This window comes from Cyphomyrmex costatus, unplaced genomic scaffold (genome assembly GCF_001594065.2).
Source record: "Cyphomyrmex costatus isolate MS0001 unplaced genomic scaffold, Ccosl1.0 scaffold33, whole genome shotgun sequence".
Classification (NCBI taxonomy): domain Eukaryota; kingdom Metazoa; phylum Arthropoda; class Insecta; order Hymenoptera; family Formicidae; genus Cyphomyrmex; species Cyphomyrmex costatus.
The window spans coordinates 300,370-372,458 of NW_017277450.1; the positions used below are offsets into that span (position 1 = coordinate 300,370).

The window sequence follows — 72,089 nt, forward strand, 5'->3', positions numbered from 1 at the left end:
TATCATTAAAAGCTTTATTTAAAATTTTTGTTATTTCGTCTAATAATTGAGTCATATTCATTAATAGGTACATTTACTTTATTTTTTCAAATTTTTTAATTCTTATATTTGACAGATCATACTGAATAATTTAAAAATGTATTTAAAAAAGTATTTAGATTGATTTTAGCATTTAATACGTCGGTTTTAACACGCTGTGTATAAATATCCTTTTATGCCTCTTTCTATTTCCCGTGGAATTTATGGCTTTGCAGAAATCAATGTAGGCCGAGCGCTCTTTGTTTCGAATGACCGAGCTGCTAAGAAGACAGAGCGCTGTAAAATTCAATTGAACTCGATACACGCGATTATTGAGCGAGCAGTTGCGCTTTCTCGGACCGTAAATCATCCAGAAAATATCCAGTTGCGTGTGCGATTGTTGTTGCATATCGAGAAATTCGTCGACGTGTTTACGCAATCGCGCAATTGCGCGAGTAACTCTCGCTGTACGAAAGTGTATCACGTCTATTCTTTCAAAGAAAGAGAAAGAGAGGCGATAGTAAATTTCTAAAGTTGAAGATATTTATGAGTGGAAGCCAGGAAGTCGCCTCTTAGAACGCGCGTTTAAAATAATAAGCGACTTAAGACTATCTCGCGGCATTTAAACGGTTCCCTGTCTCGAAATCAAAAATCCTTAGTGAAAACAGATAGTTCTCGTCAGACAGAGAGTAACGACTTACGAGACACGCTTAGAGGTGCGTCGCACTTAAGATACTCTAATCGCGCGAACACGAGAGAAATTTTGCATTCGGCCGTCTCTCGCAATTCGCGAGCCTTAACTTTCACTGGCACTTTCATTACTCTCAGTAACGAAACGACTGTTGTCATGAAATCGCGCCATACGTGGAATTATGGCAAGCATTACCGTCGCGGAGCGCGTAAAATAAAATGGAAAATCGCATCCGTAGCCATCCGCTCGTAATTGTGGTTTCAAGTCTCTTAAAACGACTATGCTGTTTTTAGCGTGACCGGTTTTTTTGTTCATCAGCTTAGACCCCACAGCCTTTCACTCTTTAACATTTTGCACAGATCTTTGCAGGCGTCATTAGCACAATATTCCTTAAGTGTATATTTTATCGATCGCGTATTTCATTATCTTTGACATCCGACATGTCTGACATGTGACATTTATAAGCGATACTTTTATAATATCTGCAACTAGATTCTCTTAGATTTATATATAATTATGTTTTCAAGTTTAATTTTCATGACGTTTTAATATTAATATGTGATATGTAGGAATTAATATACTATATAATAACATCAGGGGTTGATTATTTCTCAAAGTCGATATTAAATTAATTATAGATTTCTGTAACTAGATTGCTGACTTCGATTATTTTGCATGTGATAGAAATAAAGATGATTCCGAGCTGTTCTTGTTTTGGTTCAATCTGTGATAATTCTAATTAGTTCTCCAGGAAACTGGGTGGGTGTATTCGATCTACTCACAATCAGTTATAAATCTTTTTGTCTAAAATGTCAAACAATTTAATCTTCTTTGTTACATTTGGAATATTTTTATTATAAATGTACTATTGTATAAGTAGTAGTATATATATAAAATTCGACCGAATCGGAGGGGGACATAAAAATTAAATTCAACAAGACTTCTTTTTTTCCAATGTAGAATTAAAAGGCACTAATTAATTTCAAAGAGCCATAACTCGTGTAAAAAAGAAAAATAAAATACAATAAATATATATTTTGATAAAAGTATTCCAGATTTAACATAAAGAAAATTGTTTGACATTTTAGACAAAGAGATTTATAATTAAATAAATCTAATATTATATATTATATTCTTTATTTCGTTAACAAAAGTAACGTACAGCATTACAAATATAAGCAAGAGCCTGCTGTTATAAAGTCTTCCTGTTTAGCCAAGATGTATACAAGAATATAATAATTTAGTTCGATAAAAACTGCAAATATAGTACATACGTTATATGCATGTACATTAATAGTAGATGTACATATAATTCACATTGAATTATTTAAGCATCAAAGATCCGTTTCGATCGTTATAGGCTTTTAATTTTTATTTCTTATAATAATTTAGCTCTCCTAATAATTCATACTAAAATTATAAAACGCACTTCTTAGGAATTTGTGAAAAAACACTTTTTTTTTGCTTAACTATTGTATATATAAAAAAATCTAGTCAAATTTCTCCTAAGAGGAGGCCGTGTCTGGTATTCCCCTTGTAAGCATAATATATACGTATCATCTTTTTGAGATATGAATGTCGATATTACGCCTCGGCATAACGACCTTGTGCAGTGAGCAAGGGTTGATTGTCTAGAGCGGCCGAGATAATCGTGAGGCGAGTTCTTCAAAGGATCTATGTGTATGTGTGTGCGTGCACACTAAGCCATTTTATAAATACCACCACATTCCGGATGGTGGATCGCGAATCTTTGCTTTTCTCCGTTCGCTCTATCCGATGGAATCCTGCCCTCCGATTCGCCGCATAATTATACGTGAGTTAATAATGACTTATGAAGTGCAAGCCTTCGCTTGCTCGTCGGTTTGTTTTAGCGGCATGTAGATATGTACAGAAAGATGTTAAATTAAGAGCTGCTAAACTTGTAAAAGTATACGCCACTTTTTTGTCCTGATGATAAAAAAAATGCTCTTCTCCATTGTTATCATTTTGTAATTAACTTTTTTTTAATAACTAAATTAAATTTCCTCATAGTTGTGATAAAATTTAAAATTTTATTATAATAGAATTAATTTGAAATTAGACAATATTTTTTTGTTTATTTTTATACCTGAAACTTTGTTTGTTGAAAATTTATCTTTTTTTCAATCTCTCATAATGAGACATTGAATCCTTATGCAATTGTGTTATATCTTTTAGAAAGCAGATTGGGAAGTTAGACAAAAATAGAAATTTATCTTATTGTGAGAAAACATTGTAAAAATGCAAATTTATTTGTATATTTTATGTGTATATTTGTATATTTTACCTGTTTAAGAAATTCGATGTCTACTCACGATAAACGTTAATACTTCGATATTTTCGTTAAATCGAATTAGGAAGTTAAAACAACCTCGCCTGTTTCAACGGCAGAATTTCAGAATCATTCTACAAATATGCACGTCGAGGCCGACCGCGACGCTGTTGCATTAAATTACACGGTACTAATCTCGCGTAGCGCGCTTGCTCGGCATAATTCAAGCTGCCGGTGTTTTTTCCTCGCTTTTCTCGATGGGTATTCCCTTCTCGCGACGAGAGAGATGACGAAAATCACGAGTCACCGATTATCAAGTCCTTTTTCCAACACGGATCCGGTTGCCTTCAGGATAAGAGGTAAAAGACGGAGCGATCGTCGACATGACTGACGATCACTTCGTCAATCGACTGCTCGATGATCGATGCTCTTACTGGTGATGTTGGTACAAAGTGGTTCCGCAAGTAGCTGTAGCTACACGGATACTTGCTTATTATTCATCCGGATAAGTCCCGTAAGTGCGATACACTGTAAGCAAATCAGCGGTGACTGTTGCGCATACATTGCGCGAATAACGACCGTAATACGAATATTCGTAATAATCAATAAACCGCAACCGTTTGAAGGAAATTACACGCTCGTGACAATTTTCCATTGCGCATCACTTAAAACTGCTATAATTTAGAAGTACTCGGGCGCTTAGAGCCACTTTGGTGTTACCGACATGTAGATATATTCCGAGGTTGTCCACAGGACGGTACAATGATACATCGAATAGCATGGTGCAGTCGCCATGGCATGTTAACGATTATGTGCTACATTTCTCATGATGCCGCACAGTAGCGCGGTTGACTAGTAAACGGAAATCTTCCCTTGGGACCCAATATTATATCTTTCGAACAATTATTGAATTAAGCATGCAATTAGGTCGCAGCATCCAGTGACACGTATTATTATATCAATAAGTATATCAATATATGTGTAATATATCGCGGACATTGAGTCTAATAACGTTGTTTAAGTAGCATAATTTATTAATGATGATTATGTTACATCTTGGCTTTTACTAGTCGATATTACTTAGTCTTTCTTGACCAAGAATCTATAAGGGTATGTTAAGTTAGCACCCCAACTATAGTACTCAGGAGTTCTGATTAGAGTTCCCACTTCCTTTTGACGAGACGAAGAGTTCCCTGTAGTTAATAACAAGAGTTCCGCTCAATAATCATTTTTTTTACATTTTTGAAAAATGGGGTGCTAACTTTTTTATCGAATTTCGAGGTGGAATAGTTCTGAGCGGCTTAATAGCTTCAATTTGCGATTGCCTAGAGTTCCTGATATGTAAACAAAAATTTCGAATAATAAAAAAAAATTAAAAATTTTTGAAAAATCAATTTTTAGATACAATAGTTCTGATGATAATTCCTGCTTCTTTTTGACGATACGAAGAGTTCTCTATGATTTTTAATGACATATGCGCTTAATAATCATTTTTTAATAATTTTTTAAAAATGGGGTGCTAACTTTTTAACGAAATTCAAGGTCGCATAGTTATGATCAGCTTAACAGAACTATTTTGTGAATACCTAGAGTTCTTGATACATAAAAAACATTTTTGAAATATAATAAAGTTTAAAAAAATAGTGGAAACCTTTGAAAATTTTTTTGAGAGTACCGAGTAGTTCTGAGTTGCGTTTCTTACAGTACTCGACGAATTCTATCGAAAATTATAAGGTGGAAAAGCGATTGAATCAACGGTTTGCAAGATACAGCGACATTTGTCGGAAAATTTTTTTTTATTATTCGAAAATTTTTTTTACATATCAGGAACTCTAGGCAATCGCAAATTGAAGCTATTAAGCCGCTCAGAACTATGTATTCCACCTCGAAATTCGATAGAAAGTTAGCACCCGATTTTTTAAAAATGTAAAAAAAATGTTTATTGAGCGGAACTCTTGTTATTAACTATAGGGCACTCTTCGTCTCGTCAAAAGGAAGTGGGAAATCTAATCAGAACTCATGAGTACTATAGTTGGGGTGCTAACTTAACATACCTAGAATCTAAATATTATATATTATATACAATATATAATAAAATTAAATAATACTAGTATTTCTATCTTTTGCGGCTTGTTACTCGCAATAAATCGCGATTTATTTTGCAACTGCTAGATATTTTCTTCATTAATTATAAAATAGGATTATTTCTCTATAGATCTAAAAGAGAGTAAACAAAAATCTTCTCTTGGGACCCCCATGCAGTGTAACGTTTTCCGAGCAATTATTAAATTAAGCGTGCAATTAAGGTGCGGCTTCCAACGACACGTAATTATATCAATAATATAATACATCGTGAACGTTAATTCTAATAGTGCTGTTAAAGTAGCATAATTTATTAATGCATGGCGATTATGGTAAACCTTAGCTTTTACTAGTCGATATTATGTAATCTTCTCGAATAAGAATTAATATAAATATTTATTAATTAAAATATATATAAGAAATCGAAGTAATATTGACATTTCTCTCTTTTTTGAGGCTTGTTATTCGCAATTTATTTATTTTTCGGCTGCTGAAAGTTTTCTTCGCTGAGAAATTAATGTAATTATATAGCGTGAACAAAATTGTTAACAGTTAAAAAATAAATATTCTGCTAAACGCGTTTATTTTGTTTTGATTATTGTTCGCGCGTTTTTTATTCCGCAAAGGAATACAAGTAGAACGACTTTTTCTTTGTTCGTCAGTTCACCGCCCGCTCTAAATTTATCGCATGGAATTAAGAAAATTACTTTTCTCATCTTTATCTTCTTTTCTCTCTTTTTTCTCATGACCGTTCTTTTTGTAATTTTATCAGAATTATGTAGATATAATGTTATTATTCTTGATAAATAATACAATTATAGATAATTATTTATATTTTACATTATAAAATGTGTGGATCGTACATTTATTTTAAATTCACACACAACCTTCAAAATTACAATCATTTAATACCCGCAAATAAGTTATTTGATTAAAAACGTTGCGTTAAATTAGATAAATTGAATACGAATTTATTTGTATTCGAATAATCTAATGAAGAAAACACATAAGAAATGCTAATTTTATACAATCTTAATTTAGACACCCAACTCGAAGTCAATAAGGTCATTGAGAAGTGTCGATTATTGGCTGCATTCGATTAATTCGGTCGTTTCGATATCGCGAAGGTGCGATTTAGGGCATTTAGATCTCGTGGTGCCGATTACAAAAAGGGACTTCTTGTATTGCTTTTGAATACGCCTTTCTCATTATCGTTCTGCCTAATGCATAAGTTCACCGCGCTAATGTACTGTTATTACCGCGATCGTATACAGGCTGTCGGCCGTAATGGCTGCGCTCGGTGCATAATCTCACTTCTCCCTTTGTCATCGTTCGGCTCGAACGATACACCCAAGTAGTCTCGTCGAATCGATGAATGCTAATCCAACGTCAACGAGCGACCGGTACTCGAACTTTACAGACGATTTTCAATTTAGATGGAAAAATAGTGTATTTACGAAAACAATAATAAAAAAAGGAGAAATAAATAATAAGACGCGATAATAAAACGGTAAAATGTATAATGTCTCCTTTATACAATAATTTTCTCAAGTAATTTTAAGCGAAGAGAGAAAAGCGTGGTAAACGTGACTTTGCACCTAGACGTGTGATTGTACACAGAATACGTCGCGTTGATTTACATTTCAAATTTTGCAAGTACCATACTAAACGATTTTCACTTGAAAGGAAATCACGAGAGAGAGACAATACATCTATCATTTTGCTTACATAGTAGTAGTAGTAGTACATATAGTATATCGTATAGGAAAATCGCGATTTTTTTTCTGTCGATAGAAAATTAATACGTTTAGTAACTTCGGGTGACAAAACCTCGATGAAGAATTCTTTAAAACTTCAACTTTCTTCTCCGTTCGCATATATTAAAGTATGTATTGCTTAAAAGTAAAAGTAAAACGCACGTTATAAAGAGATGCAATAAAAGTATAGGTAGGAATATATCATTACGAACTCGTATCGTTGTACAACGACACATCTAAACACTCCAGCGAAAAACGATTGTGTCAAAACATTGCACTAGCTGCGTCAAGAAGTACAAGAAGCGTTTCGACTGCATCAATAATACGACCATCAATCTCGGAATTGTTGGGTAATTTCACGGCAGTAAAGTTTTTATCACAAAATTATTCGTGCTTTTACTCTAAGTGCATATCATTCGGCAGTTTAATTACAGCAACGCGCCAGAGTAGAATAAAAACAAGAAAAATTTGTATATTGAAATCAGCGTAAAGAGAGCGGAATCGCTTTAGAAAGGAACCGCTTCCTCGAGCGGACGATTGAAAGATTCAGCGGACAGTCAATGTTTCAGTCTTGGGATCAACATTAATAATTCCTCGAAAATCGAGTTAGTCAATCGGGAAGAAGAAATTGCGGCGCTGAATCATGATCGTTGCAAAATCTGCGCTTGAACGAGTACACTTTGCTTCTCTTGAGCGAGCGACTTCCTCCCGATCGATCGATCGATCTTCCGGGTTCACGCGAGAAACCTCCGCGACCGATAACGCCAGAAGTAGGCTCGGCTCTCTAACTCTAGCCAGTTGAATACCTCGCTCGAATCCATAGGTAGATATATCGTGTGTGCATACCGTATGCGCAGCTAAACCTACTTTACTCGGTCAAGAGATTAGTTGAGTTGTGAGATTAGTTAAGTTGCGAGATTAGTTGAGTTGCGAGCGCAACAAAAACATAAGGCGCTGCAAATATTACAATTTGCTGAATTAAACATGATTTTAACTTTGCTCGACAATAAAAAATGATCGAATAGTACGCAGAAAATTGTAAAAGATTTCGAGATTTTCAGTATCCATCACAGAGCGAGCTATATTTAAAAAAATTATATTTCAAAAACAAATTAGTAATAAAAATCTAATAAAAACGTAATAAAAACATAATAATGGGACATTTCGGCTAAACTGAATTGAATATTACATTGTTATACTTTTATTACTGAACGTCATATTATTATATTTTGATGACAGAAAGATTAATGTATGAAAACGGCAAATACGAGTCACGCGCAGTTATTGGGGCACAATAATATTTTAATAAACAAATTAGTTCAGTAATAAAAATATGATAATATGTGACTTTTTGCTAGAGTGAATCGAAATATTATATATTATTATATTTTTATTATTGAACTAATTTGTTTATTCAAATATTATTGTGCCCTAATAATCGCGTGTATTTGCCATTCTTAGTTATTATTAGTTTTTATTAATATGCAGAAATTTGTAGCCAAGATACACCGTACAAAATTTTGTGTCTGTTAGATATAAAAAAGTGTTCACGTATCAAATCACAGAGTATATAATTATAATACATGTATGTATACAGAGTAATCCCGCTATCGATCTTCCAAGTCTCCGCTAAAAAGTCGGTAAACGTAAGTAGCATCATTTGGCGATTGGATAAACGGCGGTCGTATATACGGAGAAGTTTTACGTGGTCAAACGAGTCGCGGCAGGAAACTCTTTAGCTGCGGGCCGGCTGTTTCTACGAAACGATCGTAGACGGGGAGACTTTGAGATGCGTCCCGTGCATACCGGGGATCGGAGCAGCGTGCTGCTCCGGTGTTTACGGATCCCTTCCGTACCATCGATCTTCCGCGTTCTGCAACGCGGCGAATGCAACGAGTATTGTTCTAAGAGCAACAAGGATGCGACGGTCGGCATGCCCGCGCAAATAGTGAAACACGCCCAGCGTGATCTTACCGCGGGTTATCGTCCCGGCATTAATCCTTCCAGGCCTTGCTCGATGACGATCGCACCAGCAGCGTGCTAGTTAAGCAAAGCGTTGCGGGAAGAGAACGAACTTCGTGCGTCGTAAAAATTTTCAAGGAATTATTTTTTCAGTGTAAATTTTCCAGTAAGAAAAAATAGATCGTCAGATCGAATTTTTATGGGTATACAGTAGAATTTTATTTATCTATACTCTCCATTTTTAAATAGGTATACGAACAAGTTTGTGCTCATTGTCTTTCCAAATATGATACACTAGAAACGAGATATATTTTCAATCCAAGGAGAACAAGAAAGTCTAAATAATGTCAATTTGTTGTCATATTGACTGATTATTGAATTTATATCGTTTTTTTTTATCATTATTTAATCAATATGACATTGTTTTGGCTTTTCCCTTAGATAGGAAAGTTTGAACGTTCAGTGTGGTCTTTTCACAAGACAAACATGGCGGCTTTATAGAGGATATAGCATAGATTACGTAAAATTTATGGAAGTCTATACAGGGCTTGGCTTTGGACCAAAAATAGACGCTTACCTTTTTTTGTCTGGAATTCTTTTATATTGTTGTATCTATCGGTTTTACTAATATTATACATAAGTTTAAAAAATTCTTGAAACAAAGAATAATTTATAGCAAATGCCACAAATAAATTTTTGAGATAAAATTTTAAATCATAGAATATGAAGTGCCTAATATTTTTGACCAAGATTGTATAATTTTGTAATAAAGAGTTAAATATTGCTGTTATATTTATTTCAAATTTCCAGATTCTTACTTGAGAATCTCTAAAATATATGAACTCATAGCTTGAGCTCTTGTTATCTGTAGAACCATTCGGATAATAAAACCGTAACTTCAGTTTTCTGAATGCCAGTTACTTATATTGGATGCTTTCCATTTAATGACACAAATCGATACAAACGTTCTATGTTTCTTTGCATTCCATGAATAACAAATGTAGAACTTATATCGATTTGTGTCACCAAATGGAAGCATCCATTGTTGAATATATAAGTATTGATAGTGGAGAGAGATAGTTTCTATTATCCGAAAATTCGGTTATTGTTCGGTTATTGTATTATAACTATCTTGTTTCCATGTTTATATAGATAAACAAAATTCCCTCTCTCTCTCTCTCTCTCTCTCTCTCTACTCTCTAAACTTTTTTCTTTTTAACAATATCCCGTCAATGTTACATACAGTTTCCCAGACCGTGTTTGGGAATATCGATCATGCGAGTTCTCTATATACGGTTACCGGAAGCTATTACGGGAAAGAAGGCAACGGGGCCGCGTGCCGGCGATAATTATCGGATTCGGGGGCGAAGTTCGCGGACGAACTTCCGTCCGTTGGTTCTTCCGGGTGAACGGTGAACGCCCGAGTCGTCGGTAGATAATCGATATCGTCGTTCGACGACCGAGTGAAACGAGTTTCGGTTATGGTGAATGAGAGGGGGTAACAGCAAGAGAACTCCCTGTTTTCTCGCGCCGGCGATCATGTAATTCTAAAGGAAACCTTGTGCACGCGAGTTTCCATTGGTGGATCCATGGAGAGCCATGGGGGCCATAACCTCTTCTGAAATCAATTTTCTTTAAATATTTATAACAAAACGTTTTTTAATTTAAGAAAATCTTAGATATAAAAATATTTCATCACGCAAGACACATAAGATGGACCAAAAGTAGCTAAAATTGTTAACTGGATTATAGTGAAGAAAAAACTTGGCATGCCGAGCATTAAAACGCAATATTTTAGAACCAGTAAAATTGCAGATATATATATAATATATGAAAACAATAATTCAACAAAGAAGAGATGTAAATAATCGCTTATTAACTTGTAAATTTATTTGTTATCAATAATGTTTCTCTAATATATCTAAATATTTTATTTACATCACATCTATTACTTTTGAGTATTTTTTATGTCCTATGAGCTATAACATTATATACATACGTATATATTACATTTATATATATATGTCTATTATATTTATGTCTATTACTTTATATTTCAATTTAATTATAATGCAAATACTATGTTAGAATAATGTTTTCACTGAAATACAATTAATGCGACTCAGGCACGCCAAGTTTTTTTCTTCACTATAATCCAGTTGACAATTATAGCTACTTTTGGTCTTATGTGTATTGCGTAATGAAATACTTAGATAATTACATTTATTTCATGTTCGTTTTTGATTAAGAAGAATTCAATACCTTTTTTATGCGACGCGATCGCTTGATCATAGATTCCATTATACTTTTTTTGTGTTAATATAATTTTAAATAAAACGGTTTATGAATTACACATATATATTTAAATAATACTTTTTTAATGTAATAATTTAAATAATAATTTAATATGCTATCTTTTCATATTTGACCTTTAGAAAAATTTTGCTTGCGGCGAGTCAATGGCCCCCTTAGCAAATTTCTGAATCCACCGATGCGAGTTTCACTTTGCATTCTCTATTACCGAACTTCTCGTGTTGTCACGAATACAGGGGTAGTTAAGTTATTGGTCGCAATGAGTCGCGCGCAGAGAAGCATGCGGAACTTCCAGCTGCATCGTGAATGCACTTTTAACGCGAATGGCGCAGCGCCGTGATCGAATGCGAGCACGCCGACTCCGTGTGACCTTATTCTTCTCGTATGGCAAAGTGTCACACTGTTTGTCTCTCTAGACTAATGCTAGAGAGTACGACCGGTTGCCGAGGAGAAAATCCTCTTTTTCCGTATGCTTTTCCGCGCATTCGCTGCTCCAGTTTGCTAGCATGTATCTCGAATTGCGGTAGCCTTTTCTGCGTCGCAGAGCAAGCCTTGTATAATTGAGAAAGTGCCGGTTGTGAAAAAAGGACACCTAAGCCGAAAGCCCGTGTCGAGACTCAGGAAAATAAAGTTCCGAGTTTATTCTATAGTTAACATTAATGGAAGCTGTAAATAGTTACATTCTACGAGATAGAATAAAATCTGTAAACATAGGGCTATCTGGAAGCAGCGTTCTTGTTTATAAATAGCTTTCTCCAGTTGAAGCTTCCCAAATAGAACAAGTCGCGATAACATTAAAATGAATTGTTTCTAATTAGAAGTGATTTTTTGACTGTATTTAGAAACTTTATCCGAGTGCCCATGTGTGTCATTTTATTCTTGTTTACATCTAATGAACGATATAATGATTCACCAGAGTACTTAGGTAAATTTTTCAAACAACATATCAATGTACATTTATTTTAATCTTAGTTTAATTTTATCCTTTTCTTTATACCTTTTATCTTTTTCTAGTTTTAAGAATTAAAAAAGGATGAAGAATAAATTAAACCGAGACTAAAATCAATGTACGATAGAAATGGACATCAATAGTCATTTTAAAGACATTTTGACGTTATATTAATTTTATGATGATTCGTATACATAGAAAAATATTATTCTATTACTATAAGAAAAGTGATTAAGTGATTACTCAATTAATTTTTTTCATTTGAATGGTAATCTTTAACAAAGATTATTTTTCCTTAATAATAATCTTTAAATATATGTATATACTTATTACAAATTTTAGAACTAATTATTTTGTACCTAATACAAGAATTTATTTTCTTTCGAAAAATATAAAATTGATCGATGAAGCGACTTTATATAATAAGCAAGTTAAATTTGTTTTAATTTAATATTTGATGCTTGTGATGAACTTATGATAAATTGTAGATATATGAATTTTTAAAATACTTGAAACATGTAATTATCACTTGCATACAGTAAGCATTTTTCTATGTATATTCTGCTTGGGCTTATTTACTATTGGCCTTAACGCTATATTTTAAACAGTCGATAGTGTGGTGTTAACTTGATTTATGTACCAGTAGTTTTCGCATAAAATATTTTGACATAAGAAGCGTTTCTTATATATTTAACATAAATAATTCTGAAGGAATAATTCTCAAGACGTTCGGATATTTCATGGAGGTCCATGAATGCCCACTGGATACGTTTGTCTGCTATACGAGCGGTGATTCTGCGAAGCGGTGCTGTAATTTACATGCTCGCAAATCGCTTTTGCAATTTCGCTGGGACGTGTCCGAGCGTTTTTTCCATTTTTTCCTGTTTTTTTTTATCCCGATCGTACATCTTATATAGAAGATTATTCGCGAACCGAGATCGCAATCACAGTCGTTCATTTCGCGTGGCAACGTCGTCGTATCCGTAAGGCTCCTTTCCTCGTCCATCGACACCGTGTCATCCGATAGCCGCAGGATATACGTGCCTAGCCGAGAGTGAGAGAAAGAGAGATAGAAAGATATATCGATTGCCACTCGGCGTCTCGCTTTTGTACGAGTTCGCGACCAGCCGCCGCGCCTAGAGATCCTAACACGGGGATGCACTTCGATGCGCGTGAGGCGGAGGGCCGGAAAGATAGGAGGGTAACGCGACCGGAATTAATGCGGAGTGAGTAAGCTGGCTTGGTAGTCGCGCGAAGGAAAAAGGGATTTATGCACCGCCAACGTTGATAAAATATATATCCCACGGCTTCGGAAAGATATACACCTCGTCGCTCTTCTCGCCCGACGCTCGCTTCGCACCTCGCGAAACTCGCATCGTGCAAACTTGCATTTTTCCTGTGCGAAATACATTCTTGGTATCGCAACCGTCTGAGGTCGAAGTAAAGTACCTCGAAAGGACCTTGGAAGATCGATAATTTTGACAATTAATTATCGGAATAAACAATTGATCGTGGATGTTCCACGAATATTTGTCGCAGTATTTTTGCGAAGTTAGCCTTTTTCTAGTCTAATTTCGCAAAAAGGCGACGACATCAATACGTCCAGCTTCTATTATAAAAAAGATATCGCGTTCGAAGAATGTCGCTCGAAGAAGTGCAATTAGTAGAAGCGTAATTAACGTTTTAGCACAGGATCGCCACAGAAGCGTATCCGTCCGCGTGGTGTCCGGCGAGATGAGAAAGAGATCGCCGAAGTGGGGAACGGATAAGGAGAAAGGGAGAGAAAGGGGGGAGAGAGAGGGGGGGGGGAGAGAGGGAGAGAAAGAGAGAGAGAGAGAGACTGGCGCGCACTTAGGGCCTTTCGTCACGGAGACGAGGCGAGAGCCGGCCGCGCGCGGTCAATGGCTGCGGCATCCGCAGGTTCAAGGAAACCGGGCTGGTCCGATTCGACATCATGTCGTGTACCCGGGGAAACCGAACAGGTGACGCGCCTGCCTCTGCGAAAATGCAGGTTAATGGAATGCCGTCTAAGTAGCCTCTGCCGCGCTGCCTTGCAAGTGCATACGATTATCGCGACTGGATTCTCGAGAGTCTTCCACGCTTCGGCGATCGGATAGAGAACTGTGTCGTGCCTCGATCGAAAACATTACCTCCGACACGTACAGAACTCCTTATAGAGATTCGCACGCGTAATTTATTCCACTATAACGAAAACGTGCAGATATAACTTATATATGTAAATACTTTATTAAACGGAGAACACGACGTAAAACTGGATGTTTATTCGATGTAGAATATGACGTAAAATTTGAATTTTACGTAAAAGAAAAAAAAGACCCTTACAGACCTTCAAGGAACGCCATTCTAACGACATCCGAAAGACTTTATGTCCTCTGAATGTCTTAAAAATGTTCCTTGGATGTCTCTCGAATAAAGTGTACTGTATGGGAGGATACTTTGCTCTTTCTTTATTTTGCAATATTAATCGTAGGCAGAGCGACTATTTGTCGAAATAGCGTGATGGGGCAAGAACGAAATTGAAAGAATACCTGTTGTCTGAATACACCGATTGTTTCTCGTACAATTCTGAAGTAACGAGTCTGATTGTTATGAACTCTTTCATAAGCACGCAAATATCTTCACAATCCACTCGATCGTTACGAACGAAGCAGTGTTTTTGTCAGTCAATTTTTACAAGCGATGATGCTTCGATCAAACTGCGCGTTAAATGTGAAATTTTTCGGTGAATGCATATTGCATGCACAAGATCTATTCCGAAATGTGGGAATTTAGTCAAATAAATATGTCGATTGTACAGCTAATATATTTATACACACTTTGAATAATATTAATTTATTTTTTGGAACTTATTGCACGTAATTTTTCAATGCTTTTCTTATCTAAAGGACACATCAAGTAAATAAAAAACGAAATGACTTTATTTTGACGTTATGAAAGTTAAAATGATGATTTTATAAAATTTGACCATTTAATGACTTTGAAAATCAGAATACAATAATTTTTATTTCCTGTTGACTTTTATGTGTTTCTTGGGTATTTGTATTTTGGCAATTACATGGAGGTCCCTTCACGCGTTTCTATCAGCGCCACGACATAGCAACGAGCTCATCGATCGGCCACACGGAGGCAGCTTTTTGAAAGCCGCACGAGGGAACCACGAGAAACCCCAATCGGACAATGACACGAACAGGGAGGAGCGTGGACGCTTCTCGTATATATAATACATATCTGCATTGGATGCACGAGAGACTAGCGTATCGATTTAATATTCTTTTTCTCATACCGATGCATGAAGGCGGCGGTTGACATGTTACTATCCATGGGGTGGTTCCATAAATCCCGGCCGGGCCCCGCCAACGCGACCCTCTCGACGACACTCCCGCTCGCGGTGTTCCGAACTTCGTTCTGTCACCCTGTCCACACCGTGACCTCGAAATGTCCTCAGGAAATCCACGATAGACGAGAGAATCCGACGCGACGCGACCGCGGCTGGCAACAACGATCACTAGGTAGACCCTTTTTCTACGAACACCTGTCTACGTCGACCTGGACAGGTTGAGATCGTCTGCCTGACTGAAGTCTGAATGCGCACTAGTCGGTTTCCATGGTGGATGGTGGGCCGATGGTGGTGGACAGCGGTGTTGGGCGAGAGAAAGAGAAAGAGAGATAGAGCTGGAGGTGGAGTACCGGTGGAGGTGGCGGTGGCGGTGGCGGTTGTATCCGTACTCGGAGAATTGGTGGGGGGTTTTGACAGAACCGTCTGTGCCGGCTGCGCACTGCGTTCTCCATCAGGCGATGGCACGGACATTAAGGCACAGTGCGCATGATGGTGTTGGCCGAGAAACCCGTCTGATTGACCCATGGGACGTAGAGTGTAGTCCTAGAAATTGCCGCGATGCGGAGAAACCAGCACTAAATTTACATCGGGATGTGCAATTTTTATATACTTCTTTATTAATAATAAAGAAGCCGCTTCTTTTAAATCAATTCTGCAACATACTTTTGATATTTAAAAAAAAGCTTGTTTAGAATATTTTTATCGACAAATTGTAACCTTCATTTAGATAGACGCATTTTATTCTGTAACTTTCTTTTTCTCTTCTCTCTCTCATTTATATAAAAATTTTATCTTTTCCACATTACATGATAAAAATATTTCAAAATCTTCTTTGTTTCTTTGTGTACAAAAATAATTTATTCTAGTATAGAATTTTAAGTTACTCTCTTTCAAGCTACAACAATAATATCTTTGTATACAAGAGAAAGTAATGCATCTCCAGTATTTCGTGTATTATGTATAAAGACGCGGTACCTAACATGTTTTGTTGCGTTTTAACGTAGGTTTTTTTAAAGGAGAGTCTCCCTTATTGTCCTGGCGACAGTCTCGCTCGCGACGATTTTGCTCTTATACGGGTTGGGAAATGTTGGCACAAGTGATACAGAGCTTCACTAAAAATTGCCATTTTTTGCTTCTCATTTTATGAGCGTCCGCAGTTCCATTTTCATCTGGTACTGTCGTTGAACGCTCTTGTCGTCGGGCATTCATTTTATTCTTTGTCTTTCAATCTTTTTTTCTTGTTCTTGCTTCCGTTCTTCATGCTCGCGCAGGATGCACGAGAAACCAAGCTGATATAATGGCGCGCGATTTTCGCCAAACAATAGCAAAATGGTAAATATCTGCCATTACGTTCAAGTAATATGTATCGATTTTTCTTACATTGCAGGAGAATGTGCGATTAAAAAATTCTGCAAACTTTTTTTGCAAACCTTTAAAAATGTGTTATACAATATAAACCGTTCTACTTTTGCGGATTATTCAAGAAATGGGATCATCTTATGTGTACACAATAATCAAGTTCCGTTGAAATTGAATCGAAATTGAATCACGTGACGTCCATTGGAACACCTTACGCGCGTAATATCGATCGTCCTCTGACGACGATGTTTGCCGGGAGAGACGTAGTTATAATGACACTAACTCGTATAATTGTTCGGCTATACTCGAGCTAATTGCATTGGCCTGTTCGTGTCGCTTCTCTCTCCGAAATACAATTCAATTTAAGGCAAGTGTCTGACTGAAGTGGTCCGGAGTTCTCGGTTTCACCTGGACGAGTTTGGTTTCCCCAGTTCCGGTGCATTCGGATTCAAAGCTCGGGACAAAATCAATACGTAGATATCGCGCGCATCAGCTATTTTCTCTTCCCATCGAGTTCCCCTTCGCTTCCTGTAATAAGTCCTTCGACTGTGCGGCAAAGTGTGCCAAAGAAGAAAAAAAGGAAAAGAAATGGAATCGCAGATATTGGCGTGCCTCGAAAACCGAGGGAATCAGATCCCCCGTTTTTCGATGAAGTAAAAACTACTGCTCTTTGACGTTGAGAAAACTGTCTAATTTCGTCTTGAAGAAAACCTACTGCAAATTTTCACAGAATTTTTCCGTCACGTTTTATTGATACGAGTTGTAATTAAATTTATTAAAACATTTTATTTTCATATAAATAAAAATTTACAATAACTTATATTATACTGATATTTATATTATACAGTGGTTGCCAAAAATTTTTAACCAATAAGTAATTTAACAAAATATTTGACAGTTTTTAAATCAAGACAAAAATATAAAACTTTAAAATAAAATTTAAAAAATTGTTAAAAGCACCATGAAAAACGATATGTAGAAATCAAAGGAAAGATATTATAGGATGAGGAATAATTCTGATATAATGCTATAAAATTTTAATGTTAAAGACTAAGAGGAGTTTTGTCTAGGTTTATAAGACATCACGAATTTTGCGCAAGGCGATGAAAGTATCGCTTATTAAATATTGACGGCGCATAATCACTTGATGCGAATCGTCAGGTGAAAGAATACAGACAGAAGAACAAGAGGGAAAAATAGTCCCTAAGGACGGCGTGCTTATCGTGATTGGCGCGGCAGAACGGATGGCATTATTCGCGCAGCACGTAGCGATTCATTCGTCATTGTCCGACATCCCTTTGTAACGTTACACGAGGATGACTTTCGCGGCATATGGGCTCATTCACTGTGAATCGCTGCAGGCATGCACGGCGCACGTGCGCAATGCCCGTACACCGCATTTTGAAGCAAGTCGACAACTATTTGAAACTTTTGAGCTTTAGAAAGTAGCTATGTGCAAACGCGACATTTTTATGCATCAATTAAAAAGAACAGCAAAATACAAATGTCTCTTGATCGATATCGTGAAAGTAAACGGGCGCGCGTTTGAAACGACGTAATTATTTCGCATGAAAAGTCGGGGTATACTCGTTTATCATTTATCGAGAACAGGGAGGTAGCTTCGTTTACCTTTCTTCGATCCATCGCACGGAGGGTCAGAGTAAACAAGACGCGAGTGAAAGAGGGTGGCGGGAAAACGCGGATGTGCTGAATTAACATTAGGGATGTATGATGGAAAATCGCGTGCAAGCATGATTCGATAAAACGTTGCGGAATGGCAGCCAGTCACGTCTCGTGGCAAAGACATGCGTAGGGCTGACGCATACTGGGGTGAATAAATGTGAGGAAGTAGCTTTGAGGAGAAAGTCACGCTGATGATACACTGGAAATTACATGTGAATAAGTTTACGAGAAAAAATTAGATTTTACTTCCAATCTATTACTAACAAGGAAACTATATATCGGAATTATTCTTCATCGATTTTAGTAAACTTTAGAGTTATGTTGTAGAACATACAACAATATAGAATTTATATTTTTTGTCTCAAAGTTTAAGATTCGAAATAATCTCTGGGGTTGAGGCTAATTAAAAAAATTAAAAAATCCATTACTTTTGAGTGCGTGATTGTTATTATTACACTCTTAAACTTTAAGATAAATAGATAAAAAATATTTATCAGCTTAAAAAGTATTAGGCTAATATTTGTGTATGCTTTACACATTTAAAATTCATGAAAATGAGTAAAGGATAGTTCTGACAGTTTCTTTATATGTTTATACCTCTTATTGTGTCGACACATGCTTATATAATACATTTAAAAAAAATTAATTCTTCGCTGATCTAACAATTTGTTACAAAGTATAAAGTAAAAATGAAATCTCTTTATAAACCTTAATTATACGATAATAATTAATCATCATTATACATTTGCGATTCGTTTTCTAATTTCGCTCATGAAGAGTGAAATTATAAGATAACATTTTGACAGCGATTGTACCGTCTCGGTATGGTAATCGCGACAATCAATAGTCGTTAAAAGAATGGGAAGGGGTCAAACGATTAACAGACGATGGAGCGACAGTAGTTTACTTTAGCGAGACGCTTGGATTACAGACGACTTGTCGTGCTTTAATGCGAAGTCTAATCGCAAACAACGGAGTGTGTAAGATCCAAGCAAACACTCAGCAGAACGTATTAATATGCTTAAAATATTACGTAAAAAGACACGTAACATTTACAATGAAAACATCACTGAATTATATAATAGTTAAAATTTTAATGTTAATTAATTTACAAAATATAAAAAAGTTTCTGCTAAAATTTTGTAAATTAATTAGAATTGAAATTTTTTATGTTAAATCCAATTCTGGAACTCTCAATCTTTTTATTTGTTCAATTTTTGTTGTTCATTAACAATAATTTTTTTTATTTCTGACGTATATTATACTATAAAAGTATTTGACAAATTGATTACAAATATATTATAACTGTCACACGTAAATTATTTAATATCTTTATATTGTATATTTAATTTTAAAGTTTTCTCTTTAATAAACTAAAATAGCTGATTAAATTAATTTATTTTAAACTATTAATTTAATATTAATTTTAAAAAATAAAACTTTCTTAATAGGAAATATATTAATGAAAAAATTTTTTTATTATATTACTTTTTTCTATCTTTCTGCTAAAAATAAAAAAGTTGTAATTTTACTAAATTGAGAAAATAGAATCAGATTGTTGCATTTTTTACAAAATTTTAATGGTTAACAAAAACAATGCTCGCAAATTGGAACTTGAAATATGGCGCGACATTTTAGGTCACCATGCTATCACCTATCATTTGTTTGCATTCATTTGCCAACAATCGAGCATGGAGATAGCATATGATATACGTTCTGTGTACTGAAATGCAATATTATTCGAACGTTTAAAAAGATTATCGGTTGATAATTGAGATAAATATTTCATACTGAGTTATAATTAAAAATTATTTCTTGAGGAACTGTTTGAATATATCTTATGCAATTTGTTAAAGCTGTATAGGTATTTTATTTTTCAAAATGTTTCCTAATTGAATTTAATTTTTTGAAATCATAAATTACAAACTTATTTTTAACAAATTTAATGTTTTGTAATTTTAAAGAAAATATAGAATATGAATAAAGCGATTTATTTAAAGAGGAAGATAATTAAAAGGTTTTAAAGTATTATTTAAATTATAAAATGTCTTATTTATGATTTAATTGTTGATTTAATTGATAATTGAGCAGTAATTTTGAAAAAATTTCTTTAATTATTTGAGTTATTTCTATATCTGTATTGTTATTTCTAGACTGTTAATAGTGCTAATAATAATTTTATATAAAATTACATATGATCCTTAACATTTTAAACATGATGAGAATAAGTATGAAGACTTTATTAATATTAATTATTATAGATATGGTTAACAAAAATATATAACTACATTGTTTATTTCAAAATTGACATACATAATTCCATATAATTGCATGTATATAATTGATTTGGTAGTCATCATGTACATTGATCAAAACAAAGTAAGAAAAGTTTTCAAATATCAATTTAGATCGACAGAAGTCGTTTGGAAGAAGGGGGAAAGTCCACGGCGTTTGGTGGTTGACCACTTTTGACGATCCAAGCTGCTCCGTTTTTACCTTTCTGAATGAGATCTAATATTGCAAGTGCTACATGATCAGTCGTTTGTTTCGGAAGTTTCTCCAAATGAGAAATATCACTACCTAGTGCAACACGAATGGAATCATAGATTTTATCTTGATAGTTTTCTGCCATCGCTGTTATTGTAATGCCCGGGCATAAGATAACAACTCGCACTCCAGTCTTGTTATACATGTTTGCCAGAGATTGACTGAATCCCAGAATAGCGTATTTCGAAGCGCAATACATTGCCATGAAAGGAACTGGGTCCAATGCAGCCACGGATGCAATATTCACGATTAAACCACCTTTGCCGCCTTTATGCTTTCCCATGTAGTCGAACGCCAACATAGACCCACGAATTACTCCCTTGACATTAAGATCGATTGTTTTCTCCCAATAATTATCGTTAAATACACCAGCGTTGTTGATAAGGATATCAAGCCCTTTAAATGTGTCGACGATCTTTTTGAATGTCTTTTCAAAATCATCAGCTTTCGTCACGTCGCAGGCAACGAAGATGGCACATCCTTTCCCAAATTCGTTCTCCAAAGTAGCTACCGCATTCTGGCCATTTGACGTTGGCAAGTCGACCACAGCAACACTTTTGACACCGTTACGAAGCAATATTTCGGCATACTTGTAGCCTAATCCTGTGGCTGCTCCAGTGATCATTACAGTTTTATTCTTTACGTCATACATTATGCTGATCTATAATTAAAATCTTTGATGGAAATTATACTTTAGCGTTTACTGGTATAAAATTCTTTAGCTAATCACAATGAACACTGTCTCTGTACAGGGAGTACACTCTGGTTAAATATTACTTCTTATCGTTTGTTTTTTTATCGTCTATTACCGTGGATGACTATCTCTTTTTAACGTCCATTATCGCTGATGATTAACCACTAAACCTGTTGATGGAAAATAACGTTATTTTATTTATATAGAAATACTTGCTTTGTCATCATAAATTGAGAAAATAAATTATATAATTTTACAATCTTTTTTAAAATTAAATTACATATATACTTTATACACAGAGTGTCTTACTAAAGATATTACAAATGATCTTTTTAAAACTAGGCAAATTATAACATTTTTGTTATCATCGGTTTGGTATTGAAGATAATATCTTACGATAATGTTTGTTTTTTTGTTTACTATTTTATGGAGTCGAAGATTAGCAGGTTACCTTTACTTTTTCAAAAAATTCATCAAATAATAATGATAATAACAATAATAAGCTTTATTAACGTGTCTAAGTATAAGAGCTTTCTGATAAGTGATATTTTAAAAGAATTTAAGATCACATCTTGAAAGATGAGATATAATGCTGTTTAATTAGCCTCGATTTTGAAAAGCAGATTTACAAGAGAGAGAGAGAGAAGTTTACATATAAAATATCTCGTAAACTATTAATTTTTTTGTTTGCACTTTTTTATATTACGCCTATACAGAATAATCAGCTAAATTAATTGATGTAGAAAAAAACACATAATTGTTTATTTAAAAAAAATTTACATTTTATAATATGCAACTAAATTATTTTTATAAACAATAAGAGCAATAAGAATTTTATTAGACGTAATACGTGTGAAAATACAATCAATAGTAAATACGAAATAAAGGTCTATAACGATCGAACTTGGATTTTTAATGCTTAAATAAATTTTCTTTTTTAAATCAGCTATATATTTTTCCGGACGAATGTCGTGTAAAGTGCGCGTGCTACACAAATTGATCACATTCCAATAATTAAACGAAATAATAATTTAGCATAGGTGCAAGAATAGCATCTTTAAAAAGGAGAAGAGAAGAAATAGGAGAAGCCATGGGATGAGAACAGTTATAATTCTGAAGATTGTAGTTGAATTTAACCAATTAGAAGAAAGAAAGCCATTATCAAGTTTAGTAAATTTTATTTTGGTTGTTAAAATATAATCTCAACCTCAAAATCTTTAGTCTAATATTAGGTATTAGATTTATTACATTGAATAATATTTGCTGTACATTTCATTTATAATACGTTGAACATTTCGTAATGGTTGACAAAAGTATAAGCTTGGCGCTCGGCATATGCCGCGCCATTTAACATCGTCATATTATTTTCCGTTTGCATTTACGAACGATCAAAACATATTGGCTGATGCGAATTATTAATATTTTTGTAATTAATGGTCTACAATTGACAAGTATTTATTGAAATGGATTGTCCGTGCATTGAGCTACGATTAAAAATTATTTCTTGAAAAACTTTTTGAATTTATCTTGTTATACAATTTATTAAAGCCATATATAATATATCTTATTTTTAAAATTTATGATTTTCAAATTTCAATTAACCTCATCTATAACGAATTCATTTCGTAATTATAAAAAAATTGTAGAATATATATCACTTGTTAAAACAGTTTTTATTTAAAGAGAAATTTAATTAAAAGATTAAAGGTATGGCTATATATATATAAAATTATATGATGACTTATTTATAACTTAATTGATGATTTAATTGGTTATGGAAAAACAGTAATTTTGCAACAATTTCTCATTTATCATTCATTTTATTTACTTAAGTTATATCTCTATTGTTGTTTCTAAGACGTAAAAAATTGTTAATAATTTAATATAAAAAATTATATGTATATGATCTTTAACATTTAAGGACTGAAGATAAGTATGAAAACTTTAATAATATTAATTATTATAGGTATGATTAATAAAATTATAATATCACATATAGTTTATTTTAAAATGGAAATAATTTTTATTCAATTGCATATACATAATTCATTTGGTAGTCATGTAAATGACCAAAACAAAGTAAGAAAAGTTTTCAAATATCAACTTAGACCGGTAGAAGTCGCTCGGATGATGGGGGAAAGTCCACGACGTTTGGTGGTTGCCCACGCTTGATGACCCAAGTCGTTCCGTTTTTACCCTTCTGAATAAGATCTAACATCGCAAGTGCTACATGATCAGTTGTTTGTTTCGGAATTTTGTCCCAATCAGGAATATCACCATCTAGCGCAACACGAATGGAATCATAGATTTTATCTCGGAAGTTTTCTATCAACGCTGTTGTTGTAACGCCCGGGCATATAATTACAACTCGCACTCCGGTCTTATTATACATATTTGCCAGAGACTGGCTAAATCCCAGAACAGCGTATTTCGAAGCACAATACATTGCCATAACGGGAACTGGGTCCAATGCAGCCACGGATGCAATATTCACGATTAAACCACCTTTGCCGCCTTTATGCTTTCCCATGTAGTCGAACGCTAACATAGAGCCGCGAATTACTCCCTTGACATTGAGATCGATCATTTTCTCCCAATAATTATCGTTAAGCATACCAGCGTTGTTGATAAGGATATCAAGCCCTTTAAATGTGTCGACGATTTTCTTGAATGTTTTTTCAAAATCATCAGCTTTCGTCACGTCGCAGGCAACAAAGATGGCACATCCTTTCCCAAATTCGTTCTCCAAAGTAGCTACCGCATTTTGACCATTTGACGTTGGCAAGTCAACCACAGCAACACTTTTGACACCGTTACGAAGCAATATTTCGGCATACTTGTAGCCTAATCCTGTGGCTGCTCCAGTGATCATTACGGTTTTATTTTTTACGTCATACATTATGCTAATTTCTTGAAGCTTTTGATGAAACGTGTACTTTAATTAACGTCTTTTTTATGTAAAATTCTTTAGTCAGTCGCAATGAACACTGCCTCTGTACAGAGTACTCTTAGTTTAATATTTTATCTTATCGCTCATTATCTTATGAACTATTGTTGATGACGACTGCTGCTTTTTATCGTAAATCACTTATTATCGCTTGTAATTAATCACTAAATCTTTTAGTGCATAGGCAGCCTTTTATTTACAGAAACTCTTGTCTTATGATCTGAAAGATAAATATGTGAGAAGATAAATTATAATTACAGTTCTTTTTAATTCAAAATATATTTACATAGAGTGTTTTACCAAAGGCACGCGCGCGCGTATGTGTGTGTTATAAATTAGTATTTTTTAAACTAAACAGAGTACAATATTTTTATTATGTATTTCTGTTAACCTTCATTTTATATTGAATATAACATCATACGATGATATTTGTTTTTTTTATTACTATTTTGTGGAGTCGCTTCAAAGATTAGCAGGTCACTCAGAACCGATTTCAGCATTTTTGATGCTCTACGCAAGATTTTAAAAAGCATCTTCCTTTATCTCTTATACCTTTTTATTCATGTAATACATAACAATATAACAAAATTTCTAACATGATTAATTCACATAAAATATTTATTGATTTACAACATCTGCCGATGTTTGTATTAATTATATTTATTGACTAATATTTATAGATACTGTTTTATACATATTGAGCCTTATAATTACTTTTATTTTATTGACTAATTTTTTAAAATACAGAACAATTTATTCTGTATTTTTATTCTATATAAATAAACATGAATTTTGTGAAATTTAACATACATAATATAACTCTTACATATTTTATACGCACATATATAAATATTAATTAAACGATACAATTTTTAAACACAATTCGAATTATTTAAATACTATAAAAGGTGCTCCCGCCTCGCGCCTTAATGAGTCACTTATGTATATGGTGGATATCCACCAACTGCGCAAAACGTTTGCGAACATTTGTAAGCATTTTCGAACTGAATAAATTCGAAAGACATTGTGAACAGAAGCTTAATGGACAAAACGCTTTACATGTATGTGTCACACATACGACTAAAAAATCTTGTAACGGTCCCTATTCGATCTCTAGATCTCGGTATTGGCTGCACCAATGTCATTCGGACTGCAATCAAAAGATACCGATGACATTATATATTAAAAGTGTTTTTAGATTTTTGATTGGGCTTTTAATTTCTGAGTAATATTAATATAAAGTTTGTAGATGTCAAGACTCCATATAAAACTAGCGGTAGCGTCACGAATTTGGCAGCGACATGAACATACCATATACACTATAATGTTCACGCGTTAAGCGATTATGTCAAACGGTTATGTATTTATTTTATGCACTTGGCGTCGCGACGCTATCGCGTTGCTTGATTAAAGGAGAAAACACTACATACAAAATATTCACAAATATTCGCAAACATTTGCAAGTGTTTATAAGAAAATGCTTGTTTGTTGGATACCCATCTTTACTATGTTTACCGCCTAAAATGGTTCCTGAGGTCACTTTTGTTTTTCTAAATTAGAATTGTGTAGTTTTTTTTACACTATGTAATTTTTCTAGTTATTCTGTATATAAAATTATTACTGTCAAATTGAAAAATTAATATAATACTAGATATTTTACACTTTATTCTGACATATTTTGACATCAAATATAAAAATATCTTGTAAACTATTAATTCTTTTAATAATTGTACTTTGATACTTTTGTTGAATAATGAGATAAATCAATTCAACCTTATTCTCAAAATCTATAGAGTCTTATTTTGGTGTTTTTTAGTTACAATAAATACATAATATTTGAAGTATATTTTGTTTATGTTGAATAGTTTATAATAGCCGACAAAAACAAACTTCGACGTTCGGCGCATGTGATGCACTATTGGTTATCGTTCGTTTGCATTTATTCACTGATAAGCATGCAAGTAGCAGTGTCCCGTGTACTGAAATACGACTATACTTTATGAACAATTAAAGATTGTCGGTCATTAACTTTTCCGATCAATTCTAAAAACGACATGTATTTATTGAAGTTACTATCTCGAATTGAGGTAGAATTAGTTTTCAAAAATTATTTTTTGAAAAACTTTTAGAATATATCTTGTGCAATTTATTAAAGCTATATATATACATATCTTATTTTTCAAAATGTTTCCCAAATTTCAAACTTATCTTTAACAAATTTAATATTTTGTAATTTTAAGGAAAAAATTTTATAGAATATATTACATTAGATAAAGCGATTTATTATTTAAAGAAAAAGTTAATTAAAAGGTTTTAAAATATCATTAAAATTATTTAATATTTTATTTATAATTTAATAAAAATTTTAAGACTGAAAATAATGAATATGAAGATTTTATTAATATATTGATTATCATAGATATGATTAATAAAATTGTAATATTGTTTATTTGAAAATTGATATAATTTTATATAATTGCATAATTGATTTGTGGTAGCCGTTGTTTAAATTGATGAAAACAAAATAAGACAAGTTCTCAACTGAGGCAGTAAAAGAAGTCGTTCGGAAGAAGAGAAAAAGTTCACGGTGTTTGGAGGATTACTTTCGACGATCAATATCACATGTGCCACATGGTTGGTTATCTGCTTTAAAACTTTTTTTTTCAAAATCCGAGATTTTATTTACACTTATTGCGTTAATGGAATCATAGATTTTATACTTGAAGTTTTTTGTCATCGCTGTTAACATCCGAGCACATGATGACAACTCGCACTTCAGTCTTAGTACACATATTTTCTAAAGGCTGAACAGCGTATTTCGAAGCGCAATACATTGTTATAACAGGAACTGGATTCAATCCAAACAACTGCAGTGAATGCAATATGATCAAATCATTCTTTTGCTGCCATTCTTTGTGCTTCTCCATATGGTCGAACGCCAACAGAGCCGCGAATTACTGCCTTGACATTAAGATCGATCATTTTCTCCCAATAATTAATTATTGTTAAACATACGTTGTTGATAAGGGATGTTACAATCTTTTTTTGTGTATAACTTTTTTTTGGAGGGTGGACAAATGAAAATAACGGGTGGACAAACGTGGACAAACAGTGGACAAACGAATGTAATAATGATATTACCAAGATTCGCATTTACAGATTCCAACTTTACAGAGCTGCTTTGTGAAGTTGGCACCCCTAAATGCGAATATTGGTAAAATCATTATTGCATTCGTTTGTCCACTGTTTGTCCACGTTTGTCCACCCATTATTTTCGTTTGTCCACCCTATGTTTATTATATTTTTCGTAATAGTGTAAAATAATCACTTGGGGGTGTTACAATTTTTTTTTGTGCAGAACTTTTTTTTGGAGGGTGGACCAATGAAAATAACGGTAAACGGATGGACAAACGCGGACAAACAGTGGACAAACGAATGTAATAATAATATTACCAATACTCGCATTTACAGGTTCCAACTTTACAGAGCCATGCTTTGTGAAGTTGACACCTTAAATGCGAATATTTGTAAAATCATTATTGCATTCGTTTGTCCACTGTTTGTCCACGTTTGTCCACCCGTTATTTTCATTTGGCCACCCTCCAAAAAAAAGTTATGCACAAAAAAAGATTGTAACACCCCCAAGTGATTATTTTACACTATTACGAAAAATATAATAAAAATAGGGTGGACAAATGAAAATAATGGGTGGACAATCACGTGCGCGTTGTGGACAAACGATACCCGTACATTATTATGAAAAATTATCACTTGGGGATGTTACAATTTTTTATTGTGTATAACCTTTTTTTGCGAGGTGGACCAAAGAAAATAACGGGTGGACAAACGTGGACAAACAGTGGACAAACGAATGCAATAATGATATTACCAATATTCGCATTTAGGGGTGCCAACTTCACAGAGCGCTACGCGCGCGATTCTTTTTTTTTTGAACGACCATATAATTTTCTCTTACAAAATTTACACCAAAGCATAGTCGATTAAGCTTTAAATTATAATTACATTTCTTTGCGTCTTATTAAATTCGTTATATTCGGAAAATCTTATTGATTTCCGCAATATTTCCGTCTGCCATATTGAATTTAAAAATTTGGAACACGGAATCAAAATCAGCGTTCGCGGTAACCCCCATTTACCTAATTTCGCTGAAATTTTTAAATTTTTATGTATTTCGCAATACTTTTATCCGCCATTTTGGATTTTCCTAATTTTGATCACGGATTCGAAATCAGCGTCCACGTAAGCCCCCTTAATCCAAATTTCGCCGAAATCGGAAAACCTTTAAGATTTTCGCATCTTTTCCGTCCGCCGTATTGGATAAGTCTTTTTTAATTATCATAATTTTTACCATGTTTTTAAAAGAGCGTCCCCGAAAATTCATTGCTACCAAAATTCACCATTTTCGGATTACTTTAACTGCCTCAACGAATAGAGGCTTCAAAAAAGCGTGACACGCCAATTTTAAGATATGATGATAATACAATATATTTTTTATAAAAAAATACGACATAAGGATGAGATATAAAAATAAATGACTATTATGAATATAAACTTAATTGTTACATTTTATTTAATTGATATTTATTAAAAGTAATTATAATTACTCTTTTAATGATGATCTTGTTGGCCACTTTTCTTTTGTATAATGATTTTCCCAGTCTCTACTATTCCACTGACATAGCATTCTCTGTGACAGCAGGTACTTGTAGGTGTTTTCACCTTATTATATAATTGAAATATCAAAGGTTGATTTTTATAGTAGCATATTAGTATTCCAGAGCGTTTAGTACTGTATTTTTTGACGGCTGAAAAGTATTTCTCAACTCGGGGAAACATATGATCTAGGTTTAATCACAAGTTTTTGCCAGTGGTCTTAGAATATATCAATAAAAGCAAATTTCGAGGTTTTTGATCCATTTTTTTGCTCTACATTGAAAATTTGCCTTGGATAGTCCTATTTTTATGTCAGATTCGTATTCAGTGACTCAAAATACACAAGCTGCGTTTCCACCCCAGTACTTTTTTGTAGGCCTGTATTATTGAAAGGATCATATAGACAATATTATACATATATACAATATTATATACATATTATATTTATTACGGCACAGTACATGTATGACAAAATTCATGTATGATGCACTAACATACTAATGATATACATATGTATATTCAAATATATGCACATATCTAAATAAAAATACCTTAAATATGTATATTTTAAATTATACATTAGATGTATAATTTTATATATATTTTAAATTGTACATTAGAACTGTAAAGAATAATGTCAAATTTGACTATTGTTTTAGTATAAAATAAAGACATATTGAGTAGGAGCAGTGGCGAATTTAAATTGACTTTTTTTTGTATTAAATTAGTTTAAATTTGACACTATAGATTTAACAGCATGTGTAACAAATCAGCGAGATCTGTACAATCGGATGAAGATTTTTGTTTTTGATCACACTCACAATCAGAGTAATCAGCAACATTTATGGCGATAAGTAATTTTATTGATTGGTTGCACGAATCCTCTGAAGATTTCGAAGATTCACTCTTTTCTCGTTCTCTTTTACGATGTCTGAGACAGCCTCAGACTATATTGATATCCTGTTGTCATTCGATCATTTTAAAGAGTGCGCAGGAGAATATCATTCCAAAGAACTGCAATATTTCAAGAATTAAAGTATAATGTTACTGATTATATTAAATAATGAGAGAAGATAGGGAAGAAAATATTTGCTTGAATACAATGTGCTTAAGAATGCTAATTATACGATTTTAAAAAAGAGAAAAGAAAATATTACACAATTTTTTAAATTAATTTGATTGTAAAAGAAATACATGTTTAGGCTTAATCGATTTTATAGCGTTGAGGGTTTAATTTTAATTAGTGAAAGTATCACAAAAAATGTTTAAACTGCTTTCTTACCATAAGACATGCGACTGCAATGCCAGCAGCACCTAAAACGGTCGCGTGATGTTGCATGTAGACTTGTGTTGCGTTGATGCAACCCTCCATGTAAGCATTGGAAGGATTTACTGTGTCCGAGCCATGGTTGCACTCGAATCGCTACGAGCAGATCAAACGACCATGAGAAACACGGTTCTTCTCTCGCGAGAAAGCCGATCGGAGGAGTGAAAGTGTGAGAGGTGTAGATCGGGACAGTGAGGACTCGGTCGATTAAGTAATAGCGACCAATTTGACGGTACTCGAGCGAGCGAAATCGATGAGTTGCGTGAAGAATCACTTAGACGCGAATAATTAATCATCTTTAATGTGTTTTTTGAAAAGTCGTCACTGGATACTAAGAAAAATTTCATTTTTTGGAAAAGCTAGAATCTCAACTTTAATTGACTTCGATTAAAGTGAATATTATTAATCCTCAAACGGTACACTGGTGCGAATTGGGATTTTGTGATTTTATTCACTTATTTAACCATGATAATATTCTTCAAAATACTTTCAAAATATACTTTCTTGAGGTAAAATTTCTCAATAAAGCGATTGGTGCAACTCAAATTTAGTTAAATTATTCTTAAGTTATAAAAAAATTGTTATTAAAAAAAGGTAAATGCCAATGTTTTGAAAATTTTGCTAGTGCGAAATCGCACTAGTGTAGTGTGCCATTTAAGGGTTAAACAGTGAAAACATGTTTTACGCTTTATAAACATGATACGTGTTATATTGTGAGATATGTATATACAAATTACTATTATTAAATGCGAATATAATTGACTGACGAACTCTATTTTATGGAGTGACGCAATTGCATTAAAATATAATGTAATATAATTACATTATAGACTATAATATCTATTCAATGTGTATAAGGAAAAATAGGCTATTTTCAAGCTAAGCTAGTTGTTAGTTGCAATATTATAATTTTATACTACGAAGTTGAATAATAATAATTTTTTATATTGAAATATAATTGATTTTTACCCGGCCAGGTGAAATTTCTCGACAGCAGCTATCTGGCACGTTGAGGCCGTAGTTTCCCCAGTCCCTCCAGCTGTTAACGCCGCAACAGTGGAGCTAAAGTCGGGAATTGAATTAGCTTCAGAAAGTCCAAACAATCATTCGATACGAGGAAAATAAAACACGCGCGCTCGGGATTGTGCTTCGAGTTTCATCGTCTGATAAAATTAACTTTTATTTACGTAATACGTGCGCGGTGATATTTACCGTCGTTTGCGTGGTATCCCAGGCGTCACGAATGGATTTACGATGATCGTAAAGCCGAAGTGAACTCTTCATCTCTCTGTCGACCGTACTCAGCAATTTTTCGCGGAAAATGTATCCGAGGACGCCGCCGATGAGCATAGTTACAAATAGCACGAATACGATTATGAAGTACTGAAAAAGAAAAAATAGATTTTATTAATCGTCCAAGTCAACAGCCTTTATCTTAACGAGTTTCAACGACTTGATGAGCTTCAAAAGTATAATAAGATCTCAGCGTTTAATCAATTCAAGATAGAGATTAGATTCGTTCAATCGCACCAAATGATGTGAAAGCTGGAAATCGAGACGCTTATCAGTTGAAAATAGATTTGGTACTTACTGTCAGGAGCATACATTTGACTTCTCGCGATGCACCGACGCATCCGAAGAAGGCGATAAATGCCACGATGATTCCGCCGACCAATAAAACGTAAACTGCACCGGTTAATAAATCGTTTCCCACGAGTTCGCCTATCCATGGTACTTTGTCAACCAAAGCCCAAATGCCCAAACCCGTTACGATAAGTCCACCAATCTGCAGCATAAATCAATAGTAAATTTAATTGCCCTTATCAATGCATAGGGGACAAAATATTATATAAACATACGAAATACATTATCTATTTTACTATTTATTTTATTAATAAAAAGTTGGCCCGTCTCTCTCTCTTTCTCTCTCATTTGTTTTAACATTCTATCTTAGAATGATCACTCAATGCTTGAGTTACCAATGAAATGTTGTATTATTCTTTTAGTGGAATATCTTTTAATTATTATACAAATAATATTGGAAGAGAAAATTTACTTCTCACTATTTTTCAAAATTTTTTTCTATTATCTGAATTCGACATTTTTCCTGGCCAATGCAATCGTCTGATTTAAATATTATTTGTAGTTTTGAAGAGTAGAGTGAGAAACAAATTTTCTCTTTCAATATTTTTTACGTCATTAGATGTTCTACTAGAAGAATATGATATAATATTACACTGCGTGCAATTGCTACATTATTCAAGCACATACGACTCTATTTCAACAAGGATAGAATCTGTATTAAAGACAAATGATAGGCTAATGTTTTTATTAATAAAACAAGTATAAATAGTAGGTATATCTTCTAAATGTTCACATTATTTTGTTTATCTCTTGTTTGTCTCTCATCTTCAACAAAGTCGTTTGAGATTAGAACTTACGAAGATGATGAAGTTCGTGAAGAACAGGGAATATTTCATAAAACGTCCGCAGCCATCCATTTCCGTGCCGTATCCCATTCCCTCTTATCTGCGAAACTCTGTTAACAGATAAATAAAAATTGTTGATAAAAATAATATTAAAATGTAAGAATATTAAAAAAAACAGAAGCGCTGTAGCTTGCAAATATTTTCAGTTTTTCGTTAACAGTTAATAACATAATTGTAGAATATATTTCGTATAACGAAATAAGAATTTGAATCACGTTTCACTAAAATAAATGGCTCTTTTTTTCCATTAATTGTAAAGCAGAATTTTATAGTTTTACGTCTTATTTTAATTTATCTTTCTATCTTTGCCTTCATCTGTTATATTATTTTGTCCCTTTTTCTTACGTTCTAAATGTAATGACCTTGACAGGCCTGACGATCACGAGTTTCAACGAATGTAATTAGACAATTTTTTTTACAACGGTCACGTACGTCGCTCTTAATTATGTAATATGTCTCTGTGTGACATCAGACTTATGTTTGGCCCAGTTTGAAATACCTTAGCTATCCACCATAGTCTTGACCATATCTATAAGCGCAATAATCTCATCATGGTTATTGAAGACTCGCAAGATAAAATTCATGTAACGCGATAAAAGCGGATTTCTTAATTGCACAATTCGTGTATGAAGCAAACTTATTTTATTTAATTAATTAAACAGACACAAATAAGCAAAGAAGTATCCATATTCAGTCAAAGCAGGCTATAATAATCTAATAATATTTTTATGTAAATTTGTACAATTTCCAAAATTTTAGCAAATTATAAATTTTTAAATTTTACACAAAAATACATATTGATTCAACATATAGATTAGGCATTAAATCCTGCTTTGACCGAATATGATCTTCTACAACACTTATTTGTATTGAATATTTCTCGGTAAATTTTCATTCTTTATTATTTAATGAACAAATTAATTTATTGATAAATTTTAGAAAAGTATATTACTCATATTACAATTTAGTACACAAATTATTCATTTTACTGTTTATTTAATTACATTTCTCACAAATTAGGCTAAAATTTCATTTCATTAAATAATATTAAGTAGTCTTTTTCTAATTTCTCGCGCAATAATTTATACGCAGTAGAGTCCGCGGGCGTCGTAATAACTACTAATGAGAATAATGAGTCGAGAGGCAGAATAGGTGTTCGTGATCAATGTAAATTTTTACGGCTCGGAAAGCAGAGTCGGCGACTTCCTGTTTTGAAAATACTGCGCACTACATGGCTCAATTGCATGCTATTGTTTGTCGAATGCGTAACAGCATTCCGCGGCGATCTTTTATCCCCGTAAATCGTCGAATCGAGAGGAAACGTACATGTTTTCACATAACGAAATCCTGTTTCTGGAGAACACGTTCACCTGTTCGGACGTGCACGTTGCACTTTACGCGGGGTCTACGATCAATGACGCAATGCGGCCGCAAAGAATGGCTTTGCGCGCGCGTTGATTGCTATCACTTCGTGTAATATCGCATACCGCGCCCACATAAGGTTGCGTGTTTTGTAACGCGTTATACGGACCTCGGTCACGCATCGGTATACCGCCTCGAAAACACGAGTTACCGAGAGACCGAGAGAGAAAGTGGCTTCTCTGCCTGAGCATTAAGTAATCCACGGTCAAAGCAAAGCGTTAAAAAATGATGCGACGATCATGATCGCACTTGCAATCTTCATATCTCGCAATCGACGCGGTCGAGCTTCCTCCATCTTATCTTGTGAAAGACTTAGGTCACTTTTCTTAATGTTAATCGCGCGCGTTTGATTACTCTTCACTTCCACGAAGAAATGAAGAGGATAGATTAGATATATGATTCAGCAAAGCTAGCCAGCTGCGTAAGTTCAACATTTACAGTATAACTAAAACGTGATGGTTCAACGAAGAAATTAGATTTTTAAGCAATTATTAGTGTACTAATTTAACTAATTCTTTGCTACAATGGCAATTGTTAATGTTTTCTTCATTACAGCATCAAAATACACGCCATCACGTTAACAGGTTTTCTTAAAAATTTTGATCTACACATTGGATTTATTTTAATTTTCATAGAAAGTTATCTTTGTTGTATTAACAAATTTGCTATACTATTATAATAAATATATAATTACTTATAATCGCTAATTTTCTTCAGCTATACAATTTTACTACTTTAACAAAGAAAACCGACTATCCGCGTACATCACGGCTACAAATTTGCTGAATCAATGGAGTTTTTCATTGTTTTAACAAATCTTTTTTTTTTTCGTGAATCTCCCTATTCATTCGGCTTTCCTTTGTGTAAATTGAATTTTTGACCATCAATCTCACGGCGCGGTATTGCGTCACTTCTAAAACAATCATCATAGAAAAGACGAGAAAGTTTGTGAAAAAAATGGCGTTAATCAGTCTCTAAATCAAAAAAGTTTTCCAGCCACTTCGATATCGAGTGATCTATCAAAGATACGAGAAGCGATAAAAGGTGACTCAGTACCTTTGGAATATTGTGCGCGCAAAGGCTACGTGCCTATGAAATGAGTTTGCATCTGGCGCCACGGAATTATAAGAACTCTGCTGAATTAGTCTTAGGAAAACTGCACGCCTACGATGACGCTCATTAATAAATCATTCGATCTCGGCAAAGTAGTACGTACGCGAGCTCTTCAATTAAAATCTTCTTACATCATCAGTTAAAATCGCGTCGTAGTTATTCAACAGAATGCTAACACATGTTGCTTGCTCTATTACGCTACATATCGAGCAATATCATCTTTTTCTCAAAGCGGCAGACATTTGTTTATTTATTAATCGAAATTGTCGGTGGGATTTATTGAAAGTACTAATTATAAAGGAGAAATAGAGTAATTTGCAAAAATATTAAATAGAAAACGATCAATAATTTGCAAATATGGTTGTGTTAGAATAACATATTAACTTTTTATTTCTTTTAAGAAAATATACAAAAATAAAAACGTTTCAACTAACACAATCTTCTTCAGTTAAAAAATTTCTAATAAGAAAAAAGCTTAAAATAGCTTATAATTCCGTTAACAATTATCATACCGCAATTAAAAAGAAAACAGATTCTTAAAATTGAAACTTTGCTCTATCGAATGATATAATTACAATGAAAATTTTGCAACAAATATTGAGGAAGGGTCTTTTTACGTATATGTGTAAAAGGACCTTTTCCCCAATCCAATATTATTATAACATTTAAAAAACATTATTTTTAACAATTAAATAAACCGTTTTTACAGACGTTTTTTTTAGTGAAAAAATAATGAATAGACCCATTATTTTTTACGTTTTTAGAAAGCCTTTTAAATGATTTTAGAAAAGTTTTTTGGAAACGTTTTAAACATTAAAAGAATGTTCTTCAATCAAATGTTATAAAAACGTTTGTAAACATTTTTTTCAAATCTTTAGAAAATATTGCAAGAAAAGATTACAAAGAAATAAACGTCAAATTATAAAAATTCTTTTACTAATAACAAATTCATTACTTGATGGCATTTAATTACATTTAATTATATTCTTTATGTTACATCTGCATTTTAATTATTGATATAATCTTAATAATCATTCTTTTTTATGCGAATTATATTATTTTCTTCTGATTCTTGAATTACTTAGTATTTTGTACAATAATTCACATGAATTAAATGGGTCAGCTTTGGAGAATAAGGATGCCTTTTCACAGTGACGCTCATTTTCAGCGTTAAAGAGTACATAATGCTACAAATGCGAACGCTTTGAAGTATTCTGATATTGTTAATTGATAGTTAACATTTTTTCTTCTAATTGATCAATCAAACAATTTAAAGCATTCGCAGTGAGACTTTGACCGCACTTAAAATAGAATATATGACAAAATTGCTAAACAATGAAAATGCATAAAAAGACTGCAACCTAAGGTATGTGTAGCTTTCACAAAAAATCTTAAACCGAATTGAATAAATTCGAATTAAGTAACTCCCAGTGTCAGATCCTATAACGTCAAAATTGAAACTAGGTAGTAAGCTGTCATTATTTTGACGTCAATAGTTAGTCATATTGAATTATTGACGTCATGCTAGTTATTTAAGATGTAACAATTGCGTCATTTATTATATATATGTATCTATCTTACGACGTATTACAATGCCACACTTGTTAATGAATGGATGACCAATCGAATTAAGACGTATTAGTAAAAGTTATTAGTGATGAATTAATAATGTCATTCATTTATACGAGTAATAACACGAAAATAACAAAGTATTTTTTGATGTCGGTTTAGGATATTATGTGGTTGTGACAAATCCACGTTACTTCGCACTGTTTTGACGTCACCTTAAACGTTGGATTCATCAGATTAGTCATACGAAGACTAATTAATGACGTCAAATAGATGACGTCTTCCGAAGAAGCACATAAAAGTCAATAAAAAATTAAAAAGGCTTTATTTTTTTATTAATTAATATCAATAAATTAACCAAATTTTGTAACTAAAAATTATCATTTTAACTTTTATGATTTTAAAATGAGATTATTTTGACTTTTTCTTGACTTGGTGTGTTCCATATGTTATTATCATATCTAGGTACATAAACAGCACTGACACTATTTTTCAACGTCTCAGAAATGGCATTTTTGAACGCACGACATTTCATTGTAATCGCAGACGATTCCACGGCCGTTGATTCCGTGTTGAAGAAACGAAAAGACGTACTTATGTAAGTCTATTCTCTTAAATTATTTTCAGAATCCCGTCGATGTTTGATGATTATAATCACGTCTTTCCCGCGCGCGAAAAGGCGCAGCATCCGCACGTTACAATCGCGCGTTTATCCGCGTGATGCGAGCAAGCAGAACGTTTCTTTTTCTTCGTGCTAAAAATAAACGCGCACACCTGTGAACAATCTTGTTCATCGATGGTTCGAGAAGAAACGACGTGAACGGGAGAAGAAATTCCGAGGTGGAAGTCGGAGCCTGAGGTGCGGCCCTTCAATGAATCGAAAGTTAAATCTCAGCCCGAGGTCATAGCAGCTTTATTCCTTCAGATAATATTTCCAGTACTTTCAGGTAGCACGATCCCTATTTAGTTACTAATCCATTTTGTGATCATCGTTGATCCGTGTTTCCTCTCCACAAGCTAACATGTCACGTACAATTGGAGCGCATTTCAAGGTGTATCGTTGTTTTTGCGATTTACAATAAGCGTCCTGTCATCACATAAATTCACGGTAGTTTTCATAAGCACCGACATAATATGTCGAGGGGAGGAGGGGGGGAATCGATAATACCGGTCTGCGACCGCATAACGATCTCCGTGTGGAGTCTAGCGTGATATTTTGAAATCACGTGGAAACTCGTCAAGTGATTTCAATGCGCGAAGTGATTTATGCGGAACGAAACATCGCGCGCTTTCCCGCGAGATTCTTCGTCTCGTTGATTAGACACATTTCAAGATGTTTAATACTTAATCAAATCGTATTTGAAATATCCAACTGACAAAGAAGCCTTTCTAAAAAAGGTGAAGCATTATACAAATACCAAATAACTCTTGTGAAAAAAGATAATAATTTTATAATTAATGCGGAAAGCATTTTTTTGGAATATTTAGGGATAATAATGTAATATTTAGGGATAATAATGTAATAGAAATAAGGATTTATTAACATACTTCGGAATCTATAATGTAAAAAGTCCAAAAGTTTCTAGAACTGCAGACATACTCGTATAAAAAGTGACAAAATGAAACACACACACACACACACAATTATATATTTTTATTATTCAATAAATTACCCTTTATTTATCACTTTCTTTAAAAGAATTACTTAAGTTTTTCTATATTATTAAAAAAATATTCTAAATTTTTATTCTTACAATAGTTTTAACTGAAGAACTTATTTCATCATACTGATAAATTTTTTGTACGAAAATAATTCATAAGATTGAATTTGTGTCGAAAGATAATTTATTTAATGATAAAGAAATAAGCTCCTCAGTGTTAAATCAATTTTAAGAACAAAAATTCAGAATATTTTTTTAGCACAGAAAAATTAATTCATCATTTAAAAAACGTATTGAAATAAAGGATGTGTGATTATAACAGAATATTTCTAAAAAATAAAACGTGATTCTTTTATCTCATCATCTTTTTTTATGAGTCAGAAATTTGTTAATTTTATTACGCGCTGCTATATAATTGAAAATTTATATTTCGATAAAAAAACATCAAGTAGAAGGTTCTTCTTCATTATTATAATTATTTGTCTTTTAAACAAACTCCAAACAAATTAACGGAAGTTTAAAAGTGTTTTTCTTAAAATTTAATTATACAATGATAAAACGTGTCAAGAAGGAACAAGATAATTCAATTATCTTGAATTGAACTGCAAATTTCATAAGTCAACAATAATCGAAACTAGCTTCTTATTTTCGCTTTGATACAAAATAATACGAAGACTACTTGAGGACATTAACGCGTTGAAACTTGGCAGTAAACTCGCAATTACTGGCGCAGTCAGCAACTTTCTCATTTATTAGTCATCGAGTTAGGTGTAAATTAAATTAACACATTAATTAAGAAAGTTTCCATTGTTCTCGTCTTTGGCCACTTTACAGATTGATATTATTTGACAAACGTGGGCGTAAGTTGATTCACATACATTTCCTCAATGAACTAAATGACATCTAATTACACTTCCTTTCTAATTCACGTTTTTAGCATAATGTTATGTGTATAACGGTTAAAACCGTCTTAAAATCGAGTTAAGTAAGCTTAACTTAAGTTATTTGAAAAAAGTTACAAGTTCTGCGTATGTTTATCGGCAACTTTATTTATACCGATATTAATACCAATTTTAAAGATTAAGTATTTACCGAAGAAGAGTTCTTGGAAAAAGAAAAAAGTTTCCTATTGAGAGGTAAAAAATTGTCAAGCAAAAAGTGGAACTGATATGATTCATATCATATTTAATAACCGCGCGTCGAATGGCAGTTTGTCGATGAATCACTGCGACGCAACTTCGGCGTCTTTGCTCCGAACTTCCTTGTCTCTCTATGCGCAGCAGAGCGTTCTCGTGAGAACCACGCGGATACCCTCTAATGCCGATTGATTGCTTAAACATCTTTACTCACGCTGGTCCCTTTCTCTTCAGCCGGCGGCAGTGTCGCGGGAAATGAAAAAACAAACGATTCCTTTCTCCCGCTTGGGGAAAGTTTTCTCCGCCTCGTAGGAAAACACTGAAACGCGATGAGTTGCTTGTGTTTCGGGAAAAATATATATAGAGCTCGCGATGTCGAATCTGATGTCTCGTTACCGATGAGGGAATTCGGCAACGAGGCACCGAGTTAGACGCGCACGTTTTCTGACCGAGTCGGAGTGAAACTGAAACCAACTGAAACGTCTGAAACGTTAAGACTGAGTGAACTTCTGCCTCGCTCGTACTCTCTCTTTCGATCTCCGTCCTTCTGTTTCCCTCCTATTTCCCTCCTGTTTCTCCCTTCCCCTACCTGTTTTCGCAGTAGAACCTCGATAGGCTCGATATATCGTATTTCTCTCTCTGTTCCTCTCTCTTCTCTTCTCTCTTTTTTCATGGAGTCATCGCTTACTATACCGCACATTGCACGTTGCGTGTTGTACGCGTTCCTATCATCGTGATCTAACTATAGTACATTTTGTATACGAGCCGGTGTGTACGAGAAAAACACGATGGGGGCCAATGAAAGTGGAGAACCATTGGCACATATACGCTGGTAACGTACACAGTTTGATGTATGTATGCACGACGATCCATACATACGCATATACTATGGAATACGGAGAACCGCTTCTCGGGATCCCCTGCTCTACAAGACCCTACTTTCGGTTGGGAATGGAATGTAATATCCAAACCGTTGCCTACAGAGAAGGCTCGATCTATTGATTTAATGTTACCTCGGTAATTAATACAAAACATTCACGATTTTTGTTGTTCAAATGAATGCGGTGCAACACTTTCGTTATGCGGAATTTCAATCGTCACGCCGAGGTTCCTTTTACTTGATATTATAATTAACATGTCAAACAATTAAATATAGAAAATAAATCTTTTTTTTTTAATGTTTCTATACATATTCTCTAAATTCTTCAGAGTACCTCAATTTAAAGAAAAGAAATTGAGCTAGTCTTAAAAAAGAGTGACTTAGTGATTCTTACACATACTTTAACATTTTTAGAATTTAATATTGATGATTTTACTATTTAAAAAATTGTATATAAATGTTATAATTAATTACTTAACGCAGCTATTTTTTCAAAGAAAAGAAATGTGCAAGACACTCAATCGTATATGTATTAAGGATTAATTATTATTCTAATTATTATTTTCTCTCTCTATAATATCACAAAATAATTCTAATAAATTAATTACCTAAATGGATTACTTTAAAGGAACTGTTCTTAATCTTAGCTTGCTAGATAAATGCCTTATTTATCATCTTCTTTATCATCTCATTAAACGAGACAGATAGAAAAAGAATAGATGCTAGAGCAACCAATCACTAGGCAGAACTCTGTTCTTTGTTTTCTCTATGTCTCGCTCAACAACACAATGAAGAAGGGGAAACGTTTAGCTCGTAAGCTAATAGCGTTTTCTCTTGGCTGCACCAGTGTAGGGTGATTGCACTAGTTCATCTTTTTCCCTTTTCCCTTCTCCTGGAGAGAAAAGGAAGAAAGATGAACTAGTGCAAAAGTTCAGCTGAGAGTTGCACTGGTGCAGCCAAGAGAAAACGCTATAAGTTTGGACCGGCTTGGTGTGTGTGCGTTCAAATTAAACGAAAGAGAGAAAAAGAATCAAATGTAAATTATTCTTTTTGAATTTATATAATTTGTTGTTTTTTTAAATCAATTATTAAATATATATATAAATATATATACTTTTTATGACGTCTTATAAGTTAGCGGAACAAAGTAAACAGAATCGATTTTAACTAACATTTTTATTTGTTGCTTATTTGTTGCTAACAAGTTACCAAAGAAAAAAATGTGTTGCTCTATTAGTTTTTTTTTTTTTTAATATTGTTTCGCTAACTTAATCTTCCTTTAACGGAATATTATTTACAAAAAAGCTATATAGAGCAATAAATTTTTTTCTTTAGCTACTTGTTAACAATAAATGAGCATCAAATAAAAATGTTAGTTAAAATCAATTCTGCTCACTTTGTTCCGGTAACTTAAAAGATGTCTTTTTTTATGTATCCACATTTTTATATTTTTATAGATGTTTACAATATCGTAGAATTTTGTATGAATTATCGAAAATATGTAGCATTAAACCACAAAATGGTATGTAACTCAATGTAGGTCGTAATTTACATATATCACAAATCATGCATATCCGTCATCTTCAAAATTAGTACGCATTTAAGAGCAGTAACTTCAAAGTTTGTTTAGCGACTGCTCCACCCAAGTAATAATCGTTGATTCTAATTGAAGCAATTATTATTCAATGTTTCCAAAGGTTTTAGTCAATCCACCGTAATATCCTAATTTCCACATTATTTTTTCAAACTCGTAACATAAATAACCAAATTATTTTTAGACATATTTGACTTGAAAAAAAAGAATTAATTATATCCATAGAAAATATCTTAAATTATCTTAAAAATATTTTTAATATGTCAAAACATAAAAAGCTAATAATAATAATTTTAAAACATAATTTTATATATACATATATATATATATATATATATATAGAAAGAGAGAGAGAGAGAGAGAGAGAGAAAATCATATATATTTAATATTTTAATTTATTAAAACACACACACGCACATAAATATAAATCTTATAATATAAACTTTAAAGATTTATAATTAAAGTATATATAGGAAGTCCGGGCAAAACGGATGTGTTAAGGTTTGGAAAGAAAAATGACACAATTAAAATTAAGATCAGAAATCTTTTTTATTCTTATAACTCTATTAATGAAATCAACTTTGAGAAATAAAATAGAATTAAATTAAAAAATTTGTACATTTAAATTTTTTTAGCCAAAACGTATAAGAAAAGAGGAACCGAGAAGAAAAGAGAATCTTTGTCCTCTTCCCAAAGCGGATGGATTACTCGAATAATGAGAATGAAATTTTAAAAATCAAAATTAATTGGCAATCGTGACAAAAGTATAACTGCTAAATCCTCTAAACATATATAATTATTATTTGAAGGTCGTTATGTAATTAAAAAAGAAATTGCTGTGCACAAACAAATCATCATACTGCATTGTGGAAAAAGAACAAAAGAGATATAAACAAATTTGTACCTTTTGTTCACTTGAAAAATTATCTCTCCGACTTCCCGGTATTTTCAGTGCAATTACATATACTAGGTAAAGTGGACCATCTGCTTTATTCCACACATCCACTTTGCCTAAAGAACCTACTTGGTGCAAATTTGGAAATATTAGAATAAGTTTAAGCAATAAGTGAAAAATTTTAATGTCAAAGACACTTAAAGATAGAGAATTCCTATAAAAAAAATGTACACTGGTAGATAAATAATTACTGCTAACAATTAAGCTAAGTACCTCCCTTAACAAAAATCGCAAGAAAACACAATTTGCTGTATTTCTTTATCAAACATAACGAGCGCAATTATATGTTGTTTCGCACTTTAATGGCGTCATCGGCCGGTCATTCCTTCAACAGTTAGAGAGACTCATAGCATCATATCAGATAAATAAACATACGTTCGCTTTGCCCGGACTTCCCCCATATATATATTTTTTTTCTTATGAATAAATTACATAACAAATAACGGTATGACGAAGCAAACGCATCACGTTGAGCACGAAAAGACTTAGGAGCTAATTACACTAAAGTTACTTTGATTTTAAGCGAGGTTTAAAAATTCTCTCTGTCGTTCTTTTGGCTTGAAAACGAGACAGAAAGAGTTTTAAGTCTCGTTTAAAAGTCAAAGTAACATTGATATAACCGGGTCTGAAAGCATATAAAAGACTTATCTTTAAAATAATGAAAAAGAAAAGGGCTATGAGCCAAAAGTGTCTCGTTATATGACTTTGTACTTATCTTTAAATTTACGTAACATAAATAAACAGTTGTACTAAAATTTGTAGACATTTACTAAATATACTACATAAGTACATGGATAAAAAATATAGTAGAAGAATATATCTAGCAATTTTTTTTAATTCTCAAAAATAGATTACATTTTCACGATCTATTTGACTAGGATATTCCCTTGAGTTTATTATATCACTCATTATGATCATTCTTTATTTATACGCTGCTTATGTTTTTTTTATCAGATATTGTAAGTCTACTGTTTAAAATCTATACTGTAAGAAAAAATTGGCTACTGCAACAATAATTTAAATGGTAAAATATGGCATAGCATTTTCAATTGATTGCAGCAGCTAATTTTGGTTGCGTTAGTCTATCGAAAAATGCTATGCCATATTCAGCCAATTTTTTCTTTCAGTGTACAAAATTGGAACTTACACTTCACCGCACCGGTTGCATTTATACGAATTAGAAACTTGATAATCCCTATCCTAATGAAAAATTTATACCTGCATACGTCTTAAATCCAGGAAAAAAAGTTATGATTTATGCGTTACATTTGTAAAAGATAGAAAGTTAAGGCAAAGCATATAGTAAGAAGTGTAAATTAATCCTTAAATATTAGAAACTTACCACTTTCACCGCAACAAATATTATTCATATATTGTATTCTTATATTTTTTTTTATTAAAATCACAAACAAATAAAATATAAGAAATATTTTATACATATAGTTATTATTACTTATTATTAATTTATTGTTAATTTTATTCTTCACTTATACCTATTAGACCGCGAGGAAAAAATGAAGTTCGGTGGGAGTTTAAAAATTATGCGGTCAACTTTGCACATCACTCACCTACACCTGTTGCTCTCGATTGCACCTTCCGTACGCATTTTACACTATACGTTTCACAGCTGTACTCGTATTATAATGTAAATGAATAAACGTTATATATAAATTTAAATCAATGATAATTTTCTATGAAATGTAATACAATATTGTTATTCTATATTATTGATTGTTCTGCACAATAAGTGATTTCTATACGTGAATTTTATGAAATAACCGATCAATATGTGGACACTAATGATTTTATTAAATATTAAATTATATTTACTAATTAAACACTTTATGATACCGTTTGATTTAATTAATCTCCAATCCACGACGTGAGATTCGAAAAGTTCCAAGTGATGTCAACTTCATCTTGATATAACGTGAATCAAATTAGCATTCAATATAATTGATATAATTAATACAATTGATAGTCAATAAAATCGATTATTTTATCATTAGAATGGACTATGCAATAAATTTTAGGACGACAAATCTCGTGAAACATACTCTATTTCTGATTTAATTTTTATATAATTATTACTGTTATATTGTTCTCATACTTTTATTTTTTTCATTGATTTAAATAACAATGAAAAAATTAGTTTAATATTAAAGTATCATTTCAAAATTAATTTAATTTAGTTAATTATTTTAAGTTAATTTGAATTAAAAATGAAAACGAAGAATTAATAATTTAAACCGAAGCGCCATTGGCGCGCTGTACGGTTTGTCATTTTTTACGACTACGTCTATGGTCGAACGCACGCTGGCACGCTGCTTCGAGTATGCAAGATGGCGACCAGTGTTTTCAGGTTGAATAGGTGCGGTTCTTTCCTTTGAGCGATCGTATATCGTAATCACCGCATCAGTGCGCGACTTTTTTTTTATCGCGTTAATACACCGTGCCTGCGAGAAACGGTCTCAGTAGAAACTCAAAAGTGCTCGAACTCCGAGTCGTCACACTCGAGGAAAACTAGAATCTTCTTGGTCTGTCGCACTTTCGAAACGCGTGTTAACTGTCAAATGTTTATATTCGTACGATCGCGTTGAAAACTCAGAATAGCACGTAATAACATTTCACAGTAGCGATGTCAGTTTTATGAGACACGATTCTATATTTGCCGAACAAAGAGAGTGAGTTGAGCGTAGACATGGAGAGCTTGGAGGCATTGGGATGGTAAGTAGTAGGGTGTACTACTCCACTTTCTTGTTGATGTTTCACAGGGAAAAGAATTGGCTGCATTGTATTGTATTTGTTGGAAGTTTTCTTTGCTGAGATGAGACTATACCTCTAGATGTAGAAGTATTATCTAATCACCGTAAGGAAAGTTTCTAATAATTGCGATATTAACATTTTGTCGAACGCGGTCATTTATTCTATTCCTTTTCCATGATTGTTTAAAGTCTGTCCAATATTTACAATCCTTTATCTATGTTGATGGCTTCTCTGTTTATTAGGTATTTATCTGATCATGGTTATAATTCGGCAACCGATTCGGGTAATGTTATGGACATACAGAAAATAGTAAAACGACTGTTAGATGTATGTATTGATTCTTTGAACCTTTATAGTGTTGATTATTTGAGACATTTAAATGAACCAGAAAAAAATAAATTATTTATAGCTTGACTTAAGAGAGATTGGAAGTGGAAATGGAGATATTAATCAGGGCAATATTGTGTTGCAAATACAAAAGATACGTAATGTAGCTGCACCCAAAGGTAATGAAGAATCAAGAGCAGCTCCAAGAATGTTAAAATTATCGTTGACAGATGGAAAAAATAATTTTCAAGCTTTAGAAGTTGAACATATATCAACTTTAAGGTAAATGTATTTAGATTCTTTTATAGTAAATTTGGTCATTTGTACTATGTTAAATTAGTCCATACTACAAGTTGCTATGTATAAAATTAGCGAAGTTAAATGTAAAAGCATATAAGTACATGTATATTTTAAACAATTATGCTATTTAATAATATTGTCACGTTATTTAACAGGATATAATAGGTACAAATATTATTCATTATCAGAGTTAATTATATTGTGTCACTACACTTAGATACTTTATATAAAATCACCCTTAATATATACTTCAGTATAATATCAGTGATTGAATATTAACCCTTATTTACTCATGTTACAATCATTCTTACAATTATTTCTTCTAATCATCTTTTTTATATGTGGTAGCTTAAACACACCACCTGGTACAAAGATACTGATAAAGACAGGAACCTTACCTATGTCACATGGACTTCTTTTGCTGATACCATCGCATTTGATTTATGTGCTTGGGGGAAAAGTTGTTAATTTAGTGGAAAAATGGGAATTAAATAAGGTAATTCTCATTTTATTTAATGAGAGATATTAATATTTATTATAATAATACTTAATTCTATTTAATGAATATATTATATGAGAGACGCTTTTGTTATAGAAATTAGCTTTGCATACTCGAGTAAGATCTACTGAAGAAGGTGGACCACCACCATGGATACCATTTGGTAAAAAAATCGTAAAAGTATCGGAGCAAGATAAGAACTTTAAAGCTCTGGCAGAAAAAGAAAAACCTAGCAAAGAGAATACTGAATTTGAAACTCAGCGCAAGGATGCTATAGCAGAAGCTGCCAAGCAAGGCAATAAGAAAGTATTTGGTGGTGGAAATAAACAGGTTTGATTTGTTTTTTTTACATTTTTCCATTAAATTAAATGTTTGCATCCTTGTCTAAATATTTAATTTATGTGCGCTTTCCGCAGTTATTGGATCATAGTGTACAAAAAATTGTGGATCGTGGATTTACCATAGAGCAGGCAGAATATGCTTTGAGAGTTAATAGAAATAACGTAGATAAAGCTTTAAGAAGCCTGCAAAAGATCGACACTAAACATAAGTAAAAGAATTAATTTTTATATTTTTCCTATTTTTCTTTACTCAAACTATATATTCAATTATTATTTAATTGCATTCTTATTACAGTAGTGCCAAAGAATCTCGAGAACCGCGAGAGCCACGTGGTAAACGGGATAAGAAATCCGACGAGAGTAAACCTAGCAGTGGAAAAATATCTCTATTCGACTTTCTCGAGGATAAGTTACCTATGCAACCCGAAAGTGTCGAAACAACTAATTTATCACAAAGTAATTACATGCAAAATAATGAAAGTAATCAGGATCGTTACGAATCGAGGGGTACTGAAGCACAAAGTGGAAGAGGTGGACGGTACATAACTATCTTATTAAATGGAGTTTTATAATAATTAATAACGTATTGTACTTCTAATATTGATTTTTTTTTAACAGGAATCAAAAAGGTGGTCGCGGTTATCAACCACCTCCGAGATATTCAGAGGAACACAGAAATAGTAAAAAGACAAATAATAGTAATTCCACCGTGTATTCGCAATATAACGGTGTTAATCACGTACCGCAGAATAAACCACCGCGGTTTCAACGTAATCAGGAACCTCAGTATCAGTACCAACACGACGGAGGTAGAGAAGCGTATCAGAAGTCTTCTCAGCCGAATGATTACAGAAATACGTTTGCTCAGTCGCGCACAAGTAACGCAAACGTCGATAGTGGTAACGATAACTATAATAGAATCCACGCTGAGTTACAAGGAAAGAATCTCGGTAGTAACAGAAACTATAATCACCTCGAGCCCGAGGCCAAAAATAGGCATTCTTATGATGCTTCTTATAATAGGCATAATCGAGCTCAACAAAATGGAACGTCTAAAGTATATTCATCTAATACAACTGAACAGAATTTTAAGAGTCAATCTAGACATCAGTTGAATAGTAACGTTGGGAATAAGATGTCCATGAATCCTAACGTGCAAAGAAACGAGAACAATTATGGTAATCCTAATATCACCAGTACATGGGTATGGCAAGTAGGTGACAAGTGTATGGCTAAATATTGGGAAGATAATAGAGTATGTATTATATATCTTTTTATATATGAAATCTATTTTATATTAAAATTGTGAATTGGAAATGTGGATTTCTAAAATGCTTATGCCATTTATTTTTTAAACTTTTCGAAATTTTCAATCAATTTTATATAATTAAATTTTATTATAATACATAGGTCGGTTAGAATCGAACTAAGAATCTGTTAACTATAAGACGATTGGTCTTACTCATTGTCAGAATCATATGTCGTTCTATCTTTTTCTTGTACTTTGCACATAATTTAATTATATTTGTATGATACTTACAGTACTATAATGCCGAAGTTACTGGTGTTTCCGAGAGAACTTGCGTAGTGCAATTTAAGGGATTTGAAAATTATGAAGAAGTACTCCAGGTCGATTGTATACCAATAACAGACGATGTATGTAAAATAGTACAAAGTAAAATTACGATTACAATGGTCGCTAATAATATTCCTTGTCAATAATTTTAGATTCAAGATCATATTCCGGAAACGAGACGACAAGATCAGCGTTCTAACAATCGACAGCGTTACGATCAGAGTCACAATCATATAAATGGTGAGTAACAAAGTTTGTATCTTAATATTAAATTTTGTATTATTTGTATTTTTCATAGTTTATACATGAAACATTGCAGTCAATATAATTTAATTAAAAATGATGATTGCAGCAGGTATGGAATTTCGACGAGGCGGAAGCGGTGCCGTTGGCGGAAATAAAGGGTATAATAAGAAACGAGGTCAGCAGCGAAGTACACAACCAATTTATCAACCACCAGCGCAAAGAAGCTACAATTCTCTGCCAATTAATAATCAAAATAATACTCAACATAATTCTTTTCTTTAATGTAACTCTAGTCTCGCATCTTTAGTAAAAAAAAAAAGTAAATTCAGATCTTGCTAAGTATTGAGGCAATGCATTCGCTACTGAGGATTGATCTAACAGGTTGCCACACTAACGAAGATTTTAGATACTGTTTATATTAACCGTTGCTAGGCGGCGAGCTGGGTGCCACATTTAAGTTCTGTTGCTGAATTGAATACGCAATAACTTAATACGAAGTAAGTTTTTCACGAAAAGGAGGAATTAGGAGGCTCTTATTGTAAAATATCGACTGTGTTCTCGAAATATTATATTATTTATATTGTAGAAAAATTGATTCTTACTACACACAAAACACACACACACATACACAAAACAGGGCAATGTCTGTACCTCGTCCACTTTAGCTGTAATACAGTGTAATAAAATCTTGCTCGTTTTATTTTTCTGTACCCACAAACAATCATTAGGCCTGTTCTTGTTCTCTGCACTGTCTGAACTGGTGCAGACAGTGCAGGCAAAAAGAACAAGCCTATAGAGAGAGAGAGAGAGAGAGAGAGAGAGAGAGAGAGAGAGAGAGGTGTTTTTCGAAAATCTCAGAAAGTGTAAAGCCTTGAATCATACGAGTCAATTAGTATTATCTTTCATGATATTTTTCGAAAATGTAACCATAAGCTAAATTGATTTTGCACTATTTTGAATATTATTTGGTACAATACTCGATAAATTAAACTTAAATAATTTGTTATAAATTAGAATTAAGCTTGATATTAAATCTTACCTAAAATAAATTGCTGATATACAAATTCAAAATTTATGATAAAAAATTTAAATACATTAATTTAATATTAGCAAATATAATTTCGCAAAATTATTCAAAATTAAAAAATTGTTTGCACATTTACATATTCTAATACAGCAACATATAATATATTTCAAAAATTTTAAATTTCGAGGTAGCGAGATAAAATATATTTTTCAAAATTTAAAATTTAGGGATTTTTTTACCAATTGATAACAAAATTATCAATTTTATGATTTGTGTGTGTATGTGTGTGTGTGAAAAAAATTAAATTAAGAACAAATAAAAATTTCGCCGTAGACTTTAATAAACTGATTACATACTCTGCATTATTGTAATTTAAGTGAAAGAGCGTTGCAACAGAGAGCATGGTGGAAAGAACTTATACTCTTGCGTATATACATATTTTTAACAACCAATGAGAACGTGACACACCATATGCCACCATGTTGCCGCGGTTTATTTAAATTATGCATTATGATATAATAAAAATTTAATTTTTTACAAGCTTTTTTTACGAATATTAATACCTTTATCTTTAAGAAGCGATAAAAATGTAATAATTATACATTTTTATGAGTTCTGATAATTATTTCTACATGTTTTTATTTAGCAAGTAATCATTTTGTCTCTCGAGCTGTCATTTCAAAATTACCGCGGTACAAATATTTAAATGGCCGTATTTGGAATCTGCGCAAAACCGTACGAAATTCGTCTTGAGAACGAACACATCTATCTTACTTTCACCATGGCAGACAGCTGAGAGCAACTCTCAGAGCAACTAACAATGCGGCTTGGTTTGACCCTGTTAGCAGCTCTTCATATAAATAAAATACCATACAGATTCAGAGGGTGAGTACTTTTCTTTCATGAGAATTAATTCTCATTTAGTTCAACTTATTAGGAGTAATGTGGTTTTAATTTTTCATAACGTATAATATTACTTTTTTATCGTCACGTGGAATACTCGTAACTGTAAATTTTTACTTCATGCAGGAAATATCGTAAAGTTAAAAAACCGTCAATGCATGATTTACTTAAGATGAAGAAAGATTTCGAGAGGGAAGAACAAAACATGTTGATTCTTCGGCATCCTTATCTCACACGTGAACAAAGTCATGGCTACATGAAGGACATGTATGCCGGAAGCAAAACGTACGAGTTTTTCCAGACGAAGATGGCAGAAAATCGTCAGAAGTTCCAGAAAGAAATTACTATCGCTGAACGCCTGTGCCACATGAGAGTTACAGAAGCGTGGGATTGAAATCTTTCTACAGATTGTGTAATTATGTTTCATAAATTGTTTTAGGTTTAAATTAAATGAATACTGAAACGACATTTAATTTTCTTTCTTTTTTTTTTTAATATTTTGGATCGGTACAATGCCGAGTATATTACATAGAGTATTTCTCTTAGCATAGGAAAGATAAAGTGTCGTCAAATATATTACATAAGTTTATCTAAAAAGATTGTTGTACATGGCAAATTACAACGTAAAAGTTAAGATTAATACTGTAACATTGTTTTAAAGCATTAAATTATGTTGTTTATGTTAAATAGACTCATGCTTGAGCATCAACTAGAAAGCTTTCTTGAAACCGAGTTGATATATCTTTTGGCTTATTTTTCATCCAACCAAATGGATCTGTATTAATTTCTTCTTCTGTTAAGGTCTTTCCCTCATACAGTAAATTTGCAAAATTTGCTACAACTGGATCAGCACTAACACTGCTCATTCCAATTACTTTGCTATCTTTAAAATAATAAGCGAAAAATTCCAGTTTATCCAGTGAACCATAAATCTTTATGCTAGTAGGTTTCCCATAGCCTGAAAATAAATTGATATTGTTTAATTGTTAATTTTTTACAAAATTCGGTTATTATAATTTCGTGTAAAAACATGATACAGATATGTAAATTTACCTGCATATCTGTAATTTTTGCTCAGTAAATTCGTCCAGAAGAATGGTACAGTTTTCAAAGATGTTTCTTTGCCGCATATATTTAGAGCCGCAATTTTACCATGATAATGAGCTAGAGAATAATGGCCTATTGCAGCGACTGTGTCGTCAGATCCATATATCGGTGCATAAGCTATGTCACCTCCAGCATATATATTTTCTACATTTGTTCTTAAATGCTATAATTTAATATTCAATTATCTAAATATGAAGTATATACTAAGAAAAGAATACTGTGCTCGAGTGTTATACCTTATTTACTGGAATAGTGCCATCGTCCCTTATTGTGACAGAAGACTTTTTCATCCAATCAGTGTAAAAAGTGGATCCTATTCCAACAATAACTATATCTGCTGGTAGAATCTGACCATCTGTAAGTTCGACTTTAGCCAAAATGCTTTCTTCACCTTCCTTAGGAATAAATTGCTTAATATTATTCTGGAAGATAAACTTCACACCTGAAAACATTATTATTATTATTATCTAATGATTTTAATCAATACTCATGCATACCAATACACAATATTGTATATTATGTATAACAATACCTTTTGCCTCATGCTCTTTTTTAATTCTATTACCAATGGTTGCCCCGAATATCGCTCTGAGAGGTACAGTATCACGTCCTATTACTGTGACAGACGCGCATTTATTGATACAATAAGCCGCGGCTTCCATGCCAATAAAACCTAATCCTAGAACAATTACATGTTTCTCGGGCGACAGAAGCGCATGTACGCCTTGTGAATCGGTATAATCTCGCAGAACAAAAATATTCGATAAATTTGCTCCTGCCACATTTAGCATTCTCGGTTTACTGCCTGTGCAAACAAATAGATAATCATACACGATGTTCTCGTTATTGCTCAGCTTGATAATATTTTCAGTCGTATCTAGACCTATAACAGAATTAAAAAATGTACAGAATATGAAGTAACATGATTTATATATATATATGATTTATATATATATATATATATATTACATACATATATTGAGATTGATTTATTTTTTATATGTACCTATTGCTTTTACTCCTAGTTTCGTTTCGATGTTGTATTCATTGTAAAACGAGGGCAATCGTAATGTCGCAGAATGAACATCGAAATCTAACACTTTGGATACCTTTATTCGATCGTAAGGGATCACATTTTCTCTGCATACCATAATAATGCGTCCTGCAAAGCCCTCTTGTCGCAAACTTTCTGCACAGGTCGCGCCCGATGGTCCACCGCCAACTATTATGACAGTTTTTGTATTTTCAGGATTACGTGCAGACATATCCTTCATACGTTTGTTATTATTCAGCTCTATACGTTTGGCTCTTACATGGACAAGGCCAGTTTCGTCTACGCGAACCTATTGAAGCAATACATATAAAAATAATATACTAAATATAGGATAAGAATAATCTTGATAAGTTTGTAAGTTACACGAGTACCTTGTAGCATGGTAAAGAATCCAAGCCTGGATAATCTTCAATGTCCCCAGTTTTAATATTGAAACATGCACCGTGCCATGGACATCTCACTCGTCCTTCCCCTAATGCACCGGTATGTAGCAGAGCACCGTAATGTGTACATTTGGTACCAATCGCGTGCAATTCTCCATTTTGTTTAATCAACAAAATTTTTTTTTCACTATCCCCCAACGGTAGCATTTTCATCTCATTTTCGTTGATATCTTCCTGCTTACAAACCACTTCCTCAATATAGGTGTCATCATGCTCTTTTGAGGTACCTAAGAAGTATGAAAAATAATTTATAATTTAACTATTTATAATAATCAGTAGTTTATTATAGATGCCTATTATTAGAGGGACACAGCAACAAATGACTCACCATAAGGGTAACCACAAAACAAGAATATACATCGCAATGTTTAAGATATATTTTCTGTCGTATTCAAAAGAATAAATAACTATAACTCTTATGATATATGAATCATAATGCAGTCAATTCTAATCCTATATTGGCATATGGATATAAACATAGACAAACATAAAAGCGAAATGTGATATTTTCTAGTAATTGTGTACCTAATCAATCTAATGCATGCAAGAATTTCATTCAATTTCTTCTCTATAATAGTAAATAATAGAATGTTTTTGACAAATGACAAGCTTATTTAGCTTAGGTACATTCAAATTTCCATCTGAGTGTTTCTCAAGTATTCATTTTATTTTCGTTTAACATTCGATGAACAAAAATAAAATGATACCTGGATGACGTTCAAATAGGAGTCTGAATAGCCTTTGAAATTTGAATGGCAGGCGTTACTTCCAATCGATTGCATCATCAAATATTTCTGTAGCGATATAAAAATTCTTATAAGAAACGCATATAACAAATATATAACTTCCATCGATTATGTAATGCAGGATATAAATATAAGGAAATCTTGAGAAAAATAAAATTTGTGCTGTCATTATCTCGTACGTGAATCGGGAGTCGTACTGCTCGATAGGGTTATCAGTGATTTGAATGACGATTATTAGTGATAATTTTTCTTGAGAGAGAGAGAGAGAGAGATGCAAAGAGACGACTATCAATCCGATTGGACTCTCTCCCCGTTGACCTCGTTGTGTGATGCATCGACGCGATTCGCGCGTCGCGCACGTGGCATGGATGTTATGTTGGTTGTGCATAATTGTTATGCATCTTCCGACGCTCCAAAGAATGCATGAATAAAATTAAAAGCGTAGCAATGAATATTAATGCAGAGAATAAAAACAGAAGAATATTCCAATCTAATACAATAATAAAAAAATTAATCAAATTTACAAAAATTATTAAAAATATCAATATTTATTGATCTTGCATTTTGGTCAAGATTTGAACATTAGTTTGAAATATATATCAATGTTCATGCATATTGTCTTCTTTTTTTCTAATGAAAATAGAAAAATACATAATAGCTGTGAACCTTCGCAATATTCATTTCATAATTTTATTCTTATTGTTAATTCAATGTTAAATACAAAAATAAATGATGTTTATAACTCACAAACATTCTTACATATTTTAAAATCATTGTAAGTAATGTCTTAAAATGCTAATATGGCTCTCTGGTTGGTATTTATATTCATTAAAAAAATTAAAATATATAAATGAAAATTTAAAATAAAAATTAAGTTTTTAATTTATAATATTATTTTGATTTTGACGGAATTCAAGAATCGTGTCACTATGAATTCCAGTGTACTTTAGGTTAACCGCGTTCCATTTAACGCTCACGAATATTGTTTGTCCTTCTTTAACATTTAATAAACAACAAGAATGAAATGATTCCATAAGCATTGTGAGCGTTAAATGGAACAGCCGTAGACAGCACTGCTACGAGCACGATATTACACATATCAATCGTTATTTACTTAATAAAATGCAACACAAACGAGTTCTCTTACGAATTTCCCTACCGATCGTTTCATACTTATTTTTAACTTTAAACGCTACAACGCACATCATAAAGTAAGCGTGATTCAATTATACGCCCATTCACAGAAACGCAACGTACAATATGTAATCTGTACTTTATTATCTCTATTTGACATTTACTATAACCTCTAACGAAAAAAAGCGTATCTTTTACACCAGTCATGAGCAAACACTAACGTTATTCTTTCGAATATTCGGTAATCGGTAAAAGTATTATCCCATATTTATCTTCGCGTATGTGCCTTATTAAGTGTCATAGACACCTACCCTGGACAAAACGTAAAAACGACATATTTGTCAAGGCAGCCCACTTCCATCCGAGCGCGAGTGTCCTAACACTCCTAACACACTGCATCGATCCTCACAAGGTACTGAAAACTTACTACGATTTGAGAACGCCCGTCCTCGTGCTACATAACATGAACGCCGTTTCTTATAAAGCGCAAATCACTATCTATAATAGTTGCGTGTAACCGTCAGTAATTAAACGCTTTAGCGTGATTCACTTCTTGTATAAGAATATTAAGAAATATTTTAAAATTGAGAAACACACAGATGGTATTTTTTAGTAAGAGCCACACTATATGTAACATATAGCGATCATTTCATCTTTGTTTAACATTGGCAATTTTTTATTGAGAAATAAAAATATAGCCTTCAGTTACCAACAAGGTTTTATGATTCACTGTGTGTTATATATACACTCCGTCATATATCTATGTCTCTTATTGGAAAGCACCTGATTCTATCGATTTCCGAGTTCGAGGAAATAAAGAAAGAAAAAAGGAGAAGAGAAGGAGCAAAAAGAAATATGAGAGAAAAGAGAGCACAAAAGAAAAAATAAAGGAGGAACAGAAAAGGAAAAGGAAACGAAGAAAAACTGGCTATTACACAATTTTTTGTAATTGCGCGGAGACAGATTAATTCTAATACCATTAGAATTAATTCTAATTAATCAAATTGTCATTAGAATTAATCTGTCTCCGATTATTTGGGAGAACTTTTAATACCGATACAAGCGCGATGTGTGTAAGGAATAAAAATAACTTTGTCTCAGATTTTACAACACGATCCTCGCAGTTTTCCTCGCGCATGATACACACCTGTTGCGGCGGATGTGTCTCGACTCGAGCCGGCGCTTCTCCGGAAGGTTTTGCAATGACTGGCGCCCATGCTGCAGCCGTACGCGAACTGTCGACAAGACTGAGAGTCGAAGAACGTGAGAGAGGCCGTGCTTACGAATCGACCATGATCGTCTGTTGTGCGTGTGGATTCTCGTGATCTACAATCGTGCGAGCGTACATACGCGACCTTGAGATATTCGTGGTGGCGGCGGTATTTCGATTCTCATTGAAGACTTTCACATTTTGCGATCGAGATATACTCCTATGGCTGTCGGTTCGTCACTCGCTCTCCGGTCTCTCGACAGAAAAAACGAGATTCTTTTAAGAATCAGCGTGAAACAATGACCTGTAGGAATTCTAATCATTCGCAAATGAACTCAAGAAACCGCACCGATAAGATTATCGTGACTCATTCTGTTACGTTCTGTTACGACACACTTCTTTTTGAAGGAAAGAGAACGAGAAGTATACTCGCCGGAATTGCTTATCGGGAAGTCGCTCAAATCCGCAGGCGCAATGAGAATGCTCTGTGGATTGATTTCGAAGAGACGCTCAATACTTTTTGCTAATTATTTATGGACCGCTTCTCTTTTTTCGGAAAACTTTTATTTGACATTTTTTAAGAAGGATGACAACGTATATATTGTAGTAAAATTTAGATTATTTTTATATTAATGAATTTTTATCTTAATGAAGAAGCTAAAATGCTTTGTTATATCGCTGACATTATTGCACGTTCATTGGTTATGTAGATAAAAAAGATCAAGCAAATATTGAGAAAAGATATCGTCGATGACGTTATGAGAACAAAAAAGTTTTAGCGAATTTGATTGGATTCATTCAGTGCGCACTGATGGTGCACATTAAAATCGTCGTAAGTTAACTTAAAGGTGTATTTATTAATAAATAAAAAACCGGCGAAATACTCAATACACTTTATTACGCTGTTAGATAAAATATGTAATTCGAAATATATATTTACATTTCACTTTTACACTCAAATTAAATCAGTGTACAACGACTTTAATATGCATTTTTGCGCATTAGAGCGTCTAATCGAATTTGCTATTAAAGTGTCACATTGATCGATTTTGGATCGAATTTATGTAATTTTTATATATGTGTATTATTTTGATTTTTGCGTTTCTCCTTGGGTTATGAATTTGCTCAACGAAATCAATGATCAACGAATCATTTAAAGATATAAAAAATTGTTTTTGATTATGTTTGCATAGATATACTATTGTACAATATTTAATGTTTTTTTTTATATTTATATTTTTTTAGGTTTTTAGAAGGAATTTAAATTATTCTAATGTTTATTGTAATTAAATTAATAATTTAAATTATTCTTATTTTTTTTTCTATGCATGGTAATACAAGATATAAAATAATTTTTATTATCGATGCTCCATAATAGCGTTAGCAATTACACCGAAATCCGCCAGATATCGCGACAATGCAGTTTCTCGCGTTTATTTCCGATGATGGACGGACTGATCCGCAAGGCGCAAAGTCATAAAGTTTAATGAACCCCAGTGAACCCAATGGATCTGGGCATGTATATATTATGGAATTATTTAGAATGGATCGGAACTATTCAATTATATTCCCTATATTTTTATTATATTTTCTAGTAAAAACAGATTAATTTCGACCAGAATCTATTCCGAACAATTCTATAATACATATATAATACTTTGAGGATCAAAAGTGAGCAAATGCAATAGATGTTCAATAAAATATTATAAATATTCTAATGACTTTGCTCACTTTTGTAATTTTTATCTCGCTTCAAGGTATACACAATCAATCCTCTGATCTCACATACTGCAAATGCACACATTCATACTTTTATACATTGCGTACATCTGCATACATAATTTTTTACGAACAATAAATCTATGAACATACGAGGGTTTTAATAATATTATAAGAATGCGAAATACAAGAATAATAAAAATAATAATATAGATAGAAGTAAGAATAAAATAAATAAATACCGCGTTTGATGTTGAAGGGCACGGGATGAAAAGAATTAACTAATTTTTATTCTTTGCGAAAGGGATTTGTTTCTGGCTCTTCCGCGCGAAAATCTATGCTTTGTAGTTTTTTGTACATTTATTTCAAGGAAAATAATCTCTTTATTAGACTCTGCAGATTTTATTGTACTCCCCCAAGCTCTTTCCATTTCGCGCGAAAGATTAATGACATAAAAACGAATACAAAGTAAATAAATAATAGAAATAAATGAATCGAATAACGAATGTAGAGATCAAATATTGAATAAGAAAAACGAGAAGTAAAATGAGAAATACAATACATACAGTATTTTTTAAGTTATAAATTTATTCCCCATAAATTTCTTACAATTTTTATAATAATTACTATAGAGATTTGATCATATAAGAATAGGTGTCAAGATTGAAAACTAACATGACGTTTTTGCATATGAAATTGTTGCGGTTTACGACGAAATGTTGCAACTTCATGTATTAAGACACTTGTGACGCCATGTGACTTTAATCTTACAGACTCGAAGATATTTTTAATATTAATTAACGAAGCTACGATCGCTCGTATCTCGTGTAATGAAGTAAGTTTTAAGTATGTTTTTCTAGACTAAGTAAGTCTTAGTTTAAACGCTCTTTTTCCAGACTACTACTTGAATTGTTAATTTACTTAGAAACATAATGAGAACTTGATATGTTTTACAACGTATTTTTAATTAGATTTTATAATATATTTTAAATTAAATTATATGTATATATATATATGTATATACGTATAAAAGATTGGCTTCTCTATGCATTTTGGGTTTTTCCCGTTGAATGAAATCGATTGCAACGCGATCGATATCGCGTGAATGGAAAAACATTGATTTTTGATTCGCAACGAAAATTAGAAGCGATCATTCTACGGCTGCTCGACTACTCTTTGTTCTGAGCTCGTATATCAAAGCGAGATGCGCTTACGCACAGATCATAGGTTTCTTGCGTCTCGACAAAAGGACAATTACATCTTTGCGAAGTGAAGAAAACCGACATCGACGCTTCTTTTCCTTCTGATTCGTATCGAAATGTTTTAATTTTTAACGTGCTCCATCTCCGCGATTCCCATCTTCTAGCGAAAAGGAAGGGGATCACGTGTGCATGAGATTTAAGTAGTAACCATTAAAGTCTTTAAAAGAGACGTTCGGTTCAACGACGCATGAAAAACGGAGCAGCGCGCGGCCGGCGTACATGTAATATAGGGGTAGTAAGAGTAAACGGCACGGCTATTTAATTTGTGCCCAGCGGCGGCGACGGCGGTGACGGAGCGGGGAAGCGACAGTAGTGGTGGCAGCCGGGGTGGCATAAGGTTACTATGCGAACCTCTCGCTCTTTGAAGTCGGTGGTTGATGGCGGTTGATCGCCCCGCACCTCACCACCGCTATCCCGATGTGGGCTTGGCGTGTACGCACTGAAGACTGCCGTTGAAACGCAACCCTCCAAACGGTGGAGAACCTCGAGGGTCTCGGGAGAAGGAAAATGAGGTGTGAGAACGATGGTCTTGCGTGCGAAGCTTGAACCGATGTGCATCATTCGCGTTCCTTTCAGTCTTTTCCGATGTTTGAAAAGATCGTACGCGTTTTGTTCGCACTTACACATGCAGAAAAAAATTGTTAAAACAGCTCAAAACTATACTGATTCAGCAAATCTACAGCTAACATACGGACAGCTATTTTTCTATGTTAAATTAGCAAAGTTGTATAAGTGAATAAAATTAGCGATTATAGATATATAATTATATTTGTTGCAGTAGTACAACAAATTTGTTAATACAATGAAGATAACTTTCTACACGAAATCAATTCAATATATAGATCAAAATTTTTAATAAAACTTGCTAGTCAAGATGACGCATATTGTAATGAAAAAAAGTTGTTATATTAACAATTTTTATTGTAGCAAAGAATTAGCTAAATGAGCATACTGATAATTGCTTACAGGTATAATTTCTTTGTCAAACCATTAAATCCTTTTAATTATTGTATATATTGAAAAAAATAAATTTTGATGTCAAAATGAAAAACTAAGGCTAATGAGAGCAATTCGCTGTTGTTAGTGCGATAAAATATAATTTTTAATAAAAATAAGAAAAATTCAAATCTAGAGTCGTTTCGGCCAGGATGTCGGTGACATCTAAATCGTTAAGATTATTTGTGACATCTAAATTTGAAATTTTGTTTTAACCATTGATTTACGAATTTGACTATTTGAACTTCTTATTATGTTAATTTAAGACGATTGAATGCTGAATCATGGCTGTGTGGGTGAGTGTTGTTTTCTTAGTTCATTCTATACAATTTATTACAAGTTCTCAATTTTATTTAGATTCTGGTCTTCTACACTTATATATATGACATTCAAACCATGTTGAGACGGTTGGAAGGCTAGGAGAGCAAGCATTTCTTACACACCCATGATATATTAGATGAATTTTTGTTAAGTGACTACTGAAGATGGCCCGGATGTAGGGGTATGTTAAGTTAGCACCCCTACTATAGTACTCAGAAGTTCTAATTAGAGTTCCCACTTCCTTTTGACGAGACGAAGAGTTCCCTATAGTTAATAACAAGAGTTCCGCTCAATAAACACTTTTTTTACATTTTTTAAAAATGGGTTGCTAACTTTTTATCGAATTTCGAGGTGGAATAGTTCTGAGCGGCTTAATAGCTTCAATTTGCGATTGCCTAGAGTTCCTGACATGTAAAAAAAAATTTCGAATATCAAAAAAAAAATTAAAAATTTTTGAAAAATTAATTTTTAGATACAATAATTCTAATGACAATTTCTGCTTCTTTTTGATGATACGAAGAGTTCTCTATGATTTTTAATGACATATGCGCTTAATAATCATTTTTTAATAATTTTTTAAAAATGGGGTGCTAACTTTTTAACAAAATTCAAGGTCGCATAGTTTTGATCAGCTTAACAGAAGTATTTCGTGAATACCTAGAGTTCTTGATACATAAAAAACATTTTTGAAGAATAATAAAGTTTAAAAAAAATAGTAGAAATCTTTGAAAATTTTTTTGAGAGTACCGAAGTACCGAGTAGTTCTGAGTAGCGTTTCTTATAGTACTCGACGAGTTCTATCGAAAACTGTAAGATGGAAAAGCGATTGGACCAACGGTTTGCAACATTTGTCAGGAGATCAACAATTTTTGAAATGAGTATATCTCGAAAACGGTTGGTCCAATCGCTTTGAGCCCTGATACTTTTCGACAGAACTCGTCGAGAACTGTCCAGAACTCCGAACAGAACTACTCCGTACTCCCAAAAAATTTTTGACCATAAAATTTTTTTAAGTCCCACGTCGGAAAATTTTTTGGGAGTACCAAGTAGTTCTGTTCAAAGTTCTGGACAGTTCTCGGCGAGTTCTGTCGAAAAGTATCAGGGCTCAAAGCGATTGGACGAATGGTTTCCGAGATATACTCTAAAAATTGTTGATCTTCTGATAAATGTCGCTGTATCTTGCAAACCGTTGGTCCAATCGCTTTTTCACCTTACAGTTTTCGATAGAATTCGTCGAGTACTATAAGAAACGCTATTCAGAACTACTCGGTACTTTCAAAAAAATTTTCAAAGATTTCTATTATTTTTTTTAAACTTTATTATATTTCAAAAATGTTTTTTATGTATCAAGAACTCTAGGTATTCACAAAATAGTTCTGTTAAGCTGATCAGAACTATGCGACCTTGAATTTCGTGAAAAAGTTAGCACCCCATTTTTTAAAAATTATTAAAAAATGATTATTAAGCGCATATGTCATTAAAAATCATAGAGAACTCTTCGTATCGTCAAAAAGAAGCAGGAATTATCATCACAACTATTGTATCTAAAAATTAATTATTCAAAAATTTTTAATTTTTTTTTATTATTCGAAAATTTTTTTTACCTATCAGGAACTCTAGGCAATCGCAAATTGAATCTATTAAGCCGCTCAGAACTATTCCACCTCGAAATTCGGTAAAAAGTTAGCACCCCATTTTTAAAAAATGTAAAAAAAATGTTTATTGAGCGGAACTCTTGTTATTAACTATAGGGAACACTTCGTCTCGTCAAAAGAAAGCGGGAACTCTAATCAGAACTCCTGAGTACTATAGTTGGGGTGCTAACTTAACATACCCCGTATGTAGACCGAAACATCTAGATTTGTATTTTTCTTATTTTTATTAAAAATTATATTTTATCGCACTAACAACAGCGAATTACTCTCATTAGCCTTAGTTTTTCATTTTGATTTTTTCGAGAGTTAATTTTCTATTGATTAAATTTTGATATATATTTAAATATTATAGTTGTAAATATTGATTAAATGTAAACATTTATTCATTTTAATAATCTTTGGTTTGTAGCCCTTTCTTTTTTCGATATTTTTAAATTTATTCATTTCATTTAAAAACCAAATTTAATTTAACTATCATTTTTTTATTGAATAAATATTTATTTACTGTAAATAAATGTTTACTTAATGCTCTATTCAAAGAAATATATATTTAGATTTGGTAAATTTTTTTTCAGTGTAGATGTTGAGTTCGCGTAGCGAACTATAACTTTGCTGAATCATCCAATCTATTTTTTTTTCGTATACGTGTATTCGCGTGAGGTTATTTTGTCCGATACTCGATTTAACGAGCCATTTTTCTTAAACCTCCAGAGTTGGTGCTAAAATCTGTAACATAGTTACTGACGTTGAGTCTGTAAGACTCATTTAATTTATGTTAATTAATTCTGCTGGTCTGTTCAAATTTACTGTAAACTATATGATCATGTCGTTTGGATCAATATATAATTAACTCTAATTGGTACTCGCAGCTCTACATGGACCCGGAGACATTTTCTTTAATTACGTTATGAAAGATTTTTTATGACAAATATTTTCCATAATCTCATATAATTTTATATGTATAAGTTACATAATCTTTTTTCTCGAATTTTAACCTTCAAAATTAAAAGATCATATAAATACATTTATTTTAAGGAAAGGTACATTAATTTAAAGTAACTGGACCTGCAAATAACAGTAAAGAAAATTGAATTGTTTGACATTTGTGACATATACATTTATAATTGAGTAGGTTCAACAAATTCACTGTCAGTTCCGGAGAATTAGTATTCTTTAAGAAAAAAAGATACAGTAAAGTAGGATAACTTAAGAGATCGACAGCTGATCGACCATGAAATATTTGCGAATTGTCTTTTATTAATATCTTTTTATAAATAATTTTACAATAAAATGTATGAAGGAGAAATAATTTATAGATTTCTATAACTAGACTACTGACTTCGCCTCCATCTTTGAAAGCAGCGCCATGTTTAAGCTCACGTACTCTTATATATGTATATATAAATCACACGGACAATCACATAATATATTACCACGTAATACACCTAGATCACGTATACTCATATAGACAGGACGCATACATGGACTATGCAGAGGTGAGATTCATAATCGGATTTTATATATGTATTTATGACCATCTTAAGTACAGTCTTAAAGATGTTATAAACAATCAAAGGGCTGTATTAGAAATTTAAGACATTACCTAAGGTGATCTTAAAATAAGACTATGAATATCGGCCAAAGGACACAACTCGGAATTAGGTTTATTTTTTACTATTACGTTAAATTAACAGTCTAAGTACAAAAATCTGTGGAGTAATCTCCTTTTTGCAATGTGAAACTATAATTATTATTCTGTAAAATATCTTAATTGATTTATTTTTATCTCTTTTTACATTTAAATGTTGATAGAATCACAAAGCGTTCAGTGAACACAGAATCAATCATTAAAATTCAGTGACGCGATGTATGATCTGGGATAAATTGGGAGATAAGTAATCAATCATAAAATATTTGCAAATTATTTTCATTGGTATCTTTTTACAATAAGTTTTACAGTGAAGTGTGATAAATTAGGATAAACAGTTCCTTCTTTTTAGTGTGAAATTATAATTGTTATTTTATGAAAAAATAACTAGGTTTTCATGATTTATTTGTGTTTGTTTTACATTTAAATTTCGCTAAAGATTCGTAACTGTGTTCAGTGAAAACAGACTCGATCAGCCATCCAATTTCGGTGAATGTAATAATATATGTATAGTCAGTCATAAAATAGTTGGAAAACTTCAAATTCTTTTTCTTGTGTCAAACATGCATCTATTATAATACGTTCAATATTATCTATAATTACAATAATTTATGATCAATTATAAAAATATAACAAAATAATCTTCTTTTTAATTTAAATTGAGTTAGTCCAATAAAAGATGATGTTAAAATAACTTGGAAGAAATCGATCGCGACTTAAACTCAACTACTCGTCCCAGTAAAACCTTAACAGTAACCCTAACTTTACATCTCATTTCCTGCAAGATTGTGGCGTGATACGGGCATTAGGCTACATGCAATTTCTCCTGTAACCGTGTCCTCATGTCGGAGTATACGGAGATCGGAGGCGCGGCGTAGCGCGAAGGGGATGGTTCCGAGCGTGTGCCGAGGGTGGCCGGTCTGCGCCGAGTACCGTCGAGCGTGTCCGAGGTGGGTCGAATCGCGGTACCGAGAGAACTTAGCGCGCAGCTCGAAGGACCCTGGTTTAGTCTATCTCCAGGCGCTAGACGCGACGAGTGCCGAGAGGGGTTGCGGCGCAGAGGGTTGCGCGCGTGGTTGTACGTCGTCTCCTGGTCCTCCTCCGCGTAGACACACACCCACACGCATAGACACGCACACGCGGTACACACGTTCTTTCCAACCCTCCCCTTACCTACATCCGCACTTGTCCGACTTCGTACCTCCCTTATGTTTATACTGATTCGGAAGCCAAACAGGTGAATACACTGCCATCCTCTCCTACGATATGAAACGAGAGTTTTAGATCCTTTTCGCCTTACTGTTACCATCTGTCTACCTATCCTGTTTATCTATACCTGTCTACCTATCCTCTGATTTCTCGTGAAATTTTCTAAGGAACTCGATGACAACGACACCGTCGGCGAGGATGGATGGAAAACCGCGGAAGAGGCAGTTCGTCAGACATCGGCCGTGCATAAATCGGTCGGCTCACCACGTGGATCGCGGTCTCGTGCTCTCGTCGTTGGCGCTTGTCCTCGTTCTCGCGATTGGTAAGTAGCTTCTTGACCTTATGCCACTAGAGACTTTGAGTCACAAACTTTATACTTTTGATATTACGACGGTGAACTAATTAACGGAAAAATAAGCGAGATTGGAAGAATTTGGAGAGCATTTTATGATTTATTATGAATGATTCTATTCAAATCTCTTGTTTCTTCAGATATAAATGAAACCGATATCTGACTTTTTTATATTTCTAACGTAAAAATACATCTCTTGCGTATCTTTTTAAAATTCCGACAATTAAAAAATGTAGGAAAATTAATTTATACAAGTGAATTTTCCGTTCTCCACAAATGACTCTCTAACTCGGTCTTTATTATTATTTATATAATTATTCTTAAAGATAAGAATTACTGCGCTTTATTATCACATTAAGTAAACCGGAATTGCTGCTAACAAAGTTCATGTTATTCCGAATCATTTGTGAATACAACAGAACGTGTTGTTTCAATGGCTCAAACAAGTCGTCAAGGGCAGAGTCGGTGTCAGAATTACCGAGATTCGCAATTCATAACGTTTTGTGAGATATATTTTGAATTACAATTTTAATAAGACACATGGGACAAAAGCAGTCCCACGCGTTGCGTAGCCATGTTGTATCTCATAGAATTTTCAGCTTTGCAATCTATTGGCTTTGTAACGCGCGTGCCGCAACAATCGCTTGCCGTAAACGCGAAAAAAATGAATGTATTTTATTCAAAACAATATTCACAAAGTTTATTTTACATTGTTATATACATTGTCGCATATTTGTTTTATTCTATAACCATCATTTGCACGGTCTCGTTTTTTTGACATCATAACTACGGCATGCGTTAACCTACTATCGGATATAGTTTCTGAAAACATATAGAAAAATCGATGCAGCAGAACGCGATGCGTCCACGGAGAATTCAATTCTGTCAGAAATATCTTGTTGTACGAAACCAGATATTGATCTTACAGAGCGGAAGATAGCCGCTAGTGATAGCGATCGTGTAAACTGAGTCGCAACGTCGTTTAACAAAGTGGGGACAACAATATTCGCGCTCGGGGATAATCGCGCACCGCAATGTAACGTGAGAATCGCGAACCGCGGGTCGTCGAGATCGGTGGGGAGGATACCGCAACAAAATCCATTTCCGCCGTTTCCCCGTCGCCATTGAAACTCTATGTTGTCGGGATTGCAAAGCCAGAATAGTGTCTTATTACGCGCATCATTGGGCACGAAGTCGATCCGTGAACATCCAATGTCGATGTTTAATAAAAATTGAAAGGAAACTACTAACAAGTAAATCTATCTATCTCTACGACTATTATTTTCCAAATTGTTTCCAAGTTTGAAAATCTATAGGAAAATTGATAATTTTGTTATGTGATATTTCTTATGGGTATTTAACGCGAAACAATGTTGCTAAGTTAATCGCATTGTAATGCTAATTGTCTTGTCTTTTCCATGGTGCAAGAATAATTTACATCGATCCGATTAGGAGGCCAGTTAACAGATAGAGAGAGAGAGAGAATGAGTAAAGAGCACTTCTGTAATGCATCGGCTATGGAGAGAGTCTAACGGCGGTAATCGGTCAAGTGCTGTTGTCGAATAATAATTGGCAGACGCGAATAATCAATTATGTTAGCGCAGATGAGGTATATTCAATCATTTTATGGTTTTAATATTGTTAACGTAAAAATATTTTAGCGAATTGGTGATCAATTGCGCAAAATTTTTGTCAATATCAATTTTTCTAACGGAGAATAGGCGAGAAGAGAATTTTATTATTTCTTAGAATGTGGGGAAAGAGAGAGAAGGCGAGACAGGTATCGTCATGTACAGCGCATATAGGTATCGTATTTCGCGCAGAATGCTGCATGAGAAAATTTATGCCGTGTTAAATTTATATATTATATACATATACATATATCCCGGAAGCGCTTCTTGTCGAGTTATACGTTCCATCTGCGAGTTACATATCACGAATTTTCGAAATTTCCTGCAATGATCAGTTTTCACCAAATATTTCCTCGCGTTCTACAATAGAAACATGAAAGATCGCGAGCTTAAAGTATTCAGATTTAAAAATTAAGTGTTATAACTTAAAATAAATCAAAATTCAATTTCCTTGTGGACCTCGATCTCCAAATTTAAACTTAATACTTTAGATGGAAAAGAAAGAAATGCAGAAACAATTCTAGAAATTAATGATGACTCCTCCGAATTGAAATTTTGTTGAAATTTTAGTTGCCACTTCTTTGATTCGTCTTTCCTTTCTTGGTTTGCTAAATATATCGTATCTTTACCCAATAAAAATTTTAAAAATAAAATTCATCCAAATGTTAAAGTATTTATATACGAAATAAAGTATTTAAAAATTTAGCTAAATAAAATACACTAATATATACTATGTATATATAAAAAAATATTAAATTTTAATAAATCATATTTTTCTGTTTAGTACCAACTAAATATTTACTATATATACAAAGATATATTTATATTTATATGGTAGTAAATGTTTAATTATTCAAATAAATATTAATTAAAATTTAGTACATTTTTCTTAATGTAACATTAAACGTAACGTTTTAACAATCAGTTTAAGCGTCCTGTATGATTATTTTAATGATTCAAATAAAATAATATTCAGATCTAGTTAAATTTTTTTATATACTCTTCAATAAAGCCAGGGTGTTTATTCTAACGTAACGTAGCGTGTATAATATTTTAGATGAAAATGTTGGAAAAAGTTGAGGACGTAATAAGGAATGAATCTCCCGTACTGAAATTTTATCGAAATTCCCTTTTGATCTGTCCCTTCTTGATGTACTGGTTTATCTTGATCGGGAGCACGCTGTCGCATAAATCAGGGTGTTTATTCAGTAGCCACGTAGAGAGTCTGGTGGAGAATGTGAGATGGCGGAGCGTGCTCCTCGCTAATAATCTACGATGTGCCGCTTTTCTGACCTGTACTTGATAAATATTACAGAAGTACACTTTTGCAATCTCTCTCTTTCCCTCTTTTGAGATAACTGAGCGAAAAGTCTCGGGATCAGATCCCGGAGGTTTAGCTTTTTAAACTCAACTTGAACATTACTCAGAATTATCCGACGTTTCGCTAAAGGAGAAGGGGTAAATAATGGGATTTCGATATTTGAGAAATCTTGGCGAAAATGGCCGCTCTCTTCCTTGTAACGAGCAGATACATAGCTTTGCCTCAAACTATATCAAAGTGGCGCGCCACAAAAGATCTTTTTGAAGAAGCGGATTCCCTGGGCGAAGTTTAATCCGTCAATCCGTGAATAAGCTCAAGACCTGCGTTTAGTTTCTCGGCGAAACTTTTACGTAACGTACATTAAATTAGCTGCTGCGCGGATAAGATTATAAGCTATATCGGCATAAAGAGGCGGGCACCCAATCCGTCCTTTCCCCCATCACGTTATTGGCCAAGAAAGATAATTCGACACAATGTTTAATTACGGAGCGTAATTAATGGTGCACCTACGAGAGTAGCTCGCGAACGTCCAGCCACTATCCATTCAACCGCTGAGTAATCCTTCGGACCACAATGGATCTACGACACGGAATGCGCCAAACCGTCGCCTACACGGGTCAATTTATCGCTTCCCTCGGACGGTAGAACAAGACATGCCTTTCGGGATGCCGTAAACGTTTGCACGTAACGGCGGGCAATGATTTTAAACTCTGAGTCGCTGTGTCATGGCATTCCGTAGTTGAAAATTTATAGTAAAATGAAAAACAGCCCAAAAATTCCTTTATTGACTGAATGGTATTTTTTATCACATTTCAATTTTATTAATCCATTCATACGTGCAATCATTGACAGCACCAGAATTCAAGAACAAATACGCAGTTGTATTCATAATAATAATAATAGTTTGATTGGAAGTGCGAGAAGACAGTATAAATTTATAACGAATGGCCCTCAAAAAGTGAGGCATTAATATTACTGTTCACAAGGCCAAATATTAATGCAATATTATAAATGAAATTTAAATTGAATAAATGAAATAAAAGAGATTCCTATATTTTTGGTCAAAGTGGATTTGGTGCTTGATAATGTTTATGCAAATTTGTAAATACATTATTCAGTTTTATAAACTGCAATTTGATGTGTCCGACTTAAAACGCAATCATAAACTGAAGCTTGAAATAACATAAATTATATTGCTCGTCAAGTTAATAATAATCCTAACAAACATCTTAATACACATAGTAAATGAGATACGAATATAAAAAGACACGAAGATAAAAATATAGAATTAAAATACATTAGCGTAAAGACATCACGATTATACGTGTATTAAACGCATAATGTTGAGAAAATAAAAGGACAAGAAAATGATATAGAGACATGATAAAAACATCAAAAATGTGAAGCAATGAAAAGAGAAGCAGTTGTTTTGATGAAGAAAATAGGTATAAAGAAGAGCTAATGTCTATAGATAATGAGTTAAAGTATTTTACTTAGGAGAAAGCTGCTTGATATTTAGATGTATGAAGAGGATTATATATGATATACAGAATAAAAATGTACAATTGATGATAAGGCAGAATGAAATTCTTGATTATAATGATCAAAACGTTCCCATAGGTAAGGATTGGTTTCGGAGAACTTTCAAAGTTCTATATCACTAATAACATAGATTAGCAATGAACAAAATTATTCTCAATTAATTGTAACGGTTATTGATCGCTACGCTGAAAACAAATTTACTAAATCTTAATATACGTTTCTTTGAATAGTATTAAATAAACAAATGTATTCTATACAGTAAATAAATATTTACTTAATAGAAAAATAATAGTTAAATCAAATGATTTTTGTATTAAATAAAAAAATATATTTATATTTAATATATATTTACTCAGAACTATTTGAACAAATATATTTATTAAAGTTTAGTATTTTTTTTAAATGTATGATTGTTTAAAAGCATTAAAGCACAATAAATCAATTCGTTTACATAACACGAAAGAATTAAGATTGGTGTGCGCGCGCGCGCAAAGAGGATAAGAAGGTTTTTAAACTTTAAAGTTTCAAAACTTTCTTAACTTGTAAATCACAGGCGGTGGATAATCTTAATAATCGATTTTAGCCGATCGCGGCAAAAGTCGAGCGGTTTCAAGAAAGCGAAATGCCGGGTATCGAGGGGATTGGCTAGAGGATAGTCTCGCCGCGTGTGGTCAGCCATTCCAGTTATCCCCCCCCCCCCCCCACCGGCGCACACGGCCGCCTGTTGAATTTACCTCGGTATATGTATACCTGTCGATACGCGCTGCTTGCTGCCGCGGAGCGTAACGTGGAATTGAAAATAACGCTATCGGAACGCTATCGCAATGGTATCTAATCGGAAAGCAATTATGAACCGTTGGGTTTAAGCTGCGGCACGCTGTGTATGCCATAGTCATTACTGTTGTTATAGCTCTGCCGTCATTCTCAATACAATCTCCGATGCTCCGATTTACGCTAAATTTATCCATTAAAATAGAACGCACGAAGCGATGAGGACCCTCCCTTTCCCTCCCCCTTCATGGTGACAGCCGGTTTAATTAAATTTCGCGTTGAATGAACTTTTTGGCATCCACGATTTCAAGTTTTTTAATTTTGCTCTATGCTGTGCAAAACAGATTACACATGTGCGTGTATGAGTATGTAAAAAATCGAGCTGTATAATAAATATATAAAGCTAGATTTACATACATATAGTGTAAGTCATAAGTAAGTATAATGTTTTAAAATTTCATTAGCGCGGTGTTCCTGGATAAAAAAGAAGAATAAATGTTTCTATAAACATTA

General features: G+C 33.2%; 5 protein-coding genes and 1 pseudogene across 7 annotated transcripts; 2 read left to right on the forward strand and 4 right to left on the reverse strand.

The window, feature by feature from the left end:
* Positions 1-20,798: 20,798 nt before the first annotated feature.
* Positions 20,799-21,723, reverse strand: LOC108775894 (15-hydroxyprostaglandin dehydrogenase [NAD(+)] pseudogene; annotated as a pseudogene).
* Positions 21,724-23,742: 2,019 nt separating this feature from the next.
* Positions 23,743-24,674, reverse strand: LOC108775892 (15-hydroxyprostaglandin dehydrogenase [NAD(+)]). The gene has a single exon (XM_018542350.1). The coding sequence runs from the start codon at positions 24,600-24,602 to the stop codon at positions 23,808-23,810; it is 795 nt and encodes a 264-aa protein (XP_018397852.1). The 5' UTR covers positions 24,603-24,674; the 3' UTR covers positions 23,743-23,807.
* A 5,333-nt stretch (positions 24,675-30,007) lies between these two features.
* On the reverse strand, positions 30,008-40,577 carry Tsp74F (Tetraspanin 74F). The gene is made up of 7 exons (XM_018542351.1): positions 40,256-40,577; positions 33,093-33,190; positions 32,243-32,437; positions 31,864-32,034; positions 31,621-31,713; positions 30,607-30,747; positions 30,008-30,338 (listed from the first exon to the last, which is right to left on the reverse strand). Exons 2-7 carry the CDS (start codon positions 33,168-33,170, stop codon positions 30,291-30,293), a joined length of 726 nt encoding a protein of 241 aa, XP_018397853.1. The 5' UTR covers positions 33,171-33,190; positions 40,256-40,577; the 3' UTR covers positions 30,008-30,290.
* A 5,243-nt stretch (positions 40,578-45,820) lies between these two features.
* On the forward strand, positions 45,821-50,187 carry Tdrd3 (Tudor domain containing 3). 2 transcript variants are annotated; one of them, XM_018542313.1, is made up of 11 exons: positions 45,821-46,197; positions 46,479-46,563; positions 46,646-46,845; positions 47,212-47,359; positions 47,459-47,692; positions 47,779-47,912; positions 47,999-48,241; positions 48,322-48,958; positions 49,246-49,359; positions 49,432-49,519; positions 49,632-50,187. In XM_018542313.1, the coding sequence occupies exons 1-11, from the start codon at positions 46,172-46,174 to the stop codon at positions 49,805-49,807; spliced, it is 2,085 nt and encodes a 694-aa protein (XP_018397815.1). In that variant the 5' UTR covers positions 45,821-46,171; the 3' UTR covers positions 49,808-50,187. The 2 variants fall into 2 exon arrangements, with proteins under 2 accessions (XP_018397815.1, XP_018397816.1); XM_018542314.1 differs by having other exon boundaries at positions 49,635-50,187.
* A 1,158-nt stretch (positions 50,188-51,345) lies between these two features.
* LOC108775887 (uncharacterized) lies at positions 51,346-51,916 on the forward strand. Its single transcript, XM_018542343.1, has 2 exons — positions 51,346-51,437; positions 51,582-51,916. The coding sequence occupies exons 1-2, from the start codon at positions 51,373-51,375 to the stop codon at positions 51,847-51,849; spliced, it is 333 nt and encodes a 110-aa protein (XP_018397845.1). The 5' UTR covers positions 51,346-51,372; the 3' UTR covers positions 51,850-51,916.
* A 107-nt stretch (positions 51,917-52,023) lies between these two features.
* LOC108775865 (apoptosis-inducing factor 3) lies at positions 52,024-57,222 on the reverse strand. 2 transcript variants are annotated; one of them, XM_018542315.1, is made up of 7 exons: positions 57,087-57,222; positions 53,988-54,286; positions 53,569-53,905; positions 53,095-53,445; positions 52,799-53,004; positions 52,509-52,725; positions 52,024-52,413 (listed from the first exon to the last, which is right to left on the reverse strand). In XM_018542315.1, exons 1-7 carry the CDS (start codon positions 57,154-57,156, stop codon positions 52,148-52,150), a joined length of 1,746 nt encoding a protein of 581 aa, XP_018397817.1. In that variant the 5' UTR covers positions 57,157-57,222; the 3' UTR covers positions 52,024-52,147. The 2 variants fall into 2 exon arrangements, with proteins under 2 accessions (XP_018397817.1, XP_018397818.1); XM_018542316.1 differs by lacking the exon at positions 57,087-57,222 and adding an exon at positions 56,161-56,227.
* Between the last annotated feature and the right edge of the window lie 14,867 nt (positions 57,223-72,089).

What these genes read in the sequence shown, in the direction of transcription:
- LOC108775892 (XM_018542350.1), bottom strand. Translation starts at nt 24,602, where the DNA reads ATGTATGACGTAAAAAATAAAACCGTAATGATCACTGGAGCAGCCACA.
- Tsp74F (XM_018542351.1), bottom strand. Translation starts at nt 33,170, where the DNA reads ATGGGATACGGCACGGAAATGGATGGCTGCGGACGTTTTATGAAATAT. An exon ending in TCAAATGTATGCTCCTGACA is followed by an intron (nt 32,035 to 32,242) that starts GTAAGTACCAAA and finishes TTTCTTTTTCAG; the next exon opens with TACTTCATAATCGTATTCGT. An exon ending in GGGATACCACGCAAACGACG is followed by an intron (nt 31,714 to 31,863) that starts GTAAATATCACC and finishes TCCCGACTTTAG; the next exon opens with CTCCACTGTTGCGGCGTTAA.
- LOC108775865 (XM_018542315.1), bottom strand. Translation starts at nt 57,156, where the DNA reads ATGGGCGCCAGTCATTGCAAAACCTTCCGGAGAAGCGCCGGCTCGAGT. An exon ending in ATTCTTTACCATGCTACAAG is followed by an intron (nt 53,906 to 53,987) that starts GTACTCGTGTAA and finishes TTGCTTCAATAG; the next exon opens with GTTCGCGTAGACGAAACTGG. An exon ending in AAAAGAGCATGAGGCAAAAG is followed by an intron (nt 53,005 to 53,094) that starts GTATTGTTATAC and finishes TAATGTTTTCAG; the next exon opens with GTGTGAAGTTTATCTTCCAG.
- LOC108775887 (XM_018542343.1), top strand. Translation starts at nt 51,373, where the DNA reads ATGCGGCTTGGTTTGACCCTGTTAGCAGCTCTTCATATAAATAAAATA. An exon ending in ATACCATACAGATTCAGAGG is followed by an intron (nt 51,438 to 51,581) that starts GTGAGTACTTTT and finishes TACTTCATGCAG; the next exon opens with GAAATATCGTAAAGTTAAAA.
- Tdrd3 (XM_018542313.1), top strand. Translation starts at nt 46,172, where the DNA reads ATGGAGAGCTTGGAGGCATTGGGATG. An exon ending in TAGTAAAACGACTGTTAGAT is followed by an intron (nt 46,564 to 46,645) that starts GTATGTATTGAT and finishes AATTATTTATAG; the next exon opens with CTTGACTTAAGAGAGATTGG. An exon ending in TTGGTGGTGGAAATAAACAG is followed by an intron (nt 47,693 to 47,778) that starts GTTTGATTTGTT and finishes CGCTTTCCGCAG; the next exon opens with TTATTGGATCATAGTGTACA.